The sequence below is a fragment of the Zeugodacus cucurbitae genome, chromosome 6, assembly GCF_028554725.1.
Source record: "Zeugodacus cucurbitae isolate PBARC_wt_2022May chromosome 6, idZeuCucr1.2, whole genome shotgun sequence".
Taxonomy (NCBI): Eukaryota; Metazoa; Arthropoda; class Insecta; order Diptera; family Tephritidae; genus Zeugodacus; species Zeugodacus cucurbitae.
In genome coordinates, this window is record NC_071671.1 from 56,409,245 (window position 1) to 56,481,333 (window position 72,089).

At 36.3% G+C, this 72,089-nt stretch overlaps 1 protein-coding gene across 1 annotated transcript; it reads left to right on the forward strand.

Moving 5' to 3' along the window:
- Positions 1-37,672: 37,672 nt before the first annotated feature.
- LOC105214960 (ankyrin repeat and KH domain-containing protein mask) lies at positions 37,673-39,553 on the forward strand. The gene is made up of 2 exons (XM_011188675.3): positions 37,673-38,405; positions 38,504-39,553. Exons 1-2 carry the CDS (start codon positions 38,034-38,036, stop codon positions 39,296-39,298), a joined length of 1,167 nt encoding a protein of 388 aa, XP_011186977.2. The 5' UTR covers positions 37,673-38,033; the 3' UTR covers positions 39,299-39,553.
- The last annotated feature ends 32,536 nt before the right edge of the window (positions 39,554-72,089 follow it).

The following is a 72,089-nucleotide window of genomic DNA, read 5'->3' on the forward strand; positions in this document are numbered from 1 at the left end:
GTGTTAAGTGTGAGAGAAATTGCCAAAAAACTATCAAATTGCTATGTTTGCTTTCTTATTCTTTACACACTCCAGCCAGCAGAAGAACGGTGCCCATTTAATTACTTACGAAACACCAGCAAAAGCGACCACAGCAAGAAATGTAACCAGTAAACACATAGGTTACACTGTGTAGACGTGACACCCAAAAAAAGTGTAGGGTTAAATGCGAATGCACGAGAGAAAAGCAAACAAAAGCATAGAAACACTACACCGCAGGGCCTACAGGGCGTATGAGTGACAATCGAGCTGCTGGCCTTTGTATTGGATGGTTGGCAAAAAACAACAACACACTTGTGAATTTGTTATGTGAGTACAGATGTTTGTGGGGATGCGGTGTCTTTGTATCTCACACTTATTGCATTTCTCATATCCGTTTAAGGATCTGTACGTTTCAGTTTTTTGCATGCAACCATAATCGATTTGGAAGTGGCAAGGTCTCACATATATATGTATCTCTTAGATATGTTTGTAATGGCATCACTTCACCTCCCTATACAAATCTACAACTTAACAGTCCAGCTTTTCACTTCAATTTTGCATTTTCTCCATTACACACTCCACTTAAGGCCACCATCATCGCCAACTCCAATCACTAATCCTTTTCCACATCTTGCTGCTTTGCTTCGTGTCTTGCCTTATCCTGACATTGAGTTGCGTGCTAATTACCAAAAATGTTAACGAAAATTCCATTTTAATTGTTCGCAATTTTGTGCTTATTTCCGCTCTACTGCTCTACGCTCGTCCAACTATTCCGCTATGCGTGATTTTATCGATTTCGATTTCGCCGCAAATCCTTTTTAAACGTTGCTGAGCTTTAGTTGTTGTTGCTGCTGTGTTGTTTTTTTGTTCAGAGTTTATTGCGTTTTGTACAATGATCTGACACGCTGTTGGTCATTAAGGTCACACATGTGTTTTGTGGCACTTTTTAGTGGTATTCCGTGGGATTTCGGTTGTTCCCTTTCTTTGTTCTTCCTTTAGTTTTTTGGTGTTATGCTCCTTCGCAGTGTCATTGATTAATTTCTCGGTCATTAGCACATAAATTAGAAACGTGCATTTTGGTCTAAATTTACAGCAAGGGATTATTTGATTTTAGTTCGCTTTGAGTGAAATAAAAATAGTCGACACAGTCGAGTGTTTGTACTTAGCACTCGTATTGGTGGCATTACACTTAGAAAGAAGTCTTTGGGAGATATAAATAAGATATAAGATTTATAGAAATAGGATTTATAGAAATGTATAATAGAGACCGATCTCTTAACAGAACTTAAGGAACAGTACTCCGACTTATGTAATTCGTAAAAATGGTAAGATTCACTCTAGAGACCTCTCTGTTAACAGAACCCAAAGAACTGCACTCCGATTTGTTTAATTCACACTCTAGAGACCTATCTCTGAACAGAACTTAAGGAACAGTACTCCGATTTAAGTAATTCGTAAAAATCGTGAGACTCACTCTTGAGACCAATCTCTTAACAGAACCGAAAGAGCAGCACACCGATTTATTTAATTCGGAAAAATGACGAGACTCACTGTAGAGACCGATCTCTTAACAGAACTTAAGGAACAGTTCTCCGACTTATGTAATTCGTGGTTCAGATCTTTCTAAGATCATGTTCAAATAAAGAGGAAATATATTTCTGAGCTCTTTCCTACTTCTAGAGAAGATAGTTTAGCTATAAAAATCCTCATTTCATATTCAGCACAGAAAAGAGCATAATTTTTGAGATGTATTGAAATATTCCCTCTACATTATATAGATTGATATCAAATAAATGTTCGACTAAAGGTCATTATTCTGAATTCTTAAGGTTTTATGCATTCTAATTGTATTAAGGATCTTTAAGAACATCTATTTTAACAAGTAAGGAAGGGCTAAGTTCGGGTGTAACCGAACATTTTATACTCTCGCAATTTATTTATTTAACTTAATTAATATTATATAATACACAATTTGACCCACATATTCGTCATATATATTGTATAAAGTCCATTGAAAGTTGGAAACCCTAATATTAGGTTAGAAGCACCGAGGTCCTCATGTTCGATATATGGGGCCTTGAAAACCTATGGTCCGATTTCGGCAATTTTTAGAAATGGGCTGCCACACTATAAACATAGTATATGTGCAAAGTTTTGCACCGATATCTTCACTAGTGCTTACTTTATATATTGTAAAGTAAACGATTCAGATCGTCTTCAAAGTTCTGGTACATAGGAAGTAGGCGTGGTTGTGAAGCGATTTGGCCTATTTTCACAACATATCATTGGGATGTAAGGAAACTATTACAAACAAGTTTCAATGAAATCGGTCGAGTAGTTCCTGAGATACGGTTTTTGACCCATAAGTGGGTGATGCCACGCCCATTTTCCATTTTGTAAAAAAAATCTGAGTGCAGCTTCCATCCGCCATTTCTTGTGTGAAATTTAGTGTTTCTGCCGTTTTTCGTTAGTGAGTTAACCCACTTTTAGTAATTTTCAACCTAACCTTTGTATGGGAGGTGGGCGTGGTTATTATCCGATTTCTTTCATTTTTGGACTGTATTAAGAAGTGGCTAAAAAAAACGACAGCAGAAAGTTTGGTTTATATAGCTTCATTGGTTTGCGAGATATATATAAATAACCAATTTGGGGGCGGGACCACGCCTACTTACCCAAAAAAATTACATTCAAATATGCCCCTTCCTGATGCGATCCTTCATTCCAAATTTTACTATTATAACTTTATTTATGGCTTATTTATGACCCTTTATGTGTTTTTGGTTTTCGCCATTTTGTTGGCGTGGCAGTGGACCGATTTTGCCCATTTTCGAAAGCAACCCTCTCACGGTCCCAAGAAACATGTGTTCCAAGTTTCATTAAGATATCTCAATTTTTACTCAAGTTACAGCTTGCACGGACAGACGGACAGACGGACGGACAGACATCCGGATTTCAACTCCACTCGTCATCCTGATCATTTATATATATATAACCCCATATCTAACTCTTTTATTTCTTGATGACACAAACAACCGTTATGTGAACAAAACTATGATACTCTGTGCAACAGGTTGCGAGAGTATAAAAATATCCTCTTCAGGCGAATTCAAGATAAAACTAACCACTTTTAGATTTAATCCTAAATAATAGAAACTTGAAGCTTGGTTCAGTTTAGGTTAGGTTCTATGACTGATCCCCAAGCTGAATATCATACTTAGACTAAAGAAAATTCATTTGTCAGGAACCTCCTGTTGTTGAATCTTACGTATCGACAAGATTCTTCGAACTCGTACCCAGTTTGCTTAGACTGTTTGTTTCTAACCGTTCGCCTGGATGAATTGGCTAAAGATGTGAGATCCTCAGTATTTCAGAACGTGATCTCTCAAAGACGAGACAGTCAAGATGTTAGTATTGAGATGATTCCATTACGTTATCTTGTAAAAAAGTTTTACAGCTGGCAACCGATATCCGGGGTTCTAGTTCACTTTATTCAATACTCGATCTGATATTATAACATGCAAAATTATAGTTTTCATATTACAGCAAAGCTCCGGATTTTATAAACTTAGAGCTCACACAATCCCACCAGACACTTCTTCATATTACAAACTCTTCCAACCCCTCGATACCTACAAAAATTATCGACTTACTTTAATTTTCAGTTCTATTTAAAATTTCCCAAAACTTTATATGCTAAACTTCTCGGACATATTAAGAGTTAAGAGTTGCTGAGTTGCATGCAAATAGCCAATTTCAGTAAAAGAAGCTTCGTGGTTGACATTCGGTTGACATTTTGCCACTCAAATGCCACACAATCACACACACACACCAACAACTTTCGCCCGAAGCCATAAGTTGACCTCACATATTGGCTTACATGCACATTGTTTAAGTGTCTGTGTGTCGGTCGGTTATGGTCATATTTTCTATGTAAATATTTTGTTTTACACATTTTGCTAATGGCCAAATTTGAGCAATTTTCTGTGGAAGGTTTTAATGTTGGCAAACAAATAATAATAATAATAATAACAGGGATAATAGTGGCAGCTTCCACATACCGCAAGCACATGTATTTACTCAGCACATACATATATGGTACGCATATAAGTAAATATATTTAGTGGTTGGCATTTGGAAGTCATTGCCATTAGCATATGCATATCCATAGCCAATTTGGTTTAAAGTTACGGTTATTTAGAAGATTTACATAAATATTTTCATTTTCACTCTAAGCAGTTCAGCGCAAATTTGGCATTTTAATTAGTATTACATAATTGCATATTAAGAGAATTATGATTAATTTATGCAAATTACTTTGTGCAGGTTCCGGGTTGATTTAAGAGTTGTTACAATATTTACTAATTTCATAGGAGTTTTTGAAGTTTGAGGGAGAGTAAACTGTTGCTAAGATTGTCGGAAAATGTATTTTAAAATAATTGCTTATAATTTGTTTTGTTGTTTCGAGCTAATCCCAAAATAAAATTTTTAATTATTATATTTTTTTATTTTATTGAATAATATCATTTTAGGTCACTGGCTCTAGTAGAAAGAAATGCATTAATTTTCCGGTAGATGGCTATAGTAATCTGTATATCGCGATCGGGTTACACTATCTGGAAATTCAATTTTGTATCAACATACTAGATACCAGAGAAAGAGAAAATATGCCATATTTTACTGTTTTCCTCCGTTAAAGTGGAATGGCGAATCGTCTGAAAATGTGAATATTATTTATGGTATTCATAAATCACACGCAATTTCGCTTTTGTTCACTCCTTTTCGGTATTTTCGTTGTCAAAGAGACTCCACGCTCTACAAGTCCAATTGAAAGAAAATGTCGATAAAGTAATGGAAATTATCTAGTCCAATGTTTCGATTTCCCAGGAGCTTAACAATGCAAAAAAAAAGTACGGAACCAGTAACATGAAACTGGAGACAGAAAGAATCTCGAGGTATGAGTATGAGGTATGAGAAAAAGCATCTCCGAAGCATCGCTGCTGAATCACAAGAGCATTGATCAGTTTCTAAAGCGGATGGTTATTAGTGCAGAAAACTGGGTCAGCGAAAAGAGTGTGGTCAAGTGGCGGTGAGCCGTCGGAATTGTTGGCCAAGCATGTTTTGAAAGCCAGTAAAGATTTTCAATGTGTTTGGTGGGATTGGCAGGGAATCATCGACTATGAACTTTTCTCTCTACACTGCCAAACTCTTAATTCGAACCTTTACTGTCAACAATTGAACTGCCAGAAGGAAGCAATGGCTTCTTAGCATCCGACAATAGGCGTGGAGTTGTATTCCATTAAGTCAACGCCAGGCCACATACGTCTATAGTGTTTCATCAGCAGTTATGGTAGCTTCTTTGAGAGCTTCTTATGCAACCACCTTATATCCCAGACCTACCTACCTGTTGCTGTCTTTGGCGAATGATTCTGCAGTGTAGATACATATACGCCTCAAGAGAATCTTGTGAAAATCAACTGTCCCTATTTTTTTGCCAAGAGGAATGAAGGTTTCTATGAGAGGGCTTTCATGAAATAACCTTCAAAATGGGAACGAGTTATCGAACGAATTCTTTGGAATTTTTTTTTTACTAGAACATAAATTTATGTGCACTATATTACTCTGATAAAAATATATATTTTATGTATATAAATTTTTATACTCTCACAACAAAAGTTGCTAAGAGAGTATTATAGTTTTGTTCACATAACGACTGTTTGTAAGTCATAAAACTAATTAGTTAGATATAGGGTTATATATATCAAAATGATGACGAATGAAAATCCGAATGTCTGTCTGTCCGCTCGTCCATTCGTGCAACGGATAACTTGAGTAAAAATTTAGATATCTTAACGAAACTTGGTACACAAGTTCCTTGGGAACGTGAGAGGGTTGGGCAAAATCGGACCACTACCACGTCCACAAAATGGCGAAAGTTATAAAAGTATAATTTGGTACAAAGGATCGCCCTATTAAGGTGCCCGCCCCAAAAATGTTTTTTGTATATATCACGCAAACCAATGAAGCTATATAAACCAAATTTTCGGCAGTCGGTTCTCTTATGTACCCCACTACACACCATGAAAAAAGTAGTTGAAATCGGATAAAACCCACGCCCACCTCCCATACAAAGGTTTCATTTTTCGTGTCATTTTGAAATTTCATCCAAAAGTGTGTGGTTACTCACCCGAAATTCAGTTTATAAACCGATTCACATGTTGGGTCGTGGATATTTTGCGCATTCAACCCTTTCTGCATTACAACTTCAAATACTAAAGAGTTTTATAAAAATTAGGTATTCTCAATTCAAAATAAATTTCCTATTCAAATACAATATTAATCATCTAAATCCTGCGACCCACAAATACTTGTTTAATTAAATCAAAAAACATTTTTTTCTTTTCACTGCTAAACCACATTTCGCTTAGACGACCTTTTGGCACACCACGGCATAGGGAACATGAAGAAAAACCGTTATACGTACGTAAAATAAAAGAGTCCACTTGGCAATATCTCAAATTCAATCACGAGCTTCATCATTTATTAGGCACCGAGCGACGCCTTTCACTTGGAACTTTGCCACGTTGCACAAACACACACACACACATTCAACAACGCTTATATAACTGTATGGTTAACTGCATAAGTGTATGTAGCTGCCAGCAGGTGTATGTCCTTGCATTAAGTCAGTTCATTTATCCACTTTCGCCCACAAAGTTCCAAAAGATTGTCAACTTTCTGCATGAATGTGCCCAGCACTTGGCAATTGCCTGCTGCCGCTGCTGCTGCTGCAAACTTCTAAATTACTTAACCACAAAAAAGGCAAAGGTGTGCGCAGCAAACCAGAGTTCCTTTGGCGGTGTGTGTGGTTAAACGCACACATACACATACAAATACCTGAGTGCCAACAGACTTGTGACTACTTTTGCGGGATTTCGAGTTGAGTCAATGTATGAGTGCTGCCACTGCCACAGCAGTTGTTGGTGTTGGTGTTAGCGGTGACTAGTGTAAATTTAAAGCGCAAGTTGTTATTGGTGTTATTGTTGCATTACTGCCGAGCTGCGATCAAGTCTTATCGCCAAATTACGCCAACAAAGCGCCAACATGAGACGTAGTAGTTGTAGTTGTTGTTTTTGCTGTGTGTGTGGCAAGTAGCATGCTTAGTCACATGTAGTTGCGTATGTTGGCCGGCTGCACCTTCAACTTCAACTTCTTTTACACCATTTTTTCTCACTCATTTAACATGCAACCTGGAAATTGCTGCATGTTCAAGTAAATATAGTGCCACACATGCCACAAAACTCATGTACTATATATGTATGTTGGTTAAACAAATGTGCCACATACGGCACAGCAACTTGCCGCCAGTGCGTTTGTGGCAGAAACACTGCATATGTATACACATAGAGGCAGTTGTAAGTGCGCCCGATCGCCTCCACACACATACATACATATATATATATAGGTACATATATACAGTTATACGGGTTAGTGACGAGGTTAATACTGTCTGAGCTTTGCTGTTGAACTGTGTGCTTTCACTAAGCGCCGAGCAACACAGACCAAAATACTCATACTTGCTTACAGACTGCCAGCACACACACACATATGTACATAGTATATATGTATGTACGAGTATATGCCGACTGGCCTTTAGCCACTTGCATGCAAGCGCAATAAATTCACTTTTCATTTAGTAAATGCGCTTAGATTGTGCCGCGCGCCTACTCACTGCATCTCCTCTGCATATTAGTACAGCAGCGCAGATATGAGCACCTTTGGCAGTCACTGTCGCCTGGCAACCGGCACAGGTAGAGGCCGCACACATGTGCTGGAAACACACCTATGCATGTGTGCAAACAAACCGCTATCTCTGGCAGCCTCAACCGCTGTTGGAGTGTGGGTGAGCGTGTGAGACAAATGTGCAAAACTGTAGATAAAGTGCCGCAGAATATTTTAGTACAACAATTAAGAAAATTAAATTAATTTATGCATTACAATAGAGCCCCTACACTATTGTAGAACTACAAACACCCACACACAAGCGCTTGCTTTGCGACAAATTGCTGTGGATTTGCTTAAAAAAATTTGTATTTGCTTTATATAAAAAACTACTTAATCAGCATTAAATGTTCATTCTAATATTTGCTTAATTTACAAATGGCATTTAATTGTGCGAATGCAGGATTTATTATGCATGCGTAGCATTTGCTCAAATTAAAATAAGAAATCTCTGAAAAATTCACCTAAATGCCTCTCGAGTTAATTGTATTTGTAGATTGTATATTTGTCTATAAAATAAATTTTTTTAAAATATGTTTTTTTGTTCATTAGCAACATATTATAAGTTGTAACAGTTTCGATCATTCAAGATCATGAAATATGGAGTCATATATATCTAAATATAAGTTATATATGAATATATGAAGCCAATTGACTCCATGGAATCATAGAAACATCCCTGAAATATGGGATTCTTGAGTTAAATAGGACTAGATATACATATATATATATATATATATATATATTTGGCGTAGGAACCGCTTTAAGCGAACCAGAGCGCGCCACTCATTCCTCCTTTCTGCTTTATGGCGCCAACTGGAAACACCAAGTGAAACCAGATCACTTTCCACTTGATCTTTCCAACGGAGTGGAGGTCGTCCTCTTCCACGGCTTCCTCCAGCAGGTACTGCAACGAACACTTTCAGAGCTGGAGTGTTTTCATCCATCCATACAACAGTACCTAGCCAGCGTAGGCGCTGTAATTCGCTGAACTTTGTCAATGTCGTCGTATAAATCGTACAGCTCATCGTTCCATCGTCTGCGGTATTCGCCGTTGCCAATGTGTAAGGGACCATAAATCTTGCGCAAAACCTTTCTCTAAAAAACCCCAAGAGTCGTATCATCCCAAGAGACGTCTCATCAGCGCCATACATCAGAACGTGAATAATGAGCGACTTGTAGAGTTTGATTTTGGTTCGTCGAGATAGGACTTTACTTTTCAATTGCCTACTCAGTCCAAAGTAGCACCTGTTGGCAAGAGTGATTCTGCGTTGGATTTCGAGGTCAACATTGTTGGTGTTGTTGATGCTGGTTCCCAGATAAACGAAATTATCTACAACTTCAAAGTTATGACTGTCAACAGTGACGAGGGAGCCAAGACGCGAGTGCGTTGACTGTTTGTTTGATGACAGGAGATATTTCGTCTTGTCCTCATTCACCACCTGACCCATACGCTTCGCTTCCTTATCAAACTTCCTTCCGATTAGGTTGACCTTATTTAGTGGATACTAGCTGTAGAAGCTGCTTGAAGTGGATCATCAACTTCTATTTGAATATCCCGCCTTTGCGAGATCAATACAAAGTTTTCTTGGAACTCACTTTCTTAAACAACTAGCGGATCTAGAAGTGAAAATCTGTGAGTATTTTTATTAGCTTGAGGGCGATTCGTTGATTCTTAATTTTTTTTTTTTTTTGAAGGGGATGATCCTGATTTAACGAAGTACATGTCTCATAGTCTAAAGGTGTTTCCCTCCGGGTAACAGCCTAACCTAAACTAATCTTAACTATGTTGACCTTCTTGTCGTGGGAATGGATCATTGTTGCGCCTATTCTAGACGTCTAAGTTAACTCAGATCATAGTCACTTCTACTTTTAAAGAAAGAAAAATCAATAATCAACTTTCATCTAAAATGGTTCGAAATTCGAAGATATCTTATGAAGCACTCAAACATCGAGTATGAAGAAAACGGTACCCATGGCTTATACCGATATACGAGTATATGTATCCAGATAATAATAAGGTGAGTTGTTAAAAAAGATAAAATCGGCTCCCAATTAGAGTTATTTACGTGATTCTAATTGATTTTATCACAAATATATCCTTCAATTTTTGAGTTTCCTTAAAAAAATCGTGGAAAAATCTTGTATCTTAAATGACAAAAGTAGAAGGTCTGGAATGATTTATATATTCCAGACCTTCCTATAGCGCCTATAGTGATTAAGAGAAAAAAGAAAAAGTGATTAAGAGTTCAAATATATTAGATTGACTATGTTTTTCGATATCACCCGCCAGACATCAACAATATACACTTGTATACATACCCGAAAATTTAAAGCGTAATACTCAATTGAAAAAGCATTCACTTTATACTCATAAAAATTGCTTTTCAGGATATTAAAAGATAACAATTTGTTCTATTTTCTAACCTATATATTGCTATACAAATAACAATGCCAAAGCTTAGTTATTTGAGCGCAAATCAAAAGAATAGTTATATGCTTTGTTTTGCATACACTAAAATTATTAGAATTCTTTGCCAAATGCAGAAACCAATTAATCAACATATTTTAGCTAAAATACAAACACATACATACATATATACAACATATGTGCAATAAGCAAAAGCAAAAACAATAACAAGCTGCCAAAACATATTTTCTTTGTTTTCATTGCTTCGCTTGAAGAGCAGACAATATAACTGGGCAGTTAAAGTGATAGCAAACAGTGGCAAAAAGCAGCGAGGCATATCCGAATGCAACAACAGGATATTAAAAGTTCGACAACAAGGAAAACAAAACAATGTATGAATATGTGTATGTTTATTTTGGTAAGTGGCTCTTTGGGCAAGGACAATGCGAAGTACAACAAACAACAGCGAAAGAGGAGAACAAAATAAAATGGAAAAAAGAGAAAAAATTAAAAAAAAGCAAAAACAAATAAATAAATAGATAAAAGTGCACGTATCAGTTACTCCTTTTCTTTTTGCTGCTAAATAAGAAAAATCGTGCATTCATTAAGGACCTACAAATAAATTTAGGAATTTCTAGCAAAAGCAATGTAATTGCAACTAAGCGAGAATGCGCTGAATAAATGAAACTTTAGAGGAAAAGTAATATAAGAATTAAAAAAAAAAACATGAGTAAGGAAGGGCTAAGTTCGGGTGCAACTGAACATTTTATACTCTCGCAATTTATTTCTTTATTATTTTATTAATATAACATACACTTTGACCCACATATTCGTCATATATGTGGAATAAAGTCCATTGAAAGTTTGAAAGCCCTAATATTAGGTATAAGTTAAGACCCGATTTCACGCCTTTTTCGTACGGAGAAATATTATTAGAAGAAAAATATTCCCTCTGACCTTTTTCAAAATATCTGAGAGACTTTACTATATTTTCGCTACAAAATATATTAGCAGAGTGCTTAGGTCCTCATGTTCTATGTATGGGGCCTTGAACACTTATAGTCCGATGTGGCCGATCTTCAGAAGGGCGATGCTACACTATAAATGTAGTATTTGTGCAAAGTTTTGCACCGATATCTTCACTAGTGCTTACTTTATATATTGTAATGTAAACGATTCAGATCGACTTCAAAGTTCTGGTATACAGGAAGTAGGCGTGGTTGTGAACCGATTTGGACTATTTTCAAGACATATCATTGGGAAGCTAGAAAGATATTATGAACTCAATTTCATTGAAATCGAGTCGAGTAATTTCGGAGATATGGTTTTTGATCCATAAGTGGGCGGAACCACGTCCGTTTAAAATTTTGTATACCAATTTGAGTGCAGCCTTTCTGTACCTTCTTTATAATGAAATAAAAGGTTTCTGTTGGTTTTCCTTACTGAATTAATGCATTTTTAGTAGTTTTCAACATAACTTTTATATTTTTTTTATAATTTTTTATAATTTAGACTGTATAAAGAAGTGCCTAAAAATTACTCCTGAGAGTTAGTAGGGGGCGGGTCCACGCGCACTTCCCCAAAAAAATTACATCCACATATACTTCTTCATAGTGCGATCCTTTGTACCAAATTACACTATCATAGCTTACTTTATGGCTTAGTTATAGCTCTTTATAGGTTTTCGGTTATCGCCATTTTGTGGGGGCGGTAACCTTCTTATGGTACCAAGCAATACGTGTACCAGAAAGTGTTGCGAGAGTATAAATATATACAAATATATGTAAACACTACATACACTAAAAATTGGCAGGGTTGCCAAGAATATTTTAGAAAAAAAAATTATACAAAATAATTAAGGGAGTGTGAAGAGCATATTTAAGTATAATAGCAAATAAAAATATAAAATAACGGCATATTTAGTATATAACTGTACTCTCTATACAACTATGCAACTAATTATATACAACTACAAACACTAGGCGGTAACTTTTTCCAAGAAAAACCTAAAATTCCTCAAAAAATAAAATAATAAATCCGAAACCTCCACCTACAACACCAATAACGACACCAATAACAACAACAATATCTTTATATGACTCTTGCTAAGTGCCAGTAATGTGCCACATGCCACATAGTATACTAGCAACTCAACCAGCTGCTGTGCAACCAGCAACAGCCATCGCCACCAAATAGTACACAACCAGTTTCCCAGTTGGTGGAAAAAAGATTAAGTACGAGCGAAAATTTGGTAAAACAGATGTTGCAAATGTTGAAAAGCAGCCAATTTTTGGCTAGCAAGTAGCAAAAGCACAGCGACACACACACACAAATACATATACAACCACAGAGATAGCAACAATTGTAGTTAAACTGGCACAGTGACAAAATGTTTGTGGAAAAAAGAACGAAAAAAAATAAATAAAAGACACCTTTACACACACATCAACTCACATTTCAGTTGCCTTTGTGAGGAGGTGGTGAGCACAAATTACGAAATCTCTGTGGGTCTTAGGGACTCTGTTTCTATGTGTGTTCTAAGTAGTTCAAGTAGTGTTGTGTGTGTTCGGAAATTTTACTAGCAAATAACGGCTGTATAATCACACATTACATTGGCCGCATGCCAAACGACGTTGCCACACTGAGCGCGATAGTAACAGCCATAAAGGACATTAATAATGTTTAGAGGAGAAAAAGTGAAGGAATTTAAGTGTAGCAGGAAAAAATTTGGAAATTGATATATGATGTTCTGAAATTTAGAGAAAGTTCGATATTCTTGTCTTTGAAGAGTTTAATTATTATTCTAACGGGAAGAATATCCAAAACCTCCTCTAAAAGCATGCCGAAACATAAGTGGTTTTAAGACCAAGACGAGTTTCTGTGAAAATCGAGGGAGATATAGGAGCTGATATTTAAAATACAATTCTAAAACTTGACGAGCAAAGGAACCAATGAAGAACAATGAGAGTCCATTTAATGCATGTTCCATAAATAGATCATGAATCCGTATATAAACTTTAAGCAGAACATGTCCGGATGCAGCTACGCTTGTTGGTCTAATTCAGAAGTAGTGTGATCTCACAAACTGCGAAAGTTACCATGGAAATAATTTTCCTAACATTGCTTGTAGAGTTGCATGCAGAGGACTCCCAGCAAGAAACTTTTGAAACAAGACGGATGTTTCATAAGCGTCATTCTGTCTGCAACATAGAGGAGACTTAAAACGTCTAGTCACTCCAACGAAGTCATACATAATGCGATAGGTTGGTGGAAAAGTTTTGAGTTGAAAGTAGATTTGGTTATGTATGTATGTGATTGGCGTTCAACCGTTTAGCCGGTTATAGCCGAATCGATGAGAGCGCGCCACTGCTCTCTTTCCTTCGCAGTTCGGCGCCAGTTGGAGATTCCAAGTGTAACCAGGTCGCTCTCCACCTGGTCCCTCCAACGGAGTGGATGCCTTCCCCTTCCTCGGCTTCCCCCGGCGGGTACTGCATCGAACACTTTCAGAGCTGGAGTGTTTTCGTCCATTCAGACAACATGACTTAGCCAGCGTAGTCGCTGTCTTTTTATTCGCTGAACTAAGTCAATGTCGTCGTATAACTCGTACAGCTCATCGTTCCATCGTCTGCGGTATTCGCCGTTGCCAATGTTCTGAGGTCCATAAATCTTACGCAAAATTTTCCTCTCGAAAACTCCTAGTGTCGTCTCATCTGATGTTGACATCGTCCAAGGAGGATGGGATCATGTGTAGAAGTTCACGTAAGTGAGGAAAGTTTGTGATTGTCATTCACTTGGGAGTGTCCAGAAACGATTATTCTCCTCATGATTCAAGCAGCTCACGACTTCCGGTTTTAGACCAAGTATCCTCTGGGTAGCTAACAAACATCCGTTTGAAGGCGAGCTAAAGTGAGATGGCGAACCCGCTTCTGCGGTTGTGCGTAGGGCTTGGGACCCACCACATAAAGACGGAGTACCAATGAGATTTGGTTAAGTGGATTAAAATTTCGCCCTCCGGATTTCGATGTTTCACTTCCATATAAAAACAAACTTCTTTCAAAAGTGGAAACCAATAGCTTGAACAGCGATGAGCTGAAGAGCATATCGGACTCTGTTGATGCCAAAATGCAAGGTTTGGCAAGGTGACTTGGTATGATTTTCTTAATAAAAAACAATAGGAACAATCGATCTAGCTTAGCAGCAGTTTTAGTTCACATTCTAGTTCATAATTCGAGAAAATAAAAGTTGATTAAACGATTTCTAAACCAGAGCATTTCAGAATATCGAATGGGTTTGGAGCTGAACTATGCATTCAGAATAGAATTCACAAGTCACTTGAACATCAATTCATCGAAGTCTCAGATAATTTTGTTTCTATTAGATCCAGATTCACATTTCTCTCCTGGCAATACAAATCAACTTAGACAGCTGAAGGATCAATATATCAACTAAACTTTCTTTCACAGTGCAAAATGGAAGATATCGGATTATAATCATCAAAAAAAAAAAAAACCTCATTGGTACAACAACAAACATGGTACAGGAGGGCTGCACTCAAATTGATATACAGAATTTTAAATGGGTGTGGCTCCGCCCACTTATGGGTCAAAAACATTATCTCGGGAACTACTCGACCAATTTTAATGAAATTCGGTTCATAATATCTTCCTAGCTTCCCAATTTTATGTTATGAAAATAGTCTAAATCGGTTGACAACCACGCCTACTTCACATTTACCAGAACTTTGAAGTGGATATGAATCAGAGCTTCTAACCGAAGATATAGCTAAGTCTCTCAGATATTTTTAAAAAATTTATAGGGAATATTTTTCTTCTTATAATATGACTCCGTGCCAAAAATGGATGAAATCGGGTCTTAATTTCTCCTAGCTCCCATATACCTAATATTAGGGTTTCCAACTTTCAATGGACATTAATCAATTGTGTATTTTCTTAATAAAACTATATCGATAAATTGCGAGAGTATAAAATGTTCGGTTACACCCTTCCTTACTTGTTTTCTTTTAACTTGACCCGTTAATATTTAGAATATGCCATATAAAAAATTGAAGATCCTGAACAAATATTGATTAAAATTCATCAGTACTGAGACCTAGAATTAATTTCTCAATTAAAACCCTCTATAATACAGAGTAATTATTTACTTATAATAAGCGTTTTAGCTGCATTTACTTATTGCCATGCAACCGCAAATAAAAAATAACTGTAATTAATTAAAAATTTCACGCGAACCGGTCGAAAATTAAAGTGAACAATTTAAGAGCGCGTATGTGAGACCGCGATTAATTGCAAAATAAAGCGCGTACATAATATATGAATAATGAATAAATTTACACCTACAGGCACGCCACATACACAGACACATATATACAAAGCAGCAGCCTTAAACCATGCCACATAGAGTGGCTGTTGGTGTTGAGGAAAATAAATGCCGTTACTGATAAGCATTTTAAATGTAATGTGCATTAAGTGCTGTGCAACTGTAAAAGGATGAAATTAATTATATTGGTGTTGGTGAAAAGTACATAAAGGGCTTACAAAAAATTTCCACCTTTCCAACTACTTAACGGCATAAGAGCGCTTTTGAGCGCACTTTTTCATTATGTGAGAGCAACTTCCATATATATAAGTAAGTGTGTGTGTGTTCCATTTTAATTTTCATATAATTTTTATTTTTCACACTCACACACTGCACACTCGCCACCTGTGCATCTCAGCTGCTGCTGCTGCATCCGCGTTGCAACTTCGTTGTCTCCTTTTTGTTTGCGCTCAGCGCACCAGTCTCCAAGTGGACACTTCACTATACTAATTAGTGCTGCTGGCAGAAGTAAATCGCGTTGTCGGTTTTGTGCCGTGCAAATGCCTCTTCAGCCTCGCCAGTTGCCAACTAATTTTTTTTTGTTTTTGTTTTTTCCTTTTTTTATTGTTTTTGGCTTTCCCCGCTGCTTGCCGCTCAACCACAAAATATATATATGTACGCATGACTGGCGTTTTTCCAAAGACTGTTGCTTTTTGCTTGTTTCTACTTGTTGTTGCTTTTGTTTTTGTTGTTGTTGCCGGGCACTTGGTTATTTATAGCTTTTGTGCTATTTTTAATTATATTTTCATACTTTTACAGGTGCGTTACGGACAGACGTCAAAGTCATATCGGCATGCTTATCCGTTAATAGCCGTTGTGGGTTTATAGTGTGTGAGAGTGTGTGTGACAGTTGGCAGCTGTGTTTGTGCTTGCTACCAATCATTCAACGATTAAGCTATTTGACAGTCACCACAACAACAAAAAATTGCTTAAAAACTGTATGATAAACCAGATTAAAGGCATGGTGCCGTTATGCAAAGCGAAAAATATTGCTTGGACTGGGCTTTTCATATGTACAAAAAATTAATGTAAATAATTTAAACATAAAAAATTTATATAGTAATTGATATTGCAAGGATATTAAAGAAAAATAATATAATTTTAACTTTTTTTGATTAAAATGCTTTTTATAAAAGAATGAACAACATGGAGAAATACTCAACGAAAAACTGGTATACATGCAAGAAATTGGTAAAATTTGCAATAATTGGTATAAGTCAAAGAAAGTGGTATAAATCAATGAAATTGAGGAATCGAACAAACTGGTATAATTTTATGAAACTGGTATAAATTCACTAAACTGATATAAATAAAACAAATTAACACACATTAAACAAATTTCTCATTCAATAATTGGTATAATTTTAAGAGACTGGTATAAATTAATTACATTCATATAAATGAAAGAAACTAACACAAATTAAACAAATTAGTCAATAAAAAACTGGTATAAATCCAAGAAATTGGTAAAATTTGCGATAATTGGTACAATCCAAAAAAGTAGTATAAATCAATAAAATTGACGAATCGAACGAACTGGTATACACGCAAGAGACTTGCATAAATTAAAACTACATTGATATAAATGAAATAAACTAACACAAAATAAAGATATTGGTCAATAAGAAACTGGTATAAATCTAAGAGACTGCTGTAAGTTAAAAATGCTGCTATAAATATAATCAGATCTTATGTATTCAAAATCAGCTTGTTAATAGCGCCGTTATTTCGACATGCAAAATATTTTAGTAGAGAGTGGATCCTATCTCTGGCATAAAAATATAAACTTAAAACTACTATTAGGCCTTCGCTGCATTACCAAATTTAGAGTAATGCGCCCAAATGTAGGCATCAATTCATTTAAGTAAAGGAAACAAGTAAGGCTAGGTTCGGGTGTAACCGAACATTTTATACTCTCGCAGTTTATTTATTTAATTTTATTAATAGAACACACAATTTGGCCCACATATACGTCATATATGTGGAATAAAGTCCATTGAAAGCTTGAAAACCCTAACATGAGGTATATGGGAGCTAAGTAAAGTTATGACCCAAAAAAAAAAAGTACTTCCTCTGAATTTCTTCAAATTATCTGAGAGACTTTCTTATATTTTCAGTAAAAAAAAAAATTATTAGAAGCTCTGAGGTTCTCATATTCGATATATAGGGTCTTGAATAATTATGGACCGATTTCGACGATTTTTAGAAGGGCGATGTCACTCTTTAAATGCAGTTTTGCAAAGTTCTGGCCGATATCTTCACTAGTGCTTACTTTATATATTGCAAAGTAAACGATTCAGATCGACTTCAAAGTTATGGTATATGGGAAGTAGGCGTGGTTGTGAACCCATTTGAACTATTTTCACAACATATCATTAGGAAGCTAGGAAGATATTATGTACAGAATTTCATTGAAATTGGGCGAGTAAGTGGGCGGAACCACGCCCATTTATAATTTTGTATATGAAATTTAAGATATCTGGTGTTTCTCTTACTGAATTAGAGCATTTTGAAGAGTTTTCAATATAAACTTTGTCTGGGAGTTGGGAGTTTATTTCTTTTTCTTCCATTTTTGAACTGTATAAGGAAATGGCTAAAGGAAATGGCTAAAGCAAGCGATCTTGGATCTTGGAGTTTGGTAGATATAGTAGTTACGAGATAGTAGTAGTTTACGAGATATGTACAAAAAACTTAGTAGGGGAATTAGTAACTTTGTTGCGAGAGTAAAAAAAGGCGTCAAGATACTACGAGTTGTATATAGCGAGTATAAAGATTAGTAAGACATGACTACCAATGTTGTCGTCACCCTTTATATGTACATATATGAGCCTATGCGACATTTCGAGGCGTGAAAATTTGGACAATGCAGCGCATAGCAAACATATGAATTTCAATTTCATAAAACACACATCTCTATACATACCTACACATGCGCTTATAAATACTCACAGCTGAGTGCTTTTGTGTGACCCAGTGACAGGTAATTCGCCAAAAAGGATTTAAAACGTCATTCATGCGCTCCAACGTTGACTTGCACTGGCATATCCACAAACAACAAAAACACCACACACACATATAAAAAATTTGTGTGATGTTGCTGGCAACATAGCGCATGAGTAAATCCTACCGCAATATGCAAACGATTGGCAACAAAGCGAAAACCAACCAAACCAAAAGTGTATACACACAAACTCATCGACAGAAAGTGTAACTCAGGCTGCTGGCAGCCGACTAACCCAGCTGTCAGAGTGGCAGGCAGGTCATGCCAGCCCGGCAATCGGCCAACTCAAATGTCACATGCCGCTTCACTCACCAATGCACACACTTAAGCTCTCAAACACCAGGACACATACGTACACTTAATGCTTTGGAGTTTGTGTCGCTTGACTTTTCACTCGGTCGGTCTTTTTTCCTGCTCGTTTTCGCGCTCGTATTATGATCGCGTCATACTATGTGCGGGTGTAGTGCCACTTCCGCCGCCCTCCCCTCTATGACGTCCATATCCACGTTGCATGCCACACAGCTTTGTTGCGCGCTTTGTTTTCGCTGATACTCGAGTCGCCTCTGTTGGCTTTTGTGCGTTATTCATCGGCATGTGTGTAGTAGTTGTGACGCGCGTTTTTATTAAATAAATATATGAATAAAAAATTGGTCGGAGGTATTTGTAGGTGTGCATGTGTGTTCTCGTGCGCTTTCAGGCGTTGGTGTTGAGTTGCGCGGCTGTGCATATTTGAACACTTTATAATAAAAGACTTGAAAAGCGCGTTTACTGCTTTTCATTTTTTTGTTCATGGCGTTGTGAGTTTGGTGAGAATGTTAAAAAAATGAAATAAAAACACGTCGAAATTCAACAAAATTATATACTGAAGGAAAAAATGGCTTTCAATAATCAGATACTTAATATATTGCGTATATTCTTGACAAAAGTAAAAAAATAATCTTAATGTTCTGGATGTCATGCTACTGCGAAGTCATCTGTGATACTTTGATCGATAAAACAACTTTTGGTCCACCCTAAGCTATACAACAATTCCAGTTAGAGCATTCAGTGATAACATAGAGAATTGAAACATCGCCTTAGTTTATCGATTTTTCAAGAAATAATATATTTTTATCGATTGTTCGGAAACAAGATATTTTTATCGATTATTGGAAAATGATAAATTTTTGTCGATTGCTCGAAAAATAAAGTATTTCAATAGATTTTTTGCAAAAGTATCGATTTTTATCGATGTTTTTAAATATCAAAAATATATGCAATTCATGAAGGGAAGGGAAATAATCGAAATGTAGATAATATCGAATTAAATTACTTACTGCTTTATTGCAATAAGTGATAACATAGGGAATAGAAATATCCCCTTAGTAAATTCCATCCATATTTCTATAATTAATCGATTTCTTTATCGATTGTTCGGAAATAATATATTTTTATCGATTGTTCGAAAATTATAAATTTTTGTCGATTGATCGAAGAATAATGTATTGTAATCGATTTTTTTTGGAAAAATATCGATCTTTATCGATGCCTTTTAAATATCAAAAATATATGCAATTCAAGAAGGGAAGGGAAATAATCTATTGGCTTACTGCTTCATTATAAACAATGATCAATCGAATAGTCATAAAAATTATTCGATAGATTTTTCGATTACTCATTTAATTGAAAAAAATTAATCGATTAATTTAAAATAAAGTGGAAGAAGGTTTGTAATTGAGAAGTTAAAATTTTCTTTGAGTGTGCTAGAAAGACAAGATCGCTGAAATCGATTAAGAATTTAACATGTATTTATGAACGAAATATCGAAAAAGACAAGATTATCCTAAACTAGAACTTAGAATATATACTCAAAAGTTAACCAGAAAGATGCTCCATCAATTTAGATCCAAAAATGATTACAAAGACCTCAATATTAAGGTGCAACTACTAGCGATATATTTAAACGAGTAAATTAAGAGCGATTTCCAATGGCTTCGATATATAAACTCAGCGGATAATTATAATTTGACCATATCCTTATTGAATTTAATAATTCTTTCATAATTTTTAGATTTTCCAATTTATTTTAAATTTCTCAATGATTTTCAATTTAATTTGAATACATCGCATGATTAATCGATTAATTTTCATTTAAATAATTATCGATATTTTGGCTTCGCAACGATCTTTAATTTTATCAGATGATTAATCGATTAATTTCCATGTAAATAATTATCGATTTTTTCGATTTCGCAACAACGATTTTTGATTTTTTTAAAATACTAATCGATTAATAGTCTTGTGAATAATTATCGATATTTTCGATTGCTCTGCAAACGATTTTCAATTTAATTTGAACACATCGCATGATTAATCGATTAATTTTCATTTACATAATTATCGATATTTTTGATGTCATGATATAATCCGAAGTTTTTTCCTTCCTCCGATACACAAATAAGGGAGAAATCACATCAAAACAGTTTGAAAATCACTCTTTGAGACTCGCCAAAGTGTTTTTTGAAACCTCCGGTCTTTATTCCAAACTGCTCTTTAGAGTTATTGATACAAAAATGTAAAGACTGTCATAAGATCAATTTTTTACATAATAAACGTCTGACAGACTTTTCTTTCCTCATAAATATGAGTCGACAACCCCTTTAATATAATATAGTGAATGTTAATTTTAAATAACTTTTTCTCCGAATTATTTTAGTACGATTTATCTAACCATGTGATTCATTAATATATATTCTTCTCTGAAACCTTGTTGATAGTGTAGAAATCATCGTTAGATATCGAAAGTACAGAAATTATAATCTGGAATTGTAGATTAAAGAATGAAGAGATTCGAATAATGAAATTACTTTGTCTAAAGGTAGTAACCGCACCGTTCAACATATAGAGGGTGGCGAAACGAATAAGTAACTGGGCAACTAATTTTGGTTGCATGTATCTGAAAGATTTTGGGAACAAATAGAATATATATAGAACAGTAGTTGGCAGCACTTTTTAAAGAATTATCCAGCTTGTCAGATACAAAATATATATAGTCTTTTAAGAGGTGAAGGGTAGTAGGATTTTCCAAAAAACATTTTTTTATGTTTTTGGCATTTTTGTTAAGTGTAGTATCTTAAAAATATTCTCTGAAAATTTGAAATTGATCCGATAATTACTTTTCGAGTTATTCGACAAATAACAAAGAGCGTTCGGACACTACAAAACGCTCGGGTGAAACTATGTTTTTTGAACTGGTGACAACTGTAAATCGAAAACCGCTCAGTAGATTTTAAAGAAATTTATACAGCTTTTAAAATAAATAATAATCCTGGACCTGATCGAAACTTTTTTTATTTTCCAAAAATTTCGATTTTTTAACCCCTAGAAAAATAATTACTCAGGCCGCTTATTTGATAATTTTGGAAAAAAAAGCTTTGATCAGACCCAGGATTATCTATTTATAAAACGAATTTTTCTTATCCGATTGATTTTAGATGAATATCCAAGGGCTTATAATTATGACCGCAAGGACGTTTTTCACGTTTTTTTTGTGATTTTAAGTCAAACATTACTTTTGTAAAATAACATGATTTAATAGCAAACAAATTACTGAAAATTCTTTTTTCGTGTCTCTGACTACCCCTAAGCTCTTAAGATACCCAAAAAAATATATATATATATATTCCATGTATTCCTCAAACTAATAACTATAAAGCTTATTACAAAATACACACAAATATTTTGTCTCAAACCAGAAAAAAAAAACTTTTGAAAATTTTGTAATCAATCAAACCCGTGGGATTATCCGACCGAAAGGAAATAAAACCAAATCCGTGCAACAAAAATGCAAAACTCGAAAAAATACAAAAAAAAAATGAAAAGTGAAAATTGTGCGAACTGCAATTTTGATGCATGAATAATTCAATTTTAGTTGCCGCAATTCTGTGGATACGTGCAACAAATAATGCGCGCTGCCAAAAACAACAAAAAGCAAAGCGCTGAGCGCAAAAGCACAAACAAAACAACAAATACAGAAAAAGCGGAACTTCGATGGCGATGCAAAGGCAATTTTCCAAAGGGCAAATCCCCAAATATCCATGAACATGCCACAAATTGCACGCAAACTAAACGCTTAAAACCGACCGAAACTAGCAACAACAACAGCAGCAGCAATTGCTTGTTGATACGAATATACTATTTATAATAAAAGCAAATAATAAACAAAAACAAATTTCGGAAATCAAAAGCACTGGGAGTAAAACGAGGCCAAATGCATCAATTGCAGTTCAAATTTCGCCAATAAACGAACCGTTAGTTGCCACGAGTGTATGCGAGTTGTTAGTTGTTGTATATGTGTGCATTAAATATTTACGCTTTGCTTGTTTTGCATAGAGAGCGCAGAGCAAATATTTTAATTTTCTATGCGAATAAATCCATCAAGTGCAGACAAATAGCTGAGCTGTAGCGGGAAAGCGCGGGGGGCGAGATTGAAAGCTGAGGGATCTATCAATATAATGGGGGTAACAAAGAGCACAACATGAGTGCTAAAAGTGTATTTGCAGTGTTGCTTTGGCGCCAAAATATGATTGAATGGTGAAATGAGTGAGCGAAAGCGAAGCGGAACCATTAGTTGGGAGCTCTAAAGCAATCGACTGTACTACTATTATGTAGACGTCTGGCAAAAAACTTTTTTAATAATTCTAATAACAAAAATTTTAGACTAAAAAGTTTAGAATTGAAAAAAAGCTCTTGAGCTTAAAGTTTTCTTTTCTAAAACTGCACTTAAGCATTTTGGCTTTTCGAAGCAAACAAAGCGAAAATTTGGCAAATGATCTCTGTTGGGTCAAACTTTTCGCGTACACTATAGTCTGCAGAACAGTATTCATAAATATTAAAAAAATCACAAAAATAGTAATAAAAGCTCAACAAAAGCTGCAAATTTGTAAATGTAGCCATGCGGAGTTTTTCGCATCAACAGAATATATTTGTGTTTGTGAACAATAAGCAGTGAAAATAATCTATCGAATCGCTTCTCACTTATGGTTTTACGACTAGGTTTACATATTGGCAAGCTTTATTCCTTCACTGTAGAGCTATCCTCTGACTAGTTATGTAAGAATTCACAAACTCTCAAGTAAAATTCTAAATAAGTTATATATCAGCCTAGCATATAGATCGCTGAAGAGCGAAAACTTGTTTAATGTGGACCGGTACGAGTCTCTGCTGAAAAGCTTTAAAGCTCTGCCGTAAGAATGATCTCCAATGAAAGCAATTAAAAGCTCGCTAATGTAATTTTGAAAAAAAAGATAATTGTATTAAGCTTTTGTCTATATCCTTTTTTATGATTTTTTATGAAAAACTTGACAGCGTTTAGTATTTGCCTGATTTATATTAAACACAAAAGCTAAAACTACAATTCTAAATAAATGATGGACAACCTGGTATAAAGATCGTTGGAGAAGTGCGTATTTAGTGTTTGCTGGTACGAGCCTTCGATGTAAAGCTTTAAAGCTCAACCATAAAAACGGTTTCCCTTGAAGGCAATCAAAAGCAAAAAAATATGATTTCTATGAATTTTTATGAAAAACTCAAAAGCTTTTCATCTTTTCCTGATTTATATAAAAATCAAATGCTCAAACAAAAATTGTATATGTATATAAATGATGGAGTGGAAAATAACGATCAGATTATGAATATAACTTGTATAAATACTCAACGGAATTGAGCTTTTATATGAAAGCTTTTTCTAAAAGCTTCTGAGGTCAATCTGGGAGCACTAAAAACGACCTTGAAGGTAATGGAACATATAGTTTGTTTGAGTTGTTGCTCAATAATTTGTATGAATAACTTAACGGAATTGAGCTTTTATGGGAAAGCTTTTTCTAAAAGCTTCTAAGAACAATCTGGAAGCATAAAAAACAATTTGGTAATCTTAGTAATTTAAGATTGATGTACTTCAAACACATGAAAGCTACAAGAAAGCTTTTCAATAGAATTCGACACAAGATAGTATGTAGATGCCTTATTAAAGTGAAATAATTACTGGCATATTGTTATATTTTACAATAAATGAAAAGATCAATAATGAAGCGAATGGTTATTTCATGGTTTTTGAGAGTAGATAATTCTCATTCAAGAATAATGCAAAAATACAACTCGAAAGTAAGCACCAAGTAAAAATGTCGAAATTGTTCTGCTCACGAAATGTTTCTAGAATCAGCAATTTAAAAGTTCCATGGAAAGCTTAAAACTTTGAAAGCTCTGAAGTGTACTTTAAAGCAGAATGGAATAAAAATATATAAACTGCTAACCTACGGTGTATCCGTATTTGTCTTCAAATTAAATGTAACTGTCAAAATCGGAAATCGGAAACCTTCTCGAAGAGCTTTCAAAAGCTTAATTTTTATTATAAGCAGTAGATAATTAAAATTCTATTTTTTATGAAAGCTTGGCATATCTTTAAGCGACTTTAATCTGAATAAATGGAATTCAGGAAAACAATGACCACACACTGTTGCTTTCAAGCGGCTACCACTGGGTTGCATAGTAAAATATGTATCTATGTAAGTGACATATGACCGTTATGACAGCGCTTTCATTCATATATGCATATGAATATTAAAAACTATGTGCCCACATATCAACATTCCGTTACTGCCAACAAATTTTAACTTCAACAAATAAACAATAAAAATGGAAAAAAGCACCAACAATGCCGTTTGCATTGCAATTTTCAAAACACTTCAACGTCAATGTTGTTTCAACGCGTTTGTTTTGTTTACAGAATCGCATTTTTTCGCCGTTTTCTTTTGTACGCGCTGTAACCGAGCGTTGCGATAAGTTTTTCGCAATGAAGCGAGCACGGCAATTGCTTTTACTCCGCGCTTTATTGCAAAAAAAAACAACAAAAATCTTTCGCAGACTACAAAGCGCATCGTTCAGTGCACTATGTTGCATGTTGCATGATGGCATTCGTGTTGCCTTTTTATGGTTTCTTTTTGCTTTTCTATTTTCATTTTGTATTTCAGTTTTCATTTGTTTATACGTTTGCTTAGCGTGTGTGTTTGTTTCTGTTGGTTTGCTTGCTTTTGCCTTTCTAATACAGTTTGTGGGTGTGGCAGTTGACTGGCCACAAACCGGATATGCAACATGAAGCTGCAGAGAATTCACTTTGTGACTATTTTTTTTTCATTTTCAAAACTAAATTTTGACTCTTTGCTGCTGCCAATTATTGCATAATTCAATAGGAGCTTCGAATGCTTTAAAGTGATTTTTGGAAAATTTTATTATAAATTTTAAAATTTTTTTCAGACATTTTATAAATAAATTAAATATTTTTAATTCAATTTTTTTTTTATAATTTCCTTTCCTTCCTAATTATCTTTAGCGTTTATCAACACCATTCAAGCAAGAATCTGTTATAAAAGTAAACCACGAAAAGTTATTGCGCGCAGCATCTTCAGGGATTATAACCATTTTTCTCATTCTCTCTAAAGAAGATTTCGTAATGAAACGCTTTTGTCTGGCGTTGCCACTTTGTTCTGCATAGAAAGAACTCAAATTCTTCAGCAGCTTCTTTATAATAATTAGGGCATTGAATACAGATTGACGTCGTAAATATAGAGGCGCTTGGAGGAAATAACCATCTTATCTCAACTCAACTTAATTATATCCTTCATTGTTGTTGGTTGGATTCTACTTCTTTGCTGGTTTTTATTATATTCCAGCCATAATATATATGAGTATATATGTATATCTTAAAGATTATATACATTGTTTTTATAGAACAGTTCTAGGTGTCCTATTTATAAAATTCTTAAAAAATTTTAATTTAGTGGCAACATTCACATGTACTACATGTACGGTACGATAAATTTCTCTCTCACCCATGATATTATCTATATTTGGTACTTGTTTCAAAATGTAGTCTCAACTAACTCTTTCATAAATTAGATTTCCGTTATTTTGTCGACATTTAGTGCATTTTGATCTCATCCAAAAGCAGTTCTGAAAAGTACTCACAGCAGATCAACCCTCAAATGAACCCTTCCAGATCTGTATATGCGATAAACTGTAGATTTAATATCAAAGTAAATCTAGATAATGTTTGAGGAAGATCCGCTTTAACCTTTTCTATAATCGGTTCTCACCTTTTACCAATGGTAAAGCACAGAATATGCATTTGAAGACTCTGCTGATCACGCCAACTGGTCGAACATTTATTCGGTATTATAAAGCATTAAAAATGTCTCTTAAGAGAGAATTTCATTCTTATTTAGTATACCAGATCTGTTCGATATGGATTTTGATGCTTCCCGAAAAGACAAAATCGCTTAAAAATCAAACTCAATAGCATTTTTATGGAAAAAAATCTTCGTTCTGTCCTCATTCCTATGTAATGAATGGTATATGGAACGGTATATGATCTAGTTACGGGAGTATTTCTGTTACAGTTAGTTTGAATTATATTCTATAGCATATGATTGCCAGAGTTCTCCATGGGATCCACATTCAACCACCCAAAATCGTTTAACAGATCTATGTGTCTTTTTAAATTCAGAATCATTGTTAAAAACTTATTCTACTAGAAGTCTATCTCTAAGGACTGTTGATCGTCTGCTTCTTTTAGAGTTATAACCATAAGACAATTTTATTACCATATTGCCGGGACAAAAATATTGCCTCGGTTCTCTACTTGATTTAAATTTTAACTCTTTTGAACATAAAGAATTCAAATACAGTAATGTTTTGTGTTTATAATGCAGTAGAGATGACCTCTTGGTAGTAACCTACTTAAACAATGAAGAAAATCATATAAAGATCATATCTTAATATAGAGTTTAATACAATACGATGGATCATAGGCTCAAAACTCAAATTAGATATGTTTTTTTTTTAACTCTCGAATATATTCAAGTTTATTTACAGTAAACTGGAACTTATGCTAATTATTCCACTTACTCAGAGGCTTTTTTAATAAAAGTATTTTATAAGATATTTGATATTTTTCATAATCGATTCTGTAATCTATTATAAATAGTGCTTTATTCTAAGAGGTTTCTGAAGCCACTTTAAAACTCTATCAATACAAAGTACAAATAAATCTTGACACAAATTTCACTCACTTAACACTAGTCCTGAAACTCTTATTAACAAATATTTAATTTATTAGCAAAAGTTTCGACGAAACGAAAGTCATCGTGCTCCCGAAAAATAATGTTACAGCGCGCTGCGAGAACATCCTGGCGCATATTAAAACACCACTTCCTTGGGAACTCGCCATCGATTGCTTAAAGCACAATCACAACTCATAATATACATATTTGACACACGCTTGTGTATGATTGCTGTTGCTCAACTTGCATGCAACTTGCAGCAATGCGCCTGCGGACCTTACAAATAATACAACAATAACGAATCTATATATGTGTGTATGTATTGCAACGGCATTCAGTCAACTGGCATAGTAAATGTCAACATCAGCGTCATGGTTTTGTGCCTGTTGCCACATTATCGCTGTCGCATGTCCTGCCGCATATCCGCATATCCGGTGTGTGGCAGTTAACTACAGCGGCATGGAGTTTCAACGCACTCCATTCATATTCATATACTGTATATGTATATGTGTGTGTGATGCAAAGGATATCGCGCGCATTATAATTGCAGCTGACTGGCATGCTACAGGCTTGCTTGCAACTCGCAAACACGCTCACACTGCAGCATCTTTTCATTGAGGCGTCATTTTAAATTTGTCTTCTCATTTAACACAGCTGTGAATTGCTGTTGCTGTTACTGCTGCTGGCTGGCTCTGCCAAAGGATGCGCTTTTGTAAGAAGCGCCAGGCATGTGTTATAAACACTGAGTGAATGGGAAATGAATACAAAGCGTTGCGGCAGCATGATGTGGCATGCAACATCGCCAAGAGTTAACCGAAAAATTATTATTTTTTATTCATATCAACTTGCTTATCTCATATGCATCTTTTATGGCTCTTCGGTGGCACAAATTGTGAAGAAAAAACGGTATTTGTTTCTTTTGTATGCATGTGTGTGTATATGTGTTTGTGATTGCGCAAACTTTTCTTAATACGAAAAGGATATGAAACATTGCTTAAGGATATATATTGTTCTCACACTGATTTCCAAGCGTCATGCACACAACTGCATTGCATGCAAACTTTCAACCTACATTGACGTTTTCGCTTGGTCTTCTACTTTCTACCCTTCTCTTCATCTCTCTTCTTCCAACATCTCTCCTCCAACTCACCATTATGAAACCCTCACCTTGTTAATAGTATGTTTTATAATGTAAATCTACTTACAAAACTAATTATATAAGAAACTCAAGCGCCACACCCCTCTCTCTCTCTCTTCCGCCCTCTACACTTATTGCAAAGACATCCTGTACGCCAAGTAGTATTTCAGCTTTTCTTTTAAAGCACATTGAAAACTTTGCTCCTTATTTGCTGGCCACAGCTTTGCTGCCTTTGCCAACATTACTTTTCTATTCATTACCACAAAAAAGGTTCTTAGAAACTCGGTTACCGTTAGCAGAGAGACAGCTGCCATAATGATGACCATGTTGATGATAAAGTTGATAATTAGAAAAATACGCAAACAACTGTATATATACATACATACATACATACATATATATATATATATATATATATATATATATATATACCAGTGCGCAATTATTGCATAAAAAAGGCAATGTTGTCGGAAACCGGAAGGAAGGAAGCATGTTTGCGCTACGGTTTGTTGTTGTTGGGTGTGTGTGCGCGCAACACGCGTAATTGGACATTTTGCATTTGTCTCAATTTACATGTAAGCATGCGCTTGTGTTTATGTGTTTGTGTGTGTTTGTGGTAGCTGTTTTCATGAAATTTCATTTCCGCCTGCAACTATTTACCTCTACATTACCGCATTACTTTACGGAATGTCGTTCGTAAGCGGGCGCAAAAAATTTGTTGTTAGTGGATTTCAGCAAGTGGATGTGTATTATGGTGGATGAGATAATGTTAGATGGTTTTAAAGAAATTTTCTTTAAAAAATAATTTTAAATAAATTTGTTTTAAAGAAAATTGATTGAAATTTTAATGGAAATTTGAATAAAAAAATGCTTTGTTGTAAATAAAAGCTTGTTTGTATTATCTATGTCAGTAATCATAACATAAGTCTTTACAATAAATTCATATTTGTGACTAAAGGATCGAGTTTAAAGGATCGCGTTAGAAAAGTATTATTGAGACCCTAGTAGTCTATAGAGAAAGAAAATTTTTGTTTCAAAGCATGAACAAGGCTAACGAGTTATATTATACTATTTTTTTAAGTCTATTGCCAACACACGATTTGGCTCAAATCTCTGTTTTATACACAAGTCCTTCATTCTAACCTCTAAAAAGTGAAACAAAATATAAATTTCATTTTCACCGTTCGGTTAAGTTAGGTTAAGGGGAACATCTCCGCATATGCAGAGAATCTCACTTAGATTCGACTGGCCAGTGTGACACCCGTAAAACTCTTAATGGATCACTGGCGATCTTATGCCTCAAAGCGCTTGGACTCTATAATAAAGTTCTGAAGTCGGCTAATATCGATTCCAGTCGCTTCGCTGGGTTCACCAAAGATATGTTTACAGAGGTGCTTTAACCTAAATCTGGCTAATGCTGGATATTGAAGGAGGAAGTGTTTGGGCGATTCCTTTTCGCTTTCATCCAAACAGCTTTGGCAACTAGCGTCTGACTTGATCCCTAGGCTCACCGCGTGTATGTGCCTACTGACCAGTAAGCACTCCAATGATCGCGGAGATGTGAGCCTTACTGAGCGACAGTAGCTGCAAAGACCGTTTTCTATCCACTGTGTGCCAGAAAAACTTCGCTACTGCACTGGTGCTGGTTGTACTCCAGCGCTTGGAGAGCTCACTCAAAGACAGTGTGTCCAGCGCCGTCCACCAGACAACAACTCCATAGAACAGTATTGGTTTAACAATGTTTTCATAGATCCATGAAACCACTGTTGATGAGAGCCACCTCTTAAGCAGTAAATGGCTACTGAAGCCTTTCTCACTCTCACTTTAATACCAAGGGCATAGAGAGAACAACTACAAATGTTCCACAAAAATATTTTTTTATAGATGAGGCAGTGCGAATAAATATCTATGTACATTCTTATGTGTATCTTGTAATTATTGTCGAAAAGTCTATGTATATACAAAGCAAATGAAACCAATCTTGCTTGAGGTTCATTTGAAAGATTTCATCCTTTACTCAGTATTGATATGTTTGTTGTGTCTAAATATACCTACTATTTCATTAACTTATTGAATTTCAAATGATATATGTTGATGATGTTAGATTCCATGTTCTATCATACAAATCTGGTTGTACAAATCTCAAATGATCCTAAAGTGTTACTTAATTTAAGCCACTAAATGCGTACCAAAATGTTAAAGTTTATTTATTGTGAAAAAATACCTCACAGTTCCATCTGCTTCCACTATTATATAGTTATCTTACTACACCATATTGAACTTCACTGTAAAGTTCTTCTGTCATCAAACTGCCCTAAGCCTTAGACCTAAAATATGGTAAACAGAAGAAAATCATATGTGAATATCTTCAATTGTTAGAAATCTCGCGTTTGAATTCAAGTAACTGTTTGATATTTCAGATATTTGCCTAACCATAATTAAATACGAAATAATTATATAATTTATATAACCGAAGTAGAACTTATTAACTAAGCGAAAGTCTAGCTAGTCAATATAGTAATTGTTTCAGATTCAGATTTATATTGATTATATTTTGTTCGACAAAGATATAAGTATTAAGGGTTTCAGACTAACCTATTTAATAAGTGTAAATAAACTGTGATCCGTGGTTGATTGGTCGAACATTTTTAAATTTAATACAACTAAATAAAATTTACTTACCAATTAATCTTGTCATAAATCTAAAAAAGAGAAAAATAAGTACAGTTAGAAAATTGCAGTATTAGAAGAATGTATAAGATCGTATTACTTATATGATGTAATATTATATTATAATGGTAAGTATGAATTAATCTGACGTCTGAAACCGCTAAATATTACTACTATAAAATCCATAAAATATATAAGGAGTTTTATACGCAGAAATTTCGTAAAGGGAAAGTTGTCAAACCAGCTATCGGAAGAAGCACTTGGTACTATACATTTTGAGAAATTACTAAGCATAAACTTACGAAGCTCTAAACATTCTATAAGGCAACCTCACGTTCATTATTTTATCCAATCCTATTAAAGACGAGGTAGGTACATAAGTGAAATATCCGTATTTTAGACACGAACTATCTCTTCGGTAATTGATCTAGATCATGTTGTTTGATCCTGTTCGACTGGTATTTCAGCGAAGCCATATTCAATGGTGAATAATTTTATCTTCATATGTAATTTTGATGTTCATAAGTAATACTGAAATCTAAAAAAGCCGAAGAGCCTTTTTACACAGAAGCTAATTGATCAATTAACCGGCCTCTGTTCGATTAAAACGCTTATTAAGATCGATTTATCATACAAAATAAAAATCTACATTAATTTTTAATTGAATTTTACTCGACTTGAAAATGAAATGCAACTCTGCAACAAAGACGTACGATATACATGCTTTGTCTGCGATTGGCTGAATTTTTTGATAAACAAAGCTATGGTAGATGTCGCTGCAACAAAATATCAATCAGCTGATGAAATTTATAACAGCTGATCGGTTATCGAGTAGCCGACAGTGTTAAAGGCAAACAAGGTTTTCTCCATCACAAAATTTTTTTTAATTGATCAATTAATTTGGCTGTGAGAAAGTGCTATAAGATTACCCGTTTCATTAATTTATAATTACGACTTCAGACATCAAGAGAAAGAGAGAGTAAGGAAAAATCAATAAATATGGAAAAGGTTGTAAAATATTATTATTTATCTTGGAAATAATTAAATATTAATTTCTATATTCTATATAACATTGAAGAAGAAAATTATTAGACAATAAGGTAAAATACTTGGAAAGAGAATACAGCTGAGATTCAATTAAATGCAACAGCAAACCATTTTTTTCACTTACCTAAATCACTGCCGTAAACTCCTTTAAAGGACATGTGGATGCAATTCAGTAGAGGAAGAAAAAAATTAGAGATTTTTTTGATAAAGAATGCATTTCTTTGGCAATGTTATGCCTTGACACGGCTATAAGTGAATAGGTGTATATTTTTTCCCTATTCTTAAAAAGTCTCCAGTGGCAGCAGGTAGTGCATAGTAAGAAAAAGGCTAAGAAACAACAAACAAACTGTTTATAAATATTTTATGCCAACTTGTATTTGCTTTGTCCGCACGCTTGAATGACTCAATTGAGGCCAATAGAATAGAGCAAGAGCAACAGCAAGAAACAAAACGAAAAAAATAAAATAAAATTGCAGATAAAAAGTGACGAGAAAGCAAAATTTTCAAGTAGAATTTAATCAAAAATTTGATATTTGCATTGTGTTTATGCAATGTTATGTCAGTATGTCAAATGCCTATGCTATGGCTATGCCTATGTAAGAGAGTGTGAATGTAATGGAATGGCTCAATATGCTGGTACAACAGCTACATAGATGGCAGAGTAACGTGTAACGATGAAAGAAAGTGCCCATCGAATGAACAATGAACAACAAACGGAAGGATGTGCCGACAAATGTGTGTCAGTGTGCAGTGATAAATGTGTGTGCGTGTACTGTTTCTACTGTTAGAGGGCGGCTATTCAAAATGGTGTTAGCCAAGGATACACTTAAGAAGCATTCAATGGAAAACTATTTGAAAACGATACAAAACACAAATCAACAGAGAGATACCCAGACAGACAAAGCTGTCGAAAGCGAGACAAATAGAGCGTTAGACGGAACCGTTGGACAGACAAATATACTGTTAGACCGACAGATATACCGTTAGACCGACAGATATACCGTTAGACAGATATATATACCGTTAGACATATGTATATACAGTTAGGCAGACAAATCTAACGTTCGGCAGACAAATATACCGTTAGACAGATATATATATACCGTTAGGCCGACAAATATACCGTTAGATAGATATATATACCGTTAGACCAACAGATATACCATTACACAGACAGTTAGACCACCAGACAAACCAATGGACCGTTAGACATACCAACAGTTACGCAGACGTCGGGTTTGTTGTGAAAGCTCGGACATCTATTTTCAGTTTGAACAGCTTGACAGACGGCCAACCAATATTTTCCACATTTACACAGATTTGTCTATGGCAATTTTGCATATGTATTTGTGTGTAATTTCTTAAAATGCCTACTTTAAGTGTCTTACAAAGCGCACACTTCAGCCAGAGACACGCAAACAAAGCGTTCATGTGTAATTCACAGTTGAATTATTCAACAGTTAACAGAATGTCGGTATGTATGTGTAGACAACTAAATATTTATTTTATATACAAATGCAAAAAGGAAAAACATTTATTTATTAACCACTTTACTTGCAACAAATATTTATGCTTTAATAATTGCCAAAGCAAATATTTTTGACCAGCAGCTGAATTGAGTAAGTAATCAATAAAGAGGTTGGGAGTAAGTCAAGGTAGTAAAGTGAGTAAGTAAGCACAAAAAATTGAATAAATATCTCAGCAATCCCCTACATAAGTATATAAGTATTCACCTATGTTTATAAGTAATCACACAAGCAAGTACGTAAGTAAATAAGTAACTAAGCAAATGTAATGAAATGGCAGTAAAAGGTGTAAAATACCCAAGCGCTTATGCTAAGAAATTATGCAATTTTACAGCCATGCATTTGGCTAATGAATTCCAGCACAGCGTCAATGCCTGGCGGACACACGAACACAGAGACACATATACTCAAACACATATACACTATAACTTACGAGCACACACTTAACCATACACACGCCACGCCATTCAAAATGCCTTGCAAAGGCAGTCCTTACAAGCATGCTTTGTTAATGGCCTTCCATATTGGCTGGTCAACAAAAGGCTTACGCTCGAATAAACATTGCATACATGCAGGCGTTGAAAGCGCATCAAAGCCATTTAAAGAAAAGGCGTTGAGAATAGCAGCTAAAGTGATACCGGCTATAAGAACTACAAGCAGACTACAAGGCGATGCTGAACATAGAGCGAGAGTTATAAATTACTATCTAGATCTAAGTGTAATGTGGGTATGTATACTTTTAGGGTTGTGGTGGTAGTATGGACTGAGAGTTGTTAATTTAATACTCATGCATACTACTAAACAAAGGTTTTTTTACTATTTTTCTACAAGATATACTACTGTTATGGTCAGCAGAGCAAAAGCATTGAAATTCACCTTCAGTATCGGGTTTAAGGCTTGCAATTTAAGGTAGAGATATTTCAATATATCTCTGGGCTTCTCTATAGGTGAAGTGTTTATGAAACACTTTTTTCAGGAAATTAATCAAGAGCTCTTGCTTGAAAATATTTCCTCGAAAGAACGGTACTAATTCTAATAAAATCATTTATATCAAGAGATCTTATACTTATATTATCTAGAACTTCATATAAAGCTAACATTATCACAACTTTTATTTTTTATCATATTGCTCAAGCCTGCGTGGATCTTCCATGAGTTACTAAGATAGGTGAAATAATAATTTTTTATTTTCACCGATCCACCGCTTTTGAGAAAGGCTTCATTATAAATACCGAACTACCTATTACTACTACCACTACCCAACTGAAGTTGTATACCCTGGGTACAATATTAGTCTTTCTCTCTTTCGTTTGAAGCTTTTTCTCACCTCTATTCTACACGGTGACTGTTAAATGCCGCAGCTTGCATATTTGCTGTTTGCCTCTACTTATTTCAGTAAACTGCCAACACCACTAATTGCCTGACAAGGATATTTGTCAAGTCTACAGACGGTTATAATTTATAAAAGCATGTGAGAGTACGAATGGTTGTCATTACCACCAGGAAAGTAAAAGCGATTGAAGACTAAGATGCAAAGTTTAACGTCAAGGGTTAAGCCAGGTCAAAATGTTAGAAGAACAGTAGTTTTAGGCGATCTCTAAATCTAAATGCGGAACTTCACTCACCTTAACCATTATTTTCTCTCTTTGCTTTGGTTTTTCGCATAAAATCCAACTAAAGATAATGAATGGATCATCACTAAAATTGAAGTCAAGAAATAATATCCTCATTGAACTGTTGGGGAATATTTGTATAGAAAATTGTAACCCTAGAATAGCTTAAATGTCTATATACCTCTACATTTAAGACCTGTTATAAGCTGACATTCAGTGTTCGCTTCTAAATTGTACAGATTCCTGTGCGCACAGCGTTCTAATTTCCGTCAGGGTCGTCTAAAAACTACTCTTATTTTACTGCAGTTACCGTTGTCCGTATCGTTTTCGTTCATCGTGTATACGCTGTATTTAAAAACGAATAAAATTTAAATAAGATTTACACATTAACGAGCGTCAAACTTATACAACATACTTATATATAGGTGTATTTGGCGGTTAAGCGAATAGGCAGTAGGTATCAACAGTCAGAGTTAGATGTATGTCTATTCGCAAGGTTTGTTGTCATAAAAATGCGAATTTAAAATAAAACAAGAAAAAACGTCAACTTCGGCTGTTCCGAAGCTAATATACCCTTCACAGGTGCATTAAGACTATATAGTTAAACGATCCGAACAATTTCTTCGGAGATTATATTAATACCTTAAGCAGTAATCCATGTCAAATTTTGTGAAGATACCACGTCAAATGCGAAAATTTTCCATACAAGCCATTGATTCCAATCGTTCAGTTTGTATGGCAGCTATTGCTATAGTGAGCCGATCTGAACAACAGACAGACAGACAAACGGACATGGCTAAATTGACTCAGTTCAACATACTGATCATTTATATATATACTTTATAGGGCCTCCGACGCTTCCTTCTGGGTGTTACAAACTTCGTGACAAACTGAATATACCCTGTTCAGGGTATAATAAGTATTAAAATTTAAATTAATAAAAGCTCAAGATATTATGCTGAACAAGACATATTAATTGGTCTAAATCTGAAGAGTATGTCTGAAAGAGCGAGCATCTCAACGATCTTATTATGTTAGGTCTCCTTTTTTCACAATAACCTGTCTTTCAAAGTGAACTAATCCAACTCTATGACCTTAGGCACTTCATTTATCTGTAATATATCTTTACAATATCCAAAATATTATGTAAAATCAGAGATAGACCCCTGAAATATAATCAGTCAATTAATAAATAATAAATCTATCTATCAACCTTAATCATTCTAAAATCATCTAACAATTATAAATTGATGGTGTGACAAACTTCTTCGAGGATATAATCCGCAACAGTAATCTACTTTCAAGGTTCAAAAATGATCGCAATTTCACTGGCCGCATTCAATTTAAGACATCTCCTACCTTTCGTTCTGTGACGATCAGACATCCCAACTTTGCCTCGATCTTTCTTACTCAGCGAAAAACTTCACCACAACATTAGAAATGCGGCCCGAACTTCGCTTTTATCTATCTATCTTCAAACAAACTGATCGCGCTCAATATAACTTATCTCATTCTTCTAGTCAGAAGATCGATCTTAGGGAAAAATATTGATTTTTGTCCGAATTAAAGACCCGAGGTCACATTTTTCTTTCCTTAACCATTGTGATTGATTCGAGATATGTTAAACTGCAATTGTGATTTCATGAATTGTGTCAAAATTAATGAAATATGAAACTAGTTTGAACACATCACGATCTGTGCTATGTTCTAACTTCGAATAACCGCGAGTCTCTGGCCTCCGTGTCATCTACAAACATAAAAAATAATAAAATATTTATGTTTTAAAGCTAATGTTTTGTGTGAGAAAGTTTGTTCTCAGCGAGATACAAGGTCAAGAACTCCAACAACAACGATCGCTCTCAAAACAAACGGGATTTTCAAAAATTTAAATTGTTGCTTGGTATAGTCTTTATTATAAGGTTTTTCTCACATATTTTTTCACAACAATTTGCCTATCTAGGCTTCACACTTCAAATGCTACTTCACTTTGTTTTACGCCAATGCCTTTTGTCTACTTTTGAGATTTTTTCTATTCAAAACAGAAATTTAATACAAAACAACAATTTCAACAATTTTTTCCTTAGTAAATTCTGTAAATAGTTCTACACAAATATATATTTTCATACTAGCTGAATTTTAAGTTGACGTCGACGACGACGTTGAAAACTATCACAAATAAAATACAATAATAACAACAATAATAATAACTTGAAGCATACAACAATCAAGAATAACAGAAAACATACAAAGAGAGGCATAGAAAAGTTGTCAGCCATTTGACAGGCTGGAACCGATCGAGATTTGTGCTTGACTAAACAGTCATATTAGCAAAGGTCGGCCCAGAAGCCACACGAACAATGAATAATATGGCCGACGAAGATAATAATAATAATAATAGCGATAGCAATAATAATAAAAAAGTCAATAGTAATATAAATTGTAATAATAGCCCTAACTGTAGCAAGAGTCGCGGCAATGCCGGTAGCGATGCGAAAACTAAATTAACGAAGCAACTAGCCAATAAGCCCAGTGGCAGCGGTGCCGCTGGTGAGTCCAGCAAAACCGAACGCTGCGTGCTGTGTCTTGATGAGAAACGTTCGCCGGTGCGCATCACATGCGGTCACTCGTTCTGCAATGAATGTCTGGAGGTCTACTTATCGTACCAGAAGTACGCCTGGGCCAATCGCTGTCCCATCTGCCGTGGTTCGTTGAAGGAGAAACGACGTTCAGTAAGTTGTTTGAGGGCAAATTCGTTTTGTTTAATTGAAAAATGTCTCTTGTTCGCTTCGTTTTCTGTGTGCTTTTCTCTCTCTCTCTTTGCGGGCAGCTCAAGCGACAGTTTTCCGAAACGGACCCCACAACAGCAATGTCCAGCAATGCAACTGCCAGCGGGGACGGCAGCAGCAGCAGTCAGTATACGCCCACACGCAGGCGTCTGAATGCCACATCGGCTACAGTCGCCGCGGCAACGGCCGCTGTGGCCACAGCCACGGCTACTGCGCTATCGGAGTCCACCGCTGAGGCTTCAGCCGAACAAATCTACTTGTTGGAAGAATTTATGGCAATCGCTGCCGAAACGGATGTATTCGGTATTGCCGCAAGCATGAGCTTCGGTAACGCGGCTAGCGCAACCACACCCACCAACTCAGCATCGACTGTGAGCGCCAGTGAAGCTGCCGGCGAAGATGATGAAGTTGAGCTGCGCGCAGCAGAGTTCGAAGAGGAGGCGGAACAGAGTTTTAGTTATAGCCAAGATGACTTTGCATCGGAGATTGGTGATGAGGAAGGTTTGGAGGATGAGAATGAAGAGGTCTTTGACGAGGAAGTTGATGTCGAAGAAGAAGAAGAGTACGAGGATGAAGAAGACGATGGTGACGCTGATGTCGATGGCGAATATAATGATGACGAGGCTAACGATTTATACTTTTTCGATGAGTACGATGATGAAAATTATGATGATCTTGAAAACGATGGCTACGACACAATCGATGAAGGCGACGGCGATAACGATGCTTACGAGCAGTTAGCGGACAACAATCTACCAACGACCGACTATTATGACGTTGAACAGGATGGCGACGATGATGTGCTGCTAGTCGACGAAGTAATTATTGTAGACTGAGCGCTGTACGCAGACTGTAGCACGAGGAAGTGTGAGACCAAAACGAAAAAAGCAAATGACTACTGCAAGTTCACTGACCCTTCCTAACTGACGACCCGTACTATTGACCTATTGTTACAACTGTGATTTTTTTGGGTGCTAATATGACTTTGTTTTTTAATTCATCATGTGTCCTGCTGGTGTTTTTTATGGTTTTTGATGTTTTTTTTATATGAAGAAAAAATACAAGAGACATTTTTTCAAATGAGGAAGCAAAACAAATTTGTTGCCATTATTTTCTGTTTGTTTAAATATTTTTAGGTGTCAATATTTTTGTTCTATTTTTCTCTCTTTAGTATGAAAGATACAATGTCTTCCTGACTTATCTGATCGGTGTTGCAGCGACATCTGCCGTCATGATTGCCTTTATAAACTACTTAACGAGCTAAATTGCTGGTGGAAGGATGCTGATGTGCTGATGTGTGAATAAATATGTATATATTTTATAATGAAATATACAATTTCTACTATTTTTTGTAGCGAATGCTTGAAAAAAAAAATGAAAAAATTTTGCTTGGTAACATATTTTTAGGAAATGCTGTTCCTGCTGAAATCATTTATGTTGTAAATCTGACCATAAAAAACAAGCTGAACCAATTTTTTTAATCAATCGGAGCAAAGGTTTCTGATAAGACTGGCCTATAAGAGTATATTCAGATTGAACTGAATCTCTCCTTTCATTTGACCGGGATGATTATTAAAGCTATGTGATATTAGGTTGTAAAATATCCCTTCCGCTTTTTGCTCTTTATTCAATGCTTTATAAAAAATGTTACACTGATCGGATTTAGTTCAAATATGCGCCGTTTCGTTCGATAATCTGTTTCCATATAGACGGCAACTTCATAATATCCCGCTCGTAGGAGCCTCCCTCCTTATTTGCGAAGAACTCGGACAGCCTCTTTTCACAATCCTCTTTTGAGTTCAACTTTATACCACCAAGGCAGTTCGTCATGGACAGGAACAGGTGATAATCACTTAGCGCAATGTCCGAGCTATATGGTGGATGCGATAAAACCTCCCATCCGAGCTCCCGTTGCTTCTGACGAGCCATCAACGAAGTATGTGGTCTAGCGTTGTCCTGGTGGAACACTACACCCTTCCAGTTGGCCAATTCTGGACGCTTCTGGTCGATCGTCTGCTTCAAGCGGTCCAGTTGTTCGCAGTAGATGGTAGAATTAAACGTCTGGCAATATGGGGGCAGCTCATAATGGATGATTCCCTTCCAAATCCCACCAAACACACAGCAAAACCTTTCCGGCCGTCAATCCCGGCTTGGCCACTGTTTGGGATGATTCACCGGCTTTCGATCACGACCGTTTTCGCTTGATATTATCGTATGTGTTGAAAAGAATATAGTACATATTGTCTAATCGATTATGCCATTCTAATGACTACCAGTTGATTGATCGATTAGTCACTATTCAAGTTGTAACGAATTGAAGTCAGCTAGTATAGCTAGGGATTCTTCTCTTACGTGGTATGACAGCTTACTATCTAATTTCTATTTGATTAAGTCAGTCTTCTGCTTTTATACCAGTTGATTGTTCAATTCATCAGACCTTGGAAAGTGACAAGTTAGTTGTAATGTATCATCAAAGTCTCAAGTACCGGTGTTAGATTTTTATACCACTTTTTGTAAAATCTTCTACAAGTTGGAGAGGAGAGAATTGAAAAAATATACCGTACTATTTTTGAACCATTTTCTGGTTGAAGAGTTACTGAAATTCCAATAGAACTCCAAAATGAGAATAGCCTCCTCCAATAACTGGGAATTGTAGGAAGCTACGTACATACGTACGTAGAATGGAAAATAAAAAAGTAAAAAGTCTCGGGTAATACTTCGGTGTTTTCTCATCGCGATATAACATTTAGCATGATGAACCTATAAAAATTGAGCTCCTATTTGGGTCTTCTACATTTCGCTCTACTCTAACTGCTGTTTTTCAACACCTTACATTCATTAAATTTTAATTGATTACTAGACCGAAAACCGTGACAAAAAGAAGTGAAACTGACTAAATAATTTAACGTTCTTTTCAAGCAAAACAGTTATGCAACGTCACTCAAAAATGTTTCATCAGTTCTTAAAGCAGCGTTACTTGGGTTTTCCACAACTTTCAGAAAAAAAAAGCGGGCGCGTCAAAGTCATTGTCAGCCATAGCGAACAGCTATAGCTAAAACAGCAACAACAACAATAACAGCACTGGCAGTATATAATCATATCATCATAAATCCTCAACAGCTAAGGTGCCAGCGATATTGTTTTCTCCCCTACAACAACAACTGCAGCATCACTTCCATCAACTTCATAAGCATTTTACTCATCACTGTCGCTTTTATGATAATACATAACCGCACAATTTATTGTAGTCTCAACATAACTCAACGCATTAGCTGTGCTGAAGCTTTCTTCAGCTTTCCCTTGACTTTTTAACACGTTGTTGTTTGTAACAGGTGCGTTGGTTTCTTGCTTTTTTCGTGTTGTTGCTTCAGTTTATTTTTGCTTGAGCTATTTAATTTCATTACACTTTTCAATTATCGCCTTGCGCGCTCAGCTTTCTTGGTGAGCACGCTAGATGCAGCTGCGTTGTACTCGTACAGTGGTGGCATTAATATTAATATGTGATGAGGATTTTTATATGTATAGACAAATGTGCAAGGTAATGTGGCGTTTAGTGGCTTACTTTTTCAATATGTTTTACACCATGCGGATAGAAAGATTATAGGAATCTTATGAAAACCAACAAAAAATAGTTTTGAAACCATTCCAGAACTGTTTTCCTAGTAATCAGCTTCTAAGTCCCTATAATAATATAACTGTTGAGATTATGTTGATTTTACGAACCACTTCGTGAACTCATCGGCTTTTCGGATTAACTCTTAAGCATTTGAAGTTTCTTCAGATCGTTCTGGCAACACCTTACAGTATTACCTGTAGATTATCTAAAGATTTGATAACAAAATATATGATCTGTATTACGAATTAATTAATAATGTTGCTCAATTTGAAAGAAATTTCAAAGACACTGTACCCAAATGCAATTTGAAACCAACTCAAAACAGAGATCAAGCTGATATTGAAAAAAATGTTATTCCTATATGACAAAGTAAAATGTTCGGAGCCACTCAGTATATCTAAAAAACACGAAAAGCCAATATTATGGTTTCTTTTAATATTTTGCACTTTTTACCCACTGTACCAATGTTGAACTCGTTTCTTTTTTATCTGCATCTAAGCGTCTATTAAAACTTAATTATTTACTAAACCAAGATGCAACGAAGTTTACACATTACTGAAACGTTTTGCTAGTTTCTACATAAAACTTAATAAAATAGGGAAGAGAAAAGTTACCAAATTTTAAATTTAGCGAGTTGAAGCACTTAAAAAGTAGTAATGATCACATTTGTGGTTCAGTTTCGTTCAGAAGTATTCTTTAATACGAGTACTATATTTCACTAGCTATTTAATCAATAAGTATTCAATGAGAAGCTATGGTCCCCAAAACTGTATTTCATAAAATCAGAATTGAAACCAGGAGTATTTTAATCGAGAGAACTAATTTACCATCCGAATTATTCGATATAGTACCTAAAAAGATTCCGAATCATAAGCCATTGGCTATTTAGGAGTACCTCAAATTCTAGAGAACACACCAAACGCTCGGACATATACTGATTTGAAAAACTTTTGTAGAACATAACGATTTATATCAAGATATATGGGACTCTTTGGAGAATATAAGTTTGCCAGAAAGTCTTTATTTCGCCTTTATTTTTTAAATATTCCAGCGAGTGTTTTACGGATATGATTTACTTATGCTATCGAGATCAAATTAAATAAATAAAAAGGTTTGAGTTTTGCAATTCACTTCCTTCTTTTTGGTTTTCCGAATGCCAATGAGACATTCGCCTAAAAGTATACTACGCCGGTGAGAGATAGATAAGTTAATCTATAGTCATAATGCTGATTAGTCTTCATGAATCTGAATATGATAATAGAATTTGATTTTTTTCTGATATTTTAATTTAATTTCAATACTGAAACACTTTTCGCGCTCATTTGTACCTATACTGCAGTTTTATTCTATTAAATATAGAATACACATTATAATAGATACCAAAAATAATTGCTTGATTGGCAACCCTAGCGAAGCGAACACCAATTGATACAAGTTAATGGCTTTAAGGTCCGAAATTCTCTTTTTACTTGCTGCCTAAGTTACACAACACATTTAAGCACCTCACTACACAACGCTTAGCCTCGCCTGCCAGCCACAATATGTCCTGGCAGAGAGTGACGACTTAGCACCTTGAGCGCCGCAACGGCAGCAGAAAGACAACAACGATTTTTATTGCACACCAAAATGAGTTTGGTTTAATTTAATGATTGCTTCTTAATTAAAAGTGAGTAAGCGAGTAGTGAGTTAGCGAGTGAAAAATGACAAGCGCACAAGCAAAAAAAAAAAACAGCGATAAATTTTGCAACCTTCATATACAACAACACCGCTGCACTTGCAACCAGCTGGTTAGCTGTGCGGTGCGCTCAATTCGGGTTCATTTGCTGCAATAAAATTTAATTATTTCAAGAAAAATTTTATAGCAACGAATAGCGGTGATCCTACAACACCAAGCACCATTCACACTCTTAACCCCCTCCGCGCCCCAGTTTCAGTTCAGAGAAGCTGCCTTCACCCGCTATCAATGTCTTCGAAAATGCGATTGCTGCTAAAAGGATATACTGCGAAGAAATTAAATTGAAGTTGTGCACACAGCCACATGTATATATAAGAGAGCGCGCGTTCTCCTTCGACCTCCTCCCCATCTCCTGTCTCCGCGTCTACGCTGGTATTTTATGGCAACCATAAGAATCAAATGCAATTAGTAGCGTGTACAACTCAATTAGACGCTGGAAAAATGCGACGAGCTCGACTGCCTCGGCGGCTGCTCGCACTCTCCTCCCACACACTTCTCACACTCTTGGCGCGCTCTTACGGTTTGCCAGCGCCAGCACCAGCAAGGCCAACCCTAACTCTTTCTTTTCGAGACGACTCCGTTGCGTAGGTGTTGATCGGGTGTCTGCTGGCTGCTGAATTAGCGCAACGCCTGGGATTATGCAGCAGACTAACTGTACTCAACTCCGACCGCATTAAGCGCGCACAGCAAATTTAGTCTAGTCTCGCCGCCGTAACTCCGCAAGGATTTATGTTGTGCCACCGCTTATTGTCGGCATTGCGCCGCACATTACTGCTTGCAATGACGCCGCTAAATTACGCGTTTAGTTGCCGCTTTACAAAAACAAAAAATTAAAAAAAATAAACATCGCATGAGTTGCACAATGATGCGCTGAGACTTCGGGACCGGTTGTTGCGCGCCAAAAAAATCAGTTGCGATTTATGAAGCTTTAATTGTAGCGAAAAAGTGTTATTTATTTGTGATTTTAATTATTTGGCGGCGATTTATTTTATTGTTGGCAATGTCAGTTGAAGTGGCAATGCATATGTGTTGGTAATTGAATTGCAGGAGATTAAAGGTAAATATTCTTCGGAATTGCATTTAAATGTTAGTAAAATGTCTCTTAAGAGCTAAATTTTGATATCTTTCATTTAAAAACTTAAATTGTAGAAGTTATATTGTACTTCTCAGATCTGCTATAATTCAGGTTACATAGTTTAATTCATTTCATTTTTACGAAACCTCTTCATTTACATCTTCCAACTCATGTAGGAAAGTCTTACGGTCTGACGAGAGATCGTATCAATCAAAAAAATCTCTATCCTTTTATTAGAGTAATAGCCTTAACTAAAATTTCGTCCAATCGTTCTCCAGTTATTGTTCTCTAAGTAATGCCGGCTTTATGTTTTTGGATTCTCTAGGAATTATTTTCTTCAACTACGAGGAAGTTGGTAAAACCTTGAATGAATACAATCAGTGGTTTATTGAACCAATTGAAAGCTGAAGATCAAAGTCAGCCTGAAGTTGTAGACCTAATAATGTTCAGTCCATATTATAATACATCCCAACACTAGCCATGGACCAACAAGCTTCCTCGCATAAATTTAAAACACTAACATTAAACAATAAGTCTTGGACTTTGTATCGGTCGGACTTAAGCCTTTTTAATGAAAGTATTACATCGGAAAAGGATAACCGATTTCCCCAAAATTTCCAGAATATGAACTTTCGAAACATATTTCAGAAAACATACAATAAAGTGATACTCTTATAGTCGTGACTACAGGGGATAACCAGCCAACGTCAGAAATAATGAGATCTGTAATACTTTTCCGAACAACTACTAAAACATCGTTTAAAGATTGAACTACTGAGATATCACTTAACAGAAAACAAATAAAAGTACAATTTTAGTCGATTCTTCATAGAAAAGTCGGGTTTTTGGACCCTTTACATATTTTTTATACTAGGTGCATATATCTGAAATATATGTCTAAAGGTCGTTTGCTGAAAATGGACAATAACACTTTTCGGTACAAAAAAATGATAAAGAGAACCCTAAATGAATAGGTTATTCATTTATAAAACTGATCTATATGAAGAATAGAAACAGCATTCCTCGAAATTGACAGTCTTGCTTTAACAGTTTGTTCTGAAGGAAAGAGTATTTCTCAAAAAACAAGAAAACCTTCACTAAATCTATAAAAAAGATGAGGAATATCATGATGTATGTGTTCGAGAGCAAAATCAGGTTGATGAATCAAAAAGTTATGTGTTCGAAAGCAGCAATGATCAGCAAAAAATTTTAGATTAAAGATCTGGGAATTTTAGTCATAACTCACAGAAAGTTGAGACGGACTCAGTGTCTTTGGATAAAAAAAGTACTCGAGAGAGAAGTCTAGTTTTTAGAACACTCATAAGCTGTAGATAATATTTTTCTGGTGTAGGTCTCCTTGGTTTGCAACGCCTCTCATAACATGTCATAATATATCCTGATGATCGACAAATAAGATAAGTCAATAGAGCATTCTAATGGGTCTTCCATATAATGAAATAGTTCTTCTCCATAAGTTGTGAGGCTTAGATTTACTGAGTTGTTGAATCAACTCGCTGGAACCTCATGTCGTTTCGACTATATGTATAGTATAACCTTATAGAAATACATTATCCAGTTGAGTGTAAAGTATAGCCTCATCCATGTTAGTTTTAGACATATTTTGAAATAAATATATAATTTATGTAGAATAGCTGTCTAATAAATTGATTTGACTGTATATTATCGTAGAAATTGGTGATATAGAGGTCCATAATAAAATTATTTCCTTAAGTATTCGATCTCTCTCTTGAATCAGGGTTTTTTCAATAAAAATTATTCTAACTGATGAGCTTTCGACTTTACATCAATTTTTTATAAAGGATTATGGATGGATTTTACAGATGCAGAGTTGTGGCCTTATGCTTCTTGCAGGAGGGACGGGAACTAATAAACATGCAGATGTTGCCAAGTTTGGAAAATTTGGTATAATTTCTATGGAGTTTCAGGATGAAAGAAATACAATCAATGTTACTTTGACGAAAGTGAAGAGAAGAATATCTAACCCGTTAATATCAGAATGTCTGGTTATAGTTGAAAAAATCTATAGAAAGTATCAAATAACTTCAATCTATACGGAAGAATTTTGTTATACAAATACAACAACACAATTCCACATTCCACCCCACGTGCCCATTTACTGTCAATTTACTTAATAGGCGTATAAAATTAAAATGATTTGTATTTAATAAATTTAATAGCGACACAATTAATGTCAGCGCTGTCATGACGACTCGTTGCGCCAATAACTCACGAGGTGTAAAAATTGTGACTGCCAGTAGTTAAATGATTATAAGGACATCATATGGAGCATATCAAATGTGAGCAACAACACAAACAAACATTAATAGACAAAGTATACCAATGAGACACACAGAGAGACAGACACATATTTATGTTCTTGGATACCTTTTGATGGCAACAAAACTCGACTGTGAAAAGTAACGGCGAAATTAGAAGGGAAAAACTTGCCAAGTGTCGAAATGTGCGGGCACAAAGACAAAAACCAAGCACAGCGAGAGATAGAGAAAAAAAGAAAAATATCTTTGAATTGAAATGAGTTGGGAAAAAAGTACAAGCACAAAGGCAAAAGAATGACGACAGCAGGAAAATTATACACTCACACGAGTTTCCTTTGGCGCACCGAGTCAAACCATAAATCCAATGCGACACTGTGCCGCTAGCAGTAACGCCTACACAACGGGTATATACGAGTATGGTTGACGAAAGCGTAGAGGACGACAATAAAGACGAAGACGTGGATGAGGGCGAGGACGAGGACGAGGGGCTAGAACCACGACGACAGTCGCTTGTCGCTTTTAATTAAGTTCAAAACACTAAAAGTCACACTGCTGGGCAAAACGCCTGGTGACCGGGGCGTGTGAGCCAAAAACAAAAAAAAAATACTACCTACAACAACAAATAGACACATCGCATTGACAGTAACAAAGATGATGCTATAGCACCGTTTGGCATCAGCGGAATGTGTGATGGTGTGAGCGTTGTTGGTTGCTTGGTGGTGGAATTTGTTGGGAGTGACAAGCTGCTTGCAATTGATATAAAAATTAATAGGACACGCCATTAAATTACATACTTACATATATACATTTATATGTATGTCAATGAATAAAGTAATGTTTGGGGGGTAACGGATTGGTGGGGGATCTGTGACAAATAGTTAGCTGGTTGCTAAGCAAGTGTTAATTGAAGGTTTGGGTAGAAAAGTTTTTAGGGAACTAAACTGTATTCTCGGGTCTATTATATTTTTTGTTTTAAACAATTTTAAGAGACTTTTTTTGTCTGCTTTGGAACATATTTTTCATCAGGTTTTTGTAATCTCTTACCTACTCAGTAGACAAATATTGAACGAAATATGATTAATTCTCAGAACTAATTGACATAAAACATAATTTTGATTTTAAAAATACATTTTTTAAGATATTTTAAATATCGGAAAAGTATATTTTGGAACTTAGGAATATTTTATAAAGAGATTTGAAGTAATTTACTATCCCAGAGTACATTATTAATTATTATCAAAAGATGACAGGTATTTATTCATCCATTGAAAAACGTTGCCTATATTTTGGCGCAAAGACCAAGGCATCCATAAAATATATATGATTTATATACGAAGTTGGCAAATATCCCTTTTGAATTTCGCGGCTAAGTGTAAAGCGCTACAGAGCTCGTATCTGGCAATACTATACATCGTTGAAAGGTCTTGACATAACCTACAAAACGGCGCTATGCATGATTAGTTTAGATATTGTTATAGGCGGATGGATACAGTTATAGACGTGTAAACATGGAGTTCACTAACGCCGAAATTCGCGTTATTTTAAAGTTTACCTTCGTTAAAGACAAATCCGCTAGAGAAACATTCCGTGAGACTAATTGTGTTTTGGGGGATGGTACTCTATCACTTCGAACTGTGGAGGAATGGTTTCGACGATTCAGAGCGGTTGAAAACGACACCATGGATAAACGGCGGACGACCTGTGACGACGAATACCGATCAAATCATGGAAAACATCGAGTTAGACCGGCACCAACCCGGACATAGCGGCAAGTGATTACCACCTGTTCCTGTCCATGGCGAACGCCCTTGGTGGTGGCTGTCCGAGTTCTTCGCAAATAAGGAGGGGGACTTCTACGACAGGGGGTATTATGAAGTTGCCGCCTAGATGGAAACAGATTATCGAATGAAACGGTGCATATTTGAATTAAATCCCATCACTATAACACTTTTTATAAAGCATTGAATAAAGAGCAAAAAGGAGATATTTGCCAACATAATATTTTACTATACCACAAAGAAATGTAAAACTAAAGAACATTCGGATCTCAGTTCAATGTAGTTTCTCTTAATGTTGATCTTATTATTATTTGGAAAATATTTTACTTGATTATTGCCATTTTCATCATTCAAAACCCTGTAATATCATACCACTTCATTTTGCCATTAGAAGGCACAATGATTTGAAGCCAAGACTTATATCACTAATTGAAAGAAATCAGCTGATTATGAGTAAGCCATTAAGAGACCATTATTTTTGCAAGAGTGATACATTAAAGGTGTAATATTGAACTGTTTTTCATTTTTAGAAAATAATCTTGGTATTTGAATGATCGAAAGCGGATGGATTTTTGATATTTTGTAGGCTTAAAAATTTCAATATCTCAATATTTGTGTAAAAACTTACCGAAGTTGCGAGTTAGAAGTCTCCAACATCTGCAAAACAAACGAAAAATAAGAAGTAGTATTATATTATTTCACTTATGCTCGAAAATAATTTTGAAATTTAGTCACAATGTCATAAATAATATGACTAAGTATAAATATTACCTATTTAAAAAATACACAATAAACATGAGGATAACTAATATATAATAATGCTTTAAGATTTTTTCTCATCTGTCTTGTTTTCTTAAAATATTGATAATGAGAAAACATTACTCTTCGATTCAAAAGAAGACCTATAAAACTTACACTTCAAGAAGCTGAAGAGGCCTAACAATAAGAATAACAGTAATAAATGACTCGAAAGTAAAGAAGCCGCAGACACATGGGAAAAACAGCAAATGTGCAAATGGGTAAAGGTCAAACACTTAAGAAGCGCTTACAATGATATGAGTACACATACATGATGCCTATACTATGCTGTATATGTACTTTTATACATGCGAAGAAAGCATAATCTCGAATTTTTTGCTCATTATTGGAAATCTTCGGACAAAAGAGTGAAAACAAGAGCGCACTTACATTAACTAACAACAACATGTACATATGTGTGTATATAGTTGAGTAAATGTGTATTTATATTTATGAATGGCTGAGTATGCTTGCCAAACTTTGTAGCCGAAGTACTTAAAAATTTATTGCTTCTACTTGCGGTTTCACTGCGACGCAGACAAACTTGCGGAGATACACCAGATATATACATATAATATATACGAGTATATATATACACATTTAAGAGTATATAGTACACATACTCGTATGCCTGCATTTAGAGTTTCTTACTGTAATGTGAGAGAGTATGAAATGTGTGAAATATTACATTCTTATGTAGAAAAATCTTTTCCAAAAACAAGCTCAATATAAATTTTCGTGTTTGTAATGAGATTTATTCCTTAGCGAAACTATTTTAGGGTGACCAAACTCAAAAATATTAATTATACCGGATCAGACAAGAATATTTTTTTCTATTTTCGTTTGCGGTGAGGGCACAAGCTAAGATCTATAGATTGACGAGTTGGTTCTGTCTACTTGAATGTATAGACTACGGAAAGCAGTGTTTTAATAAATTAAGTTATTTAGGACGAAGAAGTCCGATTTGGCTTCTCGCCGAAAGTAAGTCGAACTCTTCAAGGTGTACTTCCATTAAAATTAACCCTTTGATATATTTTACTATTTAGTGCTGGTAGATCTGCTGGTAACTTATCTTGCCAACTATACTTTGAAAGCCAGTTAGACAGAGTGTGGATCTTACTGTTAAAAATCTAAACTAACCTCAGTTAAAAGAGCAGTATCCATCTCAGCTAACATGAAGATCGAGGACGTTCGTTGAATGCCTTTTGTATATACAATGGATTTATATTAAGCCTTATAATATTTAATTGATCTACCACTCAATTATGCGAACTTGTACTTCTAACGAGTTCATGAAGGAAGTCCAGTGTCTAATATCAATCTTTCGTGAATTGCATGACAAAGGATTGGCTTGAGCTGTCCAAGTGAGTTCTCCTGTGGCACAGGAGATCAGCCACTCCTACCTAACCTAACCTAATACCTAAATTGATTTCAATCTGGATGATTATGGTTATATAGGATTAACTGAAGAGCTTTACTACAATTCTACCCTATTGAACTATGTTTATTGATAAATTTCAAGTTGAGATCTTTGATTTTTTGAAAAGTTGAGGAGTTTTAGTAACCCCTATATATGTTTCACAGCACCATGACTAAATAGAGAAGAAGCTAAATAGAGAAGGTACAATATTCTAAAAGAGGGTACAGCTGCTGGCGTACACCGATGATATCGATATCATTGGAAACAACACCCGCTCCGTTAGTTCTGCGTTTTCCAGACTCTATAAAGAAACGAAGCGTATGGGTCTGGTGGTGAACGAGGACAAGACGAAATATCTCCTGTCACAAACAAACAGTCAGCGAACTCGCGTCTCGGCTCCCACGTCACTGTTGACAGTCATAACTTTGAAGTTGTAGATAATTTCGTATACCTGGGAACCAGCATGAACAACACCAACAATGTCAACCTCGAAATCCAACACAGAATCACTCTTGCCAACAGGTGCTACTATGAACTATGTAGGCAATTGAAAAGTAAAGTCCTCTCTCGACGAACAAAAACCAAACTCTACAAGTCTCTCATCATTCCCGTCCTACTTTACGGTGCAGAAGCGTGGACGATGTCAACATCCGATGAGACGGCACTAGGAGTGTTCGAGAGAAAGGTTTTGCGGAAGATTTATGGTCCCTTAAGAATTGGCAACGGCGAATACCACAGACGATGGAACGATGAGCTGTATGTGTTATTCGACGACATAGACATAGTCCAGCGAATAAAAAAACAGCGGCTACGCTGGCTAGGTCATTAACGAAAGTGCTCCAGCTCTGAAGTGTTCGATGCAGTACCTGCTGGTGGAAGCCGAGGAAGTGCGAGACCTCCACTCCGATGGAAGGATCAGGTGGAGAAGGACCTGTCTTCGCTTGGTATTACCAATTGGCGCCAAACTGCCAAAAAGAGAGATGCGTGACGTGTTGTTGTGGACTCTGCGGTGTCTACGCCAGTCAAGAAGCAGCATAATGATTCTCTCAACGGTTAGAGTTAGCCACTTGTAATGATAATCAAATATGTTTCCAAAGTCACTCAGGCTATGCGACCATATATACCAAAACGAACGCTCGAATTGGAAATTCAACGACTGTGCATTCAAATTTCACTTTTTCGGTACCCATTCTTCTATTACATTATTTTCGCTTCTTCATCAAAGGAGTTAAAAAAAAAGATTTCACCTTCGCCTGCAATGAGTTGTAGTCTCTGCAGAAAATAATTATATTGCTGCAGAAAATAATTATATTGCTAAAAAGGTCGCCGAAACCGACTGTCTAGAATGAATAGTTACTATTCAGAAGTCTTAAGAACTAATTTTATCCGATTAAAGTTTAAAAGAATATATACTTTTCTAATTTTATGCTTTTATCAAGCTGTTCAACTAAATTTCCGAATTTTTAAATTTTTTCAACCATCTGAAAGCGGCTTGAGATTTCTACAAGTCTATACATACCGATACATATTGACAGATCTAGAAAGGAAACCATTTTTATCAAGAACTCAGTTCCTTGATAACTCGAATACTAAAATTATTATTTTAGCAGATAAGCCGATAAAAAATATAGTATAATTTATAAAAACAATAAATATTTTCACTACACTGCCACACTTTTAAAAACAACACAAAGTGTGCTAACAACGCGCTCATTAAATTTAAACTACTCATTAAATGTTTATTTATGCAAGTGTGTATGTATTAAATTGCCATGGATGGCCACCATAAAGAGTTAGATAACTTATTAAGCATAAAACGCACAAAGTGTCGGGCGGCCAAAACGCGAACGGATGTAAAAAATACTGCACATCCGGCAACATTTTGCCAGAGTCATGTTGCAACTGAACTCAACTGAGTGACTGCACATAAACCGGGCGTAATGAACACACAGCCGTAGCAATGGCTGCAAGATGATGATGACGAGCAAATAACAATAACAAAAACAAGCTGCAAGCATTAAAAAAATAAAAAAAACATAAAAGCAAGAAAATTAAAATTCTGAAAAAAGTGGAAAAGCCAACGCAGCAAATGTTTGTTGTTGCAAAAAAGTGAAAATAAAGCGCAAAATGAAATGCAAATTATATGTAATAATTTTAAATGCGACGCTTTAGTGGCGCTCAACTGGACCAAGCGCATTGCAACAACATTAGAGTTTGGTCTACCAGCATTTTGTTGCATATTTCAAGGCGCACTGAAAACTAAATTAAATAATTTTTATTTTTTTATTATTTTTTTGAATTTAAAGTGCGCAAAACTACCACGCGCTAACGGATTCTCGCGGGGCCGCGCTTCAACTTCCGTTTCACGAAAAAAAGAAAAATCGCATTATGAGAGATAGCGCAACGCGCGGAGAGAGAGAGTGAGCGGGCGCTGACTACGCGCTTGATTTAGAACGACACAAAAGATAACTGAAAGTCAGCCATTAAGTGACACCAGTGCGCCATACAGCTCATTAGTGGTCAGGGTCATTTGTTGGCAATGCAAAGTGCGCCCCTCAAACCAACACCACAAACCGAGGCAAGCCGAAAATTCCCTACACTTGCGGAGTCCGAGCAACAAAAGTGTGGAGCGGCGAAGGTGAGGGGGTCACAGCGTAGTTGACTAAATGTTGTCGCTAATGTTTGCTGGCCACAAATGGTGCATACTTGCAGCACTGTGGCAACTTGCAACCAACCAACTTCCACACCCCTGTTGGTCAGCGGCAGCAGAGCAGTGTGGCACAGAAAGTTGTCTGGGTAAGTACACACAGGATGTTGCCGCCGTCGCCGCCGAGCTGGTAAGTGTTGTAGTAGATACGCGCAATTGCATTTGTGTGCGGCAGTAAAAAGCCAACAGTAACAACAACAACAACATTGAGCGAAAAGAAAAATTAACAAAAGAATCAACAGAAATGCGAAAATTAAAGTTGCAAACAAATTACAAAAAGCTTGCTTGCACAACTGTGCGCACTTGTAAGCTGAGGAGGGACAGTGGTGGAGGGAAGGGCCGCGCGGCGCGCTAAATGGCATTCATCTGCTCAGCTCGCAATTGGACGCGAAAAGTTTTTAAATGCTTGCACAATTTGATTTCGCGGAATGGTAAGCAAGCAGAAGTGAAACAAATAAAACAAAATTAGCGCTGCTCAAATAACTGTTCATTGAGTTGCAGCAACTGTGTTTGTGTGTAAGAGTTTGTGTATAATTCTCGCATGCATTTTGTTTATATAAATGGCCGGCGTAAGTTATCAAATTTGATGTCGATTATTTGCACTGTTAAAGGCACTTAATGACTGCTTCATTACGGCAGTCCCATGAAATGGGTGCCAAAAAAATGCAAACAACAATGGGGATTGGCTAACTTGAAAGGCGACGCTTTTATATACTTATTATAATTTTCATTAAAATTTAAGATTTTTACACTCTCGCCACAAAGTTGCTAAGAGAGTATAATAGTTTTGTTCAGATAACGGTTGTATGTAAAGCCCAAAACTAAACGAGTTAGATATAGAGTTATATATACCAAAGCGATCAGGGTGACGAGTGGAATGTCTGTCTGTCCGTCCGTCCGTCTGTGCAATTGTACTATTAAGTTTTTTTTACATATCTCGTAAACTACTAGAGCTATATCAACCGAACTTTCTAGAATCGTTTCTTTTAGGTATTACCTTATACAGTCCAAAAATGGAGGAAATCGAATTATAACCACGCCTACCTCCCATAAAAGGTTATGTTGAAAACTACTAAAAATGCTTTAATCAGAAAGAAAACCACCAGAAACCTTAAATTTCATTATAAAGATGGTACAGAAGGGCAGCACCTAAATTGGTACACAAAATTTTAAATAGGCGTTGCTCCGCCCACTTGTGTGTCAAAACCATATCTCCGAAACTACTCGACCAATTTCAATGCTATTCGGTTCGTAATATTTTCCTGGCATCCCAATGATATGTTGTGAAACCAGCCAAATCGGTTCACAACCACGCTTATAATACCAGAACTTTGAAGTCGATCTGAATTGTTCCCGTAATCGGACCTTAAGTTTTCAAGGCCTCTTATATCGGTCATGAAGACCTCAGACCAAGAAATATAGGTTTGTCTCTCAGATAGTTTGAAGAAATTCAAAGGAATATTTTTCTTCCACTAATATGTCTCCGTGTCAAAAATTAGTGAAATCGGGTCATAACATTAGCTGGCTCGACTAAAAATTCAGCTAACGTTTTTATCCGATTTATGAAAGATCATGTTCCCTGCATAATATATAGAATATCAGTTCAAACCGCAGAGTATTGAGACAAATTCGACAGTACAATAGAACGAGATCCTAAATTAATGAAATTTAGTTTGTTCTTTGAAATATCACTTAAATGTCTGCAAAAGCAGAGATCTGCCTTTTAACCAAACCTAACCTATGGTTAAGAATGGAGGATGGAGTCATGGGTAGGGAGGAAAGATCCTGACTGCCATTCACTTGGGAGTGGCAAGGAACGATTATTTTGCATATGACTCAAGCAACTCACGACTTCCGGTCTTAGACCAAATATCCTCTAGGTAGCCAACATACATCCGTTTGAAGGCGCTTATGCGGTTATGTGTAGAGTTTGGGAGCCACCACATAAAGAAACCTCCCGAATGAAAAGAAATTAACAGCCTCTGATAAGAGGCCCCAATTTTAATGACGACCACTGCAAACGTATTAAGGAGTATGATTTAAGGGCATGCACTTGGAATGTCCGGACCCTTAATTGAGAAGGTGCTTCTGTCCAGCTGGTTGATGTCCGCCATTCAAGAAAGGCGAAAGATGGGACAATCACGGAAAAAGGCGGGTCCATGTGACATCTACTACAGCGACCATATAAAGGAACGCAAATTCGGAGTTGGGACTCCGGGGGAGGGACACCGTCGTCGAGTCTTGGCATTTACTCCGTTGGATGAACGTCTAGCCACAATCCACATCAAAGCGATATTCTTCATTTGTTCATGAAATCTCCTAAAATGTTATCATCTGAACAATATTATGATTTGGGTATCAGATCGTGTAAAATGTTTATTTTTACTAGATGACCGAGCTTCTCATGTAGATAGTCCAGAAGTTGTATGTTAGCTTCGGACAGCTGATGGATTTATAACGTTTATATTTTCATTTTCAAAAAGCACTAAAATGGAAAAGCATGAAATGGACGTAATGGACTTTAAAACTATTACCGGTAGTTTTCACGTCAAAGAAAGACCAATAAAACGTAATGGGGAGCAGGCACAGAAGCAGTAGGGATAATCCCTGAGTTGGTAAAGTATTCCAAGAACGCAGAAAATGTGATGAGGATTATGACTAGCTAGGGCATCGCCCCCTTCTTTCAGAGAGTCGAAATGGGAAATCTCCCACGGATAACTCTAAAACCTTTTCTGTGCATGAATATAACTTCATAAATGACAGATATTTTCATTTTTATCAAAATAATATGCTGTTGGTAATACTAATTCTTCTAGTTTAATTCCGGTTCGAACTATATATATCAAGTCACTCAAAAAATTAATTGAAATTTTTGCATAAATAATTTAAACCCCGAATTATGTTGAATCCAAAATTCCCCACCTTATTCCAACAATATCCTTGTAAGGCTTAATATTAAACAAGAAAACGATTTTCGGCCTATCCACCACCAACACATTTGATAAATCAATTTCAACAGAAAATCCAACAAAAAAATAGAAAATCAAAAATCATAAATTTCATGTAACTTCTACTGAAACTAAACCATGGCGCCACTTACCCATGCGCTTAGTTATTCAATTAAATATGCCCGGCATTTGCACACACGCCCACAGTCGACAGAGGCGCAATTGAAAATGTCGCATCGTCAAGGCGTTGAACAAAATTAGGTTGCAAGCACAAATTTGAATATTTAATTCTGCACGCTCAACCAAAAGATAGCACAAATTTTTAGATTTCATTAAATTTTACACAACTGACACGACAGGGCTGGTAGGGTAGGGAAGGAAGAGGAGTGTAGGCGCTGCCAACTACGCTCCGTTAGCTATCATAGCCTTATGTTTAACTGACACAAATAGCTGGCGGACTGCAGCAGCAGCTCAAAATCATTCGCATATATATGCTTTTGTAAGGATCAACATGAATGGATATATGTGTGTGTGTATCTCTCCTTTTGCCTTGCACACAGCAGCATAAAATTTTCATAAGAACAGCAGTGAATTCCAAAGAATACATGCATAAAATGAAATGGCAACGAACGAATGATGTAGTAAAAACAAAAAAAAGCAAAAATACAAAAACAATGGCGTCCAAAAATCGAGTTTGCTGCTAAATCTCACCAAATTGCACGGATAATCTTGACTGACGCTGAAGGTGGCAGTTTTAATGAAATCACCAAAAAATAACAAAACTTCGCAAAACTATGCTGTGAAAATCAGTGTTGCCATTTACACCAATGCGGTTGGTGTTTTGCTCTAATGGCCGCGTACAGTGAGAGAAATTGAATTTGTTTAGTGGGGATTATTACAGTGAAGTAGCAGAATAATGGCTGAAATGGTTAAGAAAGTACTGGATTTGATTGAAAATCTCCATGAACTAGTGGATAAATATCATTGGGTTGTAACATAGCGTATATCAGAATTCAAAAATATAGCATTACTGGTTCATAATATGACATTTTTGAAAATTATAGAGATGCGGTTCCATTGTAAACCATTTTAAACCATCTGCAGAAGGCTAGATACACAAAAAAGCCTGATGTTTGGGTGCCGCATGATTTTTTCATTGATGATGCAAATAAACCTTCTGGGCCGAATCCACGCCTGCAATATGCTGCTGAAACGGAACGAACTCGACCCATTTTTGAAGCGGATTGTGACTGGCGACGAAAAATGGATGATATACGATAATATCAAGCGAAAACGGTCGTGATCGAAGGCCGTTGAATCGTCCCAAACAATGGCCAAGCCAGAATTGACGACCAGGAAGGGTTTGCTGTGAGCTTGGTGGGATTGGAAGGGAATCATCCATTATGAGCTGCTCCCATAAGGCCAGACGCCTAATTCTACCATATACTGCGAACAACTGGACCGCTTGAAGCACGCGATCGACCAGAAGCGTCCAGAATTGGCCAACAGGAAGGGTGTAGTGTGCCACAAGGACAACGCTAGACCACATATTTCGTTGAAAATTCGTCAGAAGCTCAGATTGTAGGTTTTATCGTATCCACCATATAGCTCGGACATAGCGCCAAGTGATTACCACCTGTTTCAGTCCATGCCGAACGCCCTTGGTGGTGCAAAGTTGAACTCAAAAGAGGCTTGTGAAAAGTGTCTATTCGAGTTCTTCGCAAATAAGGAGGGTAGGCTTCTACGAGGGGGTATTATTATGTGTTTAATATTCGTATTCAAGTGTTTAAGAAACTCAAAGTTTAAACTCGAGTTTATAAAAATCTGTCAACTGTTCGATTTGAAATTTTAAAGGGAGCATTGATGCTAATAACTTTTTAAATAGAAAATTCACCGTTTTTTCATTATATATCCAAAGAAGGGTCTCTATAATTTAAGTTTATTCTTTGCTGAAAAAATTAATTGTTATTTGATGACTAATTACGAACAAAATGCTAAGAAAGGAACTTTCAATACATAGGCTCCACAAGGGGATGGTAGGCTTATGGTCAAGAGCAAAGAAAATAACCTAAAAGGCTAATAAGTCAAATGAAATTATGTGGGTCGTAGACGATATATTGGATCTTCAGCCCAAGAAAAATATACAAATGCTCTTTAAAATTTATTTTTATTACTAAAAGATTGCTCGAAAATCTTGTTTTGAAGTCCAGAAGAGACCAGGAAGATATATAGTAAATCTCATCCATCTCATGAAAGAAGAATATGAAGAATATTTCAGACTGGATTAAGCAAATGCGATCCTATGATATAAGGAACCCATTTCGATAGTTTATTTTTTCAAGGTGTACAGCATTCCAATTTCACCCTTGAGAGAGAGTCTTCTATTAAAAATTCACACCAATCTTGCTACATACGAGACTTGTATATGCATTTGCCACACAACCAGCCGCTTGATGCAATGAAGACGGCTGACTATTTCGGATCTGGCTTTCAAGCAAATATACAAACATATATATGTAATTCTACATTTTCCTTATTCCTACAGCGGCCCGGCCATTCGAGGCGTGATTTTTGGCTTGCAACTGTATTTGTATATGCCTGCATTGGAGTATGTATGTGTATATGTGCCCCGAGGTATAAAAAATGCGCACACTTATATCCTTAAGCGTATTCAAATGAATGCAATTTGTATGCGATCCGATGCGACGACGAATGCAGGCAGTAAAAGCAGCCTTAAAATTATTGCCGAAAAGTGAGGCAAAAAAAATCACAGAAATGAAGTGAAAAAGCACAAAACAATGGAAATGAAAAGTGAGGAGGGAGGGTGGAAATGACTGCGAAGAGGCTTTAAAGGCATAGCGGAAACTGTGACTGAGCCGCACAGCGCTCACTTACCGCTTAAGCGTTATTGTGATTGTAAGATTTTTCGACGGAAATCGAGACTCTCAGAAATTTGGTTGGGTTGCAGCGGCTACAAATCAGCGCTGACTATAAAACAAAAGCGGCACTCTCGGCAGCAGCTCAAAGTGCAGAAACGGGCGCAATCACTGCAGCAAGGGTTTGTGGGTAAGTACACATAAAAGCGCAGAGTTGCATTGCTGCCGAACGTGCGAGATTTAACGGTACTTTATGCGCAAATGAATAGCACAACTTTTGGTCGAATTTTCACTTTAGCAGCCACTTAAAAGAAATGTTTTACGAGCGTCTTTTGTGTAATAAACTACTATCGCGCTCACACTCTTTCTCACTCTCTTTCTCACTCTACACTCTCGCTATTTCACTTGCACTCTCGCACTCTTTCTCCCTTTGCTGCAAATCAGCAAGCTAATGTAGTGATTTTTATTTTTAGAACATTCTTCTTAGCTCACACTTAGCTTGCTACTAGTATGCTTGTAACTGTTCATTTACACGCCACAGTTAGTCCTTTAACAATTCGCTGTCAGTGGCGAAAGTTTGTAGCTTTCTGTAATTAAGTTTCTATGCTCCCAGTATAAAATATATGTGCCTTTGAATGTATGCTTTCTATGCACCACCTCAATTGCCTACCGGAGCGGAGTCTACAGGAGGGCGCTCGTCTACTTTTTGCTCGTATTTTCTTTACACTTCTCGTATTATTCTCAAATGAATTCCACTTAATTGGGCGTTTTCATAAAACGAATTTTGTGCGCATTTTAATTAGTTACAAAATACTTTTTAATTTTCACTTTCCTAAATCACCCCTCCGCTTTCTCACTTGCTCGGCTGGTGACTTCTTACTGTGAAGTTTGTTTGCGCCAGCAAAGAAAAAATTTTGTTTGCAACATTTACTTTAGTTGAGTGTTACTAATTAGCGATTAATTGCGTATAAAAGCTGCTAATTCATGGTGTTCTTTCTATTTTTCACGGAGTTGTTCCTTGTTGATTTACTGTTCTAGGTTATGTTGTTGAGTGGTGAGTATGATTTTTTTGGTTTAGTATGATGTTTTGATTCAACAGGTAATTATTATGATTATGTGAGAATTTAGTTCACTGAATTACCGGTGGTTCACAAAACAAAATTATGTAAGTTTGAAGATTCTTGGAGGGAATTTTCCTATGATTTATTCTAACTGTCGAAGTCGTTTGATTATGTTATTTCTATAGCGATCAGTAATGGGAATGGTAATAAATTGTGTAAAAATTTAAGCCTCCAAGGCAAAAAATTTCTATCAATAACGTTATTGTTTTTATGACTTCATAATATACGATACGAGACTAGAATCTAATCATCTGTATTCTAATAACGCCTTCACATCAATATCATTTAACTTTAGGATGAACCTCATAGGTACTCTGAGAGCACTGCCTTTCGAAGGATATCGTTTGTTCCTGAACCCTTAAAAATTAATGGTAAATGCCGGAGTTCCTGATATTACAGGGCTAAATCGATTCCATCGGAAAGAATTCATATGATCTTAAGGTAGCTCGAGTAATTCAACAAATTTTCTAAAAGCTATTCTTTCATAAAAAAATACAAACAATTCACTGAAAGATTCTTCGTTTGCATGTCAATCATATACATACATATTTTGTATATTTCTTAAGTCCTTGAAGCCAAATCAAGCCAAGTGGGATTCTCAACCAGTTCGTTTTGTAGCTGAGTTCAAAATAATCATTACAAAGAAAATAATAACTTAAAAAATCGAGTTTGTTCCTCATTTTCAAAAGCTTTTTCCAGAAAATTTAAGCTCGCTGCTACCAGAATCGCAGAGATGAGTGAAGCTAAGAGTTTACAGAACTTAGAGCTCGAAAAATGAAGAAGATGGAGCTTTAGTGCAGCTTATCCGAACTATGCGGTGTAAAGGATTACTCAACTGAACTGAACTGAATATAACACTAAATTAAAAGTTAGTTGATTTAAGAGTTCAATTTGATTCAATCGAGAAAAGTTTTAAAAATGGTTCTAATGAAATTAAGGATCCTGAGAAAGAGCGTGAAGTTACATGCAATGAAGGGCTGTTATTTCAGATAAGAAAAAAACTTTACCGATTATGGCATTACTTGATACAACAACAACAGTTATGTATTCGAAAAGGATAAATAAAAATCCCACTCTTGTGAATCCAACATACACCTATGGTTCGCGGTTATCTCCTTTCCACTTTTTTGCTATTTATTCGATGTTTTATAAAAAGTGTTACAGTGATGATCAAATATGCGCAGTTTCGTTCGATAATCTGTTTCCATCTTGAAGGCAACTTCATAATACTCCTCTCGTAGAAGCACCCCTCCTTATTTGCGAAGCACTCGGACAGCCACTTTTCACATGCCTTTTGAGTTCAACTTCACACCTCTAAGGGCATTCGCCATGGAAGGAACAGGTGGTAATCACTTGGTGATATGTCCGGCCTATATGGTGGATGCGATAAAACCTCACATCCGAGCTCCCGTAGCTTCTGACGAGTCGTCAACGAAGTATGTGGTCTAGCGTTGCCTGGTGGAACACTACACCCTTCCTGTTGGCCAATTCTGGACGCTACTGGTCGATCGCCTGCTTCAAGCTGTCCAGTTGTTCGCAGTAGATGGTATAATTAAGCATCTGGCCATATGGGAGCAGCTCATAATGGATTATTCCCTTCCAAATCCCACCAAACACACAGCAAAACCTTTCTGGCCGTCAATCCCGGCTTGGCCACTGTTGGCCACAGTCACCATCCGCTTAAAAAATCGGTCGAGTTCGTTCCGTTTTAGCAACATATCGCAGGCGTTGATTCGGTCCAGATGGGTTTTTTTACGTCTAATCATGCGGCTCCCAGCTCCTGGGCGATGTCACGAGATGCCACATGCCTGTCTAACTCGATGTTTTCCATGATTTGATCGGTATTCGTCGTCACAGGTCTTCCGCCGGCTGGCTTATCCATGGTGTCGTCTATAACTGTTGAACGCAATATCAAAACTAATTATGCATAGCGTCGTTTTGTAGGTTATGTCAAGACATTTGAAAGATGTATAGTATTGCCAGATACGAGCACTGTGGCGCTTTATGCACAGCCGCGAAATTCAAAAGACAAAAAAGCGGAGGGGAGATACTTGCCATCCAATTTAAAAGACACCTATAAAAGACACTCAACTGATGATCGAAGAAATAAGAAATGTAGAGTAGATAGTTCACTAGGAAACGTTTAATCCTATATTCGTTGACCAACAATTACTTTCAAGCTGTACTAACTCAAAATTGTGGACTTGCAGATACAAATATATATGTTATATAATATGTATATAAAACCGAATCCTTTAGTGCAACCAAGTTCTTTGCCGAAAACAAATCTGCGCATTCGCTAAAAATCCCTACTTCAATAAAGGCTTATATTGTGTGTTGCATAATGCAGCTTGCCACATATACATTCCCAACAAAGCCATAACAAAAGCTACAAACTGTGTTACACGCAAACGCTTTAACGAACAATTGTATTCGTATTCGGCTGTGTGAGTCTATGTGTGTGTATTCGTACCACCAGGTGTTTGAATACATGCGTGTTTGTAACGGTGTTTGTGCGGCGTGAAGTGAAGTGTAATGGAGTGACATTCAAGTGGCTGTGGAAGTGGCAGCAAAGTGTTGAATAGTGCCAGCGAAAGTTTCATTGAGTGGAGTATGTGCGTGTGCATTTGAGTATGTGTGTCTGCAGAGTGTTGCCCGAAGTGCATTTAGTTTGAGTTATGTGTGAATGAGCACACCTAACCTTACCTAAGTATTTACTTATTTATTTGTATACGTATGCATGTATGTGTAAGTGTTTGTCGGCTTGCGCGCTGCTATTTGAGGTGTGTCGACCAACAGCAACAACAATAACAACAACCGCACTTAGACGGCTTTTGTGCGAGTGTGTGGACTTTTCAAAAACTTTTGCACTTTGACGTCGCGTCAACACTTGCAACGGGTTTCTTGCCATCTTGCTTTCTACACGCGGTCAGCTGCGTTTGTTTGTATGTGTGTGTGCCTTTTTTAATGCGTCTCGGCTAGCTAACCGCCAAGTGAGTGGCATTGCGCAGCGTACTTAAAGTAAGCTTTTGTGGAATTCGTGCGACGTCGTCCACAGTTGATCGCCTTTCTCGTGGCTATGCACCACTGTGCGGGGCTGTGCACTTAACTTGAGATGAGGAGCGTGGATAATTGGAACGATAGTATAGAAAACACTGAGCTATGAGCTCCATATGGTAGCATAAATAAGTCTTTTGTCCAAGGTGATCGATGGAAGCTCACAATAGAAGGATTCTCGATATTAAGGTTATGTTTTTTATAGTAAACACTCCCCTCTTCGAGTTCAAGAAACACTGAGCTTAGATTGTTGTTTTCATTTAGCGATAAACAATAATAACACTCAAAGGAAGGATTTACCTCAACTTATTATTTTAAATCAGGAAATGTTAACACTAACAACAAAGTTTTTCACGGAGCAGATTCATACTTCGAATGTAACACCCAAAACTCCATCTGTAGAGATGTTAAGTAGTATTCATGGATCCTTCAGAGTCTTGGTAGACAGTGTGAGCCACAAAATAACATTAAAATAGTACTCTGTGAGGAGAAATCTAAATTGAGTGGATCGAAAGATTCAGCTGTCGTCGTTTGCTTATTGGTAACTATCCAGTAGGCAAACCAGATGCCAGTTACCGAATCTATTTGGAGGAAGACGAAGAGGACTCATTCATGAACTTCCTCCTTCAATGTTCAGCAATCGCTAGTCTAAGGTTAAGAGCCTCGGTTCGCCACATCTTCGGCGAATCCAGCGATTAGCTGACTTAAGAACTTTGTAATAGAGTCCAAGCGCTTTGTCGAATCACAATGATCTTGGCGATCCGTCAGGAGTATTTGGGAGTCACAAAAGATGGTGAAAGGTTTCTTAGTGGAACTCTTGGAGATCTACCTATTGACGTAAACTTACCTAACGTAGTGTGTCACCTAAGTCAGTGTGTAAATTATTTGCATTCTCTCTTATATTATATGTATTAACACTTTTTATACCCTGAACAGATTATATTAAGTTTGTCACGAAGTTTTTAACACCCAGAAGGAAGCGTCGGAGGCCATATAAAGTATATATGATCAGTATGTTGTGCTGAGTCGATTTAGCCATGTCCGTCTGTCCGTCTGTATATATACGAACTAGTCATTCAGTTTTTAAGACATCGTTTTGAAATTTTACAGATGTTATTTTCTCTTCCAGAAGCTACTTATTTGTCGGAACTGCCGAACAAGCCTACAAGCTGAACAATTGGAATCAAGGGCTTGTATGGAAAACTTCTGAATTTTACTAAATATCTTCACGAAATTTGGTGTGAGTTATTGTTCATAGAAATAATTTAATCTCCGAAAAAAATGTTCAGATCGGTACACTATAACATATAGCTGCCATACAAACTGATCGATCGGAATCAATGGCTTGTATGGAAAATTTTCGCATTTGACGTGATATCTTCACGAAATTTGACATGGATTACTGCTTAAGGTAATAATATCATCTCCGAAGAAATTGTTCAGATCGGTTAACTTTATAACCTTAATGTTTCTAGCAAACAACCCGGCTAAAAATAATTAGTAAAATGTTTTCTTTTTTTTTACTTACTTTTTCTTACGTCTTTAGATTTGCTTAAACACATAGTTACTAAAAGAAATGCACCTGTGAAGTGTATATTAGCGTCGGTACGGCCGAAGTTAAAGTTTTTTCTTGTTTTGTTTCCATTTTCCCCTATCCATATGCTATTCCGCGAAAAATGTGTAATAACCAAATACTTTTATGCAGATGTAGAAGAAATATATTATTATGCGTGAGTATATTTGAACACAAATGCAGAACTCTCAATTTTCCCAAATGATAACGGTACTGCCAGGCATTCCAAATATGCAACTGTAGAAAAATTTTAATAATTCATATGCAAACGCTGAGTTAGTAAACGCAGCATATGACACAGAACCCTATGAAATAATAATGAAATACAGTTACGAAAGAATGCATTTGAATATGTGGCACTTTTTGGGCGATTTTTATATGCCAACTTTACGAACATGCTAACATGGCGGCATACCATTAAATCAACGCATTCCGCGGAAATCGGCAAATTCACTTAAAATGAAATATGATAAAATTATATATAGTACAAATAAAAAAAATATCTATTTATATTCCATTATGAACAAGTAATGAAAGGCTAAGTTCAGGTACAACTGAACATTTTATACTCTCGCAGTTTGTTGATGTAATTTTATTAAGATAACACACAATTTGACCCATATACTACGGATAAAGTCCAATAGAATAACGAAAATCATCAGAAATAGTACATGAGGGCTGTGGTAATTCCTGAACCAATTTCATGTATTTTCACCACCAAGGTGCACTATATCCAAGACTAAATGCTCACTTAATTTGGCTAAGATATCTCACATATTAACCAATATTTGCGGTATAAAGCCCACCGGAAGTTTGATTTGAATCCGAGTATAAGGTATATGGGAGCTAGAAAAAGTTATGACCCGACTTTAACGATTTTTGGACATACCATTAGAAGAAAAAGATTCCCTCTGAATTAAATTAAAATATCTGAGAGGCTCACCGATATTTTCGCTGAAAAATTACCCTTAGGCACTGAGTTCTTCATGTTCGATATCTGGGGCCTTGAAAAGTTATACTCCGATTTCGACAATTGTTCCACAAGTAAAGCCACAGATGATATACAGAATTTGTGTAATGTTTTATTCCGCTATCTTCATTCGTTCCTTATGTATATATTATAATTTGAAGGATTCAGATGAAATTCAAAATTGAGTTATATAGGTAGCGATTTCACGTTGTTATCAGGGTGTCAAGAAAATATTATATACCGAATTTCATTGAAATCGGTCGAGTAGTTCCTGAGTTATGGTTTTTGAACCATAAGTGGGCGATGTCACGCCCATTTTTCATGCCATCCTCTGCCATTTCTTCTGTAAAATTTAGTGTTTCTGAAATTTTCCGTTAGTGGTTAGCGCACTTTTAGTAATTTTGAACCTAACCTTTGTATGGGAGTTGGTCGTGGTTATTATCCGATTTCAACTATTTTCATGGTGTGTGATGGTGTACGTAACAGAAACGACTGCAGAGAGTTAGGTTTATATAGCGTTATTGGTTTGTGAGATATATAGAAAAAACCTATTAGGGCTTGGGACCACGCCCACTTCCCCAAATAAATCCCAAATCCTAGAGCGATCGTTTGTACCAAGTTTTACTTTCATAGCTTCATTTATGGCTTAGTTATAACACTTTATGTGTTCTCGGTTTTCACCATTTTGTGGGAGTGGTAATCGTCAATTTCGCCCATTTTCAATACCATAAACATCAAAAACTGTCATAGAACTGTACTTTATCGACAAAAATTCACTAATTGATGATGAAAGAAACCCTATTCAGCCATGACGACCCAACGGCTCCCATCTCCTCCGTCACCACGTCCAAATTGATCGAATTAGGCTATGAATTGCTGCCACAGACATCGAACTCTCCATATTTGAAACTTTTTTTCAAATCCTTTCGCAGGGCAAACATTTTAATCGATTAAAGAGGGTATGTATGGTTGGTACGCAAGTCTTCTTTTTGGACCAACAGAAACCATATTTTTTCGATGAGTTTAATGTAGTTGCGGCATTTCTGGGTCAAGTTTATCGAGCTGTGAAGAGACTATATTGAGGAATACGACATTTACTCTCCACATTTCTTTTTCTCTTGTAGTATATGTAAGTATTCAACGAACTTCCTTAATAACTAGTTTCTTCTTAGCTCTAGAAGCTGACATTAACTTAATAAAACTGTTGAATAAAATACACCGTTATTTTCAACTTAAAAAAATACGCCATTATATCAATTTCACGATTTCAATTAATTTCTTGCGTTCCACTTTTGCGCCATAAAGCTCTCCACACACAACACTCACGAATCCACCGAACTACGAATAAATAAAATACAACAAATAATTGTAATAATAAAAAGGAAACATTTGCGCCACTTTTATTTCCTCATTGCGCACTCGAAAATTTCATTTGTTTAGTTGAGATATTTTGTTAAGTTTGCGCTTTGTGTCCCTACCTCTTCTCGCATTTCCCCCACACTGCCCGCGCTCCATTTCGTTGATTTGTTTATTTGTTTTTGATAAGTTTACGAAATGTTTCATGCGCTACCTCATTTCCATTTCCATTTCGTTTACTTTCAATAAGCGTAAAAGCGAAACAACAACAACAACAAAATCAACTTAGTTGAGTAGCACGGCAATTACAACAACAACAACCAGCGAAATGGATTTCCAAAGCGGCGGCAAGAAAAAGTTTTTTTTCTGTTTTTGTTGTTGTGTTGTTGCACTTTTTCCACAGTTTCAATGAAACTGTTGCCATTTGGCATTTACACAATGCCCGAACTCAGTTGCTGAAGTCAGTTGGTGCGGAGCGAAGTGTGAGAGGGAGGTTTGCCGTTGATTTGCCTCACAAAAAGCTTGTAAATCAGTATTGCAGAATTGTTAAAGAGGCCAACTTGCTGCTGCTGCAACTGGCTTTTGTCGACGGCAACTTGCTGATTTTCTATAGCTCGGATTGTTGTTGTATTTGTTTTTGTTGTTTTTATGTTTATTTTATTTTTACCTCGTTTCTTATTTGCCTTTTGTTGCTGATTTGTTGGTTGTTACTGTTTTTGTTTCCTATTATGTTGTTGCCACAAATTGTTGTTGTTGTTGTTGTTGTTGCTGCAAGTTTATTTGATTGTTTGTTGCTTACAGTTAATTCCCGTTGCATTTGTTGCGATTTAAAGTCACTTGAGCGCAAACAAAATCAACAGCGAGAAAGAGAGAGAGAGAGAGTGCTATAACAAGTGCCAGAGAGTGAGAGAGCCAGAGGGAGAGCGCGCGCGTGCATAAATAGTTAATATAAAATGTGTTTTGTAAATGAAACTAAATAAATTCGTGTTTTCCTCCTTTCATTTCATATTTTTCACATTCCAATGCAAGTGTTGCCACGTTGTTGTACAACAAATATTTCGCTATCGCATTATTGTTATGCCACACACACACTCTCACACACTTCCACAACAATTGTTGCAGGCTCACAAGTTGCAAGTTCGAAAGTTTTGTATTGTCGCTGCCACTTGTGCGTTGATTTGCCATTTGTTGCACGTTCATTGTTTGCACCGAGTTTGTTGAGTTCTTGTGTCTGCATCACCTGCAACTGAAAAGTCAACCAACTTGACTTACTATCTAAGGTTTTCCGCTTGAGTGCACAGCTGCAAGTGTGGCGCGTTGAAATTGCCACCAAAAAAACACCGAAATCAACGCTTGCAACATTTTGTTGCAACAATAAAATGTAAATATTTAACTACTCCAAAAATCAGTCAGCCGTCTTTTGTATTAAACAATGCAAGCAAATATTAGATTTAACAAATGTTGCATAATAGCGGCCATTTTGTAAATACATGAGTGCAACAAAGTGACGCATTATGGTTTACCGTTAGTCACCTTTGGATTTCTATGCCTATCTAAATTATTTACACGCTTCGTCTGGTTACCTAACAAAGCCTGTCTAAATTAACTTCCGCAGCAGCAAATGAAAGATATTTGAAGAATACTACTACTGGGCGCCTTAAAGTATGCTACGCTGTGCTAATTAACAATTGTTTGATAATGCTTACAATAGCGTTCTGGATAGTGTTGTGCTTGGATTTTTGAGATACTCTCTGAATTAAGATGGAGTTTGATTATAAAGAAAAGATGTGAAGTCTTCCAAAATTATATTGATTTTGGAAGCAGAAAGCCGAAACTGGTTTTCATATACAAATACACCATAAGGAGGAAGAAAATAATTAAAAGTGGCAATGATGTGAACCAAAAAATTTCAAAATAGAGTAGATTGTTAGAGGATCAAACCTCGAATTTTACGGCTGCGCTGGCTAGGTCATATTGTTCGAATGGACGAACGTCCTCCAGCTATGAAAGTGTTCGATGCAGTACCCACTGGTGGAAGCCGAGGAAGAGGGAGACCTCAACTCAGATGGAAGGACCAGGTGGAGAAGGATCTGGCTTCACTTGGAATTACCAATTGGTGCCAAACTGTCAAAAGGAGAGATGCGTGGTGGGCTGTTGTGGAGTTGGCTATAACCGCGTAAGCGTTGTCTACTCTAATAAAGAAGAAGACGCATAAATCAAGTTGCTTCAAGGAAGTTAAGGACGTTTAGAAGACGCTGCAATCGGATAGATGAATTCTTAAATCAATTTTATTCCTCCTAGATCATTTTCTAATAATTATAAAGCAATTAAGGTTTCAGTTCAGTTCTCTTAACATGAAATTATAAACAATTCAGCCATAGAAATATTTTGTGAGTCTTCATCTCTAATGCTAATTAACTGTTTTTAGACTCAAATGTTTTTATTAATCTTACATCATCCTAAATGTAGGCAACGTTTCCTACATAATTACCGCCCAGAACTATGCTTTGTTGATAGAAAAATATAAATTTATTTAGTGATATATAGCCAATTTTGTGAGCCACAAAATATGCCTAATCAATAAACTTCCGATATATTTATCACCAGGGATAAATACAAAACCCCTGTAAAGGTCTGTCACACCCTATACTTCGATGGCACGGATTTCGTTATGAAATAAGTAAAATTGTCGTATATTCAACCTATATCTTTGAGAAAATTCTACGTTTACTAGGATATATTACACCACTAAGACTTGACAAAATAATTAGCTTTATATATTTGTTCCTGCTAGTTCTGCATGGAGCAAAGGGCCACAAATCAAATGGGGGAGTGAGGTGAATATACAACCTCTCTTTTCCAAATGACAAGCTCAACCACTGTCCGTAAAAAGACTTGGTCCTTGTTGCCGTTTACGAGGCTCTGTCGACCGAAGTTATAAGCGGTATATCCCCCAACCCGCACAGAGGAGTTCTGTCGCCCACGTGCCAGCCTGGGGAACCGTTGGCCACAACCCAGCACCACGATCGGGTGTGATGGTTCAATCAGTCATCCATCTTAAAATCACATAATTTTAGAAACCACAAGCAGAAGCAATACAAATTTGCTTCATACTCTGTTTACTTATTTTTTTCTTCTGCTGCGCTGGTAGAGACGGATATTTTTAAGAAAAATTTGGAACTCTACCTTTTCATATGCAGCATTTTATTTTATTTTGTTAGTAAATAGACTAATAAATTTTCCCCAACTTGCTGTTTTGACAGTTCCTTTTAAAGTTGTCAATGCTGCCATATATTTCCACTTGTTTAAGTCTCTACTTAATTTCAATTTTTAGTTGCTATTATTTTATATATTAAACAACTCAACCCAGTCGCGCTTCTCTCCTTTGAACCACTTGTGTCGCAAAAAATCAAAAGTTTCCTGAAGTGGCAGCCGAAAGAGTGCGCAAAATAAAAATAAAGAAAGGTGAACCATGAAAATATTTTTTTATATTCTTTCAACCTGCTGCTTAAGCTGCCAAATGCGTCTCTTACTTGTAGTTTTGATATTATTTCTGCTTTTAGTTTTGCAATTATGCGCTTTTATGCCAGCGCACTCCGTTGCAAAGCCCGTTGACCATCTGTGCGCGCGGCTAGCCAAAACAGATATTTTCGACAATATTTTTAAGCCACAATCAGGCGGCGTGCACACAGCGACAGCGCAGTCAAGCGTAGCGCCGGGTCATTCATCCACTTAACCAGGCCGAGCGCGCGCGGTCCGCCACTCATGCAATGCGGCGCACCTGTCGTTCGTTAGGCAGCGTCACACACCGCGCGCGCCATACCGCCGTGTTAGCCCTTGCGCGCCGCCTTACCTTCTGCTTTGCCGCTCTACACTTGCCGCTTGCCACTCATTCAATAAACACTCCGAAATAATTGTTAAAAGAAATAACAGCAAAACAGGATATAAAGGATATAAGATTACAATTACACTTCAGGTTTGGTAGTGCGCGGTAGTAGTGTAGCGCGGCGATGTAACGCGTCGACATCAGCGCGGTGGCGCGCTGTGAAACAAGGCGCGCTCGCGTCCTTCAAGTAGTTGGTCAACCAAAGCAGCTGTCCAAGTAGTTGCCGTTACTTACTCTGCCGTGCTTCATGGCAGGCGCTGTATGCTTGCCATTCGTGGTTGGCTTACTTCACTGCTTCTTACTTCCTTTGGCGCAAGGAAATGGCAACAAACCGAAATATCCTTGTTGCCAGCGCGCTATCGTCTGGCGCTTGTAATACGCGCTACATACAGTTGTGGATTTTGTTGCTGGCCA

Coding starts and splice junctions, on each gene's coding strand:
- LOC105214960 (XM_011188675.3), top strand. CDS start 38,034: ATGAATAATATGGCCGACGAAGATAATAATAATAATAATAGCGATAGC. Junction 38,406..38,503: donor TGAAGGAGAAACGACGTTCA/GTAAGTTGTTTG, acceptor CTTTGCGGGCAG/CTCAAGCGACAGTTTTCCGA.